Genomic DNA, 72089 nt, shown 5'->3' with positions numbered 1-72089 from the left:
AATACCTTTTATGAAGTGACAGGTGAGGAAAAAAAAGTCAAATAAGTTTTCATATGTTCTTGCCAAGAACAAAATTTCTGAGGGCCAGACTCTTTAGACTACCTAGACCTGTGCAACCCCAGTGCCTACGGGAGACCCTACAAAGGGAGGTAATGAAAATGTAGTAATTCTGCTGTTGTACAAAGCAGTAATAGAAACAAATTTTCATCCTCTTAGATGCATCAATTCCAGGAGGTGTGGGAGAGCAAAAGTTTCCTTTCAGCATTTCAGTGAGCAGCCATATCAGAGAGAAGTCTTGTTGAAGAAGAAGGTGCCATGATTGCTTATCAGAACAAGACTGCTTTAAAGGGTTTAAATAACTGTGCTTTATTCAATATTCAAAACAGATTTGACTTTCCAGATATTTTTCTAAGGGCAGTTTCTGCTGAGCTGGCACTGAAATTCCAAGTTGCAGAACTGAGGAAGTGTTTAAGATCCAGTTATAATGAAAAAAAGAAAGCAAATGATGTCCCATAGAAATCCTGACACTAGTATAAACATGGTGACATTCCAAAGTGCTGCCTTTGTTATTAATGTTCTTATTTTTCCTTGTATTTACATTTTGGTGGTACAAGGTCATGCCATATATTAGCATGACTTTTGGAATTGTTTGCTGACATGAATATTAATATCTTGTAGAGTTCTTTCTCTCCTTCCTTCTCTTTCTCCATTATCCCTGCTTCCTGTTAGCATGTCAAGATGAATCAGAATTAGGCCAAAAGGATGTGAGGTGATAAAACCTGAGATGTGTTATAATTAAAGCAAAAGAACTGTATTGCTGAGCTCCGCTGTGCTTTGAAATATTCTGCCAACTTACTGAGAGTAGATGAAATGTGCTGTGCCAAATTATTGTTTTTCTGAACTTCAGGGCCTTCTAATAGGAGAGATGTTATGAGTTTCTAGTTGTTTTACAAGGCTATAGCTAGAGCTGCAAGCTCCTATTTTTGGATACTTCAGTGATACCGTGAGAGTTTGTGTGATAAGTAAGACTGGGAACGCAAATTCACATCTTCCCAAATTAGCACCCTCTATGCACCCATTTTTCTGCTCTTTGTCCCATTTTGTGCAAGACCAGCTGCCCTTCCAAGGGTATAAAAGGAGGTGCTATCTATATGTATGCAGTGTTATGTATTGTAGAATCTCTAAGCATCTAAATGGATTTCCTCAGCAAATGCTTTAGAGAGCCTAATAGTATTAGGGTTACAGTTAGGACTGGAATATATTTTACTAGAAGTTTACTGATTTTCTGATGTTCCTTTGAAACTATCATAAATACTTTCAAACCAGACAATATAATCAGAAAGATTTTTGGGAGAACTTCATAATTCAAGAGAAAATAAGAAAATACGCAGAAAGTAAAAAAATCCTTATCTCCATGTATTCAAACCTCAAGTTTTGACTTTCAAGTCACAGCAATTCAATTTGATTTTAATAAGATTCAAGGATATTTTAAAAATTAGTAAGGACCTAGAATTGGCTTCTTATTGAGATGCCAAGCATGTGAAGATCTGACCTGATCCAAAACAAGATTTCCTAACTCAGAATAAGCCAAATGAAAGTTAAGCTCAATTATACATGAAAATGACTCAAGGAATGTGCAGTTTAAAAAATTTCAATAAATTATGTATGAAATTGAGTCATTCTGCCACGTTGTCACAAATGCAACATGTCAAGGACACCACATTAAAAAAAAATGAGAGTGAATATGGAAAACACAAAATATAATTAACTCCAACTGCTGTTAGACTCACATTTTTCTGCTTGATTAAAATTTAACCCAAATAAGTTAAAAATAATTGAAAAAATCTCCCAGTAATTTGAACCTCTTCCTCAGCTTTGTACACTTGCTGAAGTTTTCTTCCTGTAGTTGTGTTGACTCCAAACAGATAATAGCTCTGAAGGTTCCAGCAGGTAAATATGGTGTTTTCATAAAGGTAGGGAAATGTGAAGAATATACTCTTATCCAGGTAGAGCACAAAACATTCTGGGGGATCCCCAGGCAGAAATAATGGTCGGATGAAAAGAGTAGTCACAATCCCAGCTCTTTCCACACTGCCAATGCAATTTAAGGCAGACAGAATGTGTTCTTCAGATCAGCTCACATGTACAAGTACCTCTTCCCACCCAACCCTGGCTCTTGCAGTAAGATTTAGCTCTAGTTAATTTAAAAGCAGCAAGGGTGATTCCACTCACACCTCTTCTATAGAAAGGCCCAGTCACCTCTCCCTTCCTTCGTTGTCAAGCAGGAGCAGTTTCAGTGATTTATCAGTGCTAGTCACTGGTACATGTGAGAGAAGAAAAGAGGTTTGTGGCAGAAAGAAAACCACCCACAGCTAGGACAAGCTGTAGCCTAATTAAACTTAACTGTCCCCAAGTGCTTTCTTGAGAATAGTTGCTCAAAATTACCTAAACTAATCCACTTTCTTAAAACCCCCTGAGGCTTTGTTTTCCTCTTGTTTATTAGGATTTTACCTTTCTAATACCCATGATTGTGATGATGTTGCTTTTGATTTATGCTGAGGAATCTGCAAGCAGAGTTTGGCCATTAGGCATTAAGACAGAAGTACTCATCTTGAGAGAGCTCTTCAGCCTGAGAAATGTTTTCATCCCTTGCCCGCTAACATTAATCCCAGCGCTCTCCATCTGCCAGCAAGTAAGTTGCAAGCTAAACTGTTTATTAAAAGTTTTTGAGAAACACCAAAGTTAGGCACTGAAAACAAAAGTTCACACTGGCTTGAATAGCAGATTCAAGGCTTCAGAGAGAAAATGAATGTTAATGAGAAAATATAATCTTCTATTTATATAACTCCTTTTTATTCTAGAGAACCTCATCAGTTTGGGCTTGACCTTATCTTTCTCCCCATTTGTTCACCACTTACATATTTTCTCTGCAGTGTCTCACAATTAAGGGGACTGTAAAAGCAGAATTAGGCCCTTTATAAGTGAGTATCTATCTAACTAGTTAATCTACCACTTAACAAAAGCCTTTGAGAGGGCAAAAAAGCACTGCAGTGTTGTATAACGACTGTCACAGCCAAGTTCAGTAGAGGAAGAAGAGGAGATCCCAAATGGAAAAGGGAGAATGGTGCATAGATAAAATGAAATTAGAAAAATGCGGTTTGGCTGGGCTGGCATTTCAATATGGGCACATAACAAGGACTCATTGGAAATCTTCTGGAGGAATATGTTTCCTTTGGAAAATGCTGATAATGTCAAAATGTAAATGTTTGGCCAGACTGTGTACTGTGGCAGCGCCCTCCCCAGAAATCAGGCAAGCAGGGAAACCTGCCTGGACCTGGGCACACTGCCCAAGTGCAGCTGTTGGATCCCATGTCCTGCATTGCCCAGGCCAGAGCTCACCCTTTGCCCAGCTGTTTTTTCCTCTGAGTTTTAGGCACAGAACAAATAACCATTCTGCATGCCAGCATACAGAATTATCTATTCTTCCCCTTTTCAAGCCACTGGTAAAAAAAACAATTTAGCTTTTTGCAGCAGTGTGGCAGGACTCTAGCCCCCATCTCCACATCATCACCACATACCAATGCATCAAGTGTGCCTCTGTTGTGTAGCCCTAAATGGGTGGGACATATCCTGTGCTACATGCCGTGATGCTGGACACATCCCACATGAATTCCCCACCCTGTCCCATATGCTCAAAGGACTTCTGTGTTCTTGGGAGCAAAATGGGTTGGCCTGATACTGAGCATCTCCTGAAGAACTGTTGGCCTGCAGAGTCTCACAGAGATGGGCCAGACAGCTGCTTCTCAGTTAATAAAAAGTTGAAGGAAATTTCCCCCCATTTTTCTAAAATTAAAAAAAAAAAAAACAGTCTTCAAAGGAAATGTTGAAATTTCTGTTTTCATTCTGAAACTGGAATAATATTTTTTTTCAAAAGAAAAAAAAAATTCTGCAAGAATTACTGCTTTGGTCTAATACCACAAAACTGGACTTCTCTCTATTTTTCTAATAATGAAGTCTTAAGACCTTCAGTTTTTACAAAAATGTCAGGGACCTTGACCATGTGTTTCTTTTCTTTAGGAATAGATTAGAGTTTTTATGAAGCCTGAGGGATGCATATTCTTTGCCCTTGACCACGTGTTTCATTTCACTGGTATTCCATTAATTTTTCCATGTTTTTAATGAACATACTTCTTTACAGCTTTATTTTTACTGCAGAAATGCAATATGAGTTTAATATGATTAAACTAGTGCAGAGAAACTTAGGTTTCTATTAGTTCAATTTGAGCAGTTTGTTTTTTTCATTTTATGTTACATTGTTAGGAACATTTTAATTTAGTTGGCAACAAGCTACTCTTCTTACTAAAATAATAGGATATGTGAAATATTTTGCATTGATGTAATTACACTGGCAGAAAATCTGGTTTAAATTGTATGAATGCTACTTTCTCATATAATCATCCTATGTGCACCAAAAACTTTAAAGAAACCTACAGAATTCCTTACTTCTGTTTGATCTGTCTGTGAACATTTGGCACTGGAAAATAATACAGCCTTAAAAAGGCTATTTAATCTGCTTGGCAGTCAATTTTCTGTTTAGGCAAGTAGTCATATAAAGGCTGTTTTTTCCATTTCAAACTTATCAGCTTTCTGGACCCTTTCCTAAGCAATACAAGACATATCTAAGCATTATATTCTGCTCAAAGTGTGGATTTATGCACAGAGGTAATAGTTCTGTTCACAAAAGCAAAGCCTGGGGCAATCTCTATTAACAGTTACTCTCCAATATTTGCTAAGGACCTTTGATGCAACTCATCATTGTGCTGTTACAGCCATGCTTGGGTGGTTACAGAGTTCAGCAACTGAGAACATAATGGAGAAGGCAAAGTGAAAGCAGTTGTGACCCTAATCGGTTTACAGGCTAGATTCTAGTATTGAACACCTCTGAATCCATTCAGTTTGCACATATATAATGAACACTTTGTAGGAAAAAATGGAGATGAGAGACAGAAAGAGGATAAACACAGACTTATGTATCCAATAAACCAGAGGAGATTATTTTTCTATTTGTCAGCTGAATATAGCTGCATCCCACGAAATTCAATCTCTGCTTAATGTGATTCTCTGCATACTTTGATCAAAACCACAGGAATATGCTAAAGAGAACACAATTCCTTCCCTGCACCCCCTGTTATTTTGATCAACTTTGATCTCTGAGGCAGCTGTTACTTGAAAACTTCAAGAAATAGCTATGTAATTAATAGCAAGGGAGACAAAATCTTTAAGATGTAAGAAAGATTTTTTTTTAACAAAAAGGACTAAAATTTTATCTTTTCAAATCAAACACTAATATTTACTAATTTTATCTAACATACTTAGCACATTAGGTTCCTATACCTAGTTAAGGAGAAGAATTTTCAGTGGCAATACCAGGTGCTCATTTTGAGTGTTTGGGTACTTCAAGAACATGAATTAGATTTTCAGGTTATGAATGGATCTGAATATCAGAAATTTCTCTTTGGAATTCTTTGACACATCAAGCTGTTGCAAAGGCTTTGAAACCTGCTCTTTTCACTGAGATTTCTGACCCACTAGAGGATTTTAGGCAAGTGACTTCACCTCTATGTACCTCAATTTCCCTATCAAGAAATTGAGGATAATTATATTTTTATATATTACTTTGAGACCTAGTGATTGCAAGTGCTGTAAGAGAACAGTACTATTTTTATATGAATTTGCTTTGTGCAGTGCCTCCATCTTAATAATTGGAACAGTTTGGTTTTAATTCAAAGTGATAAGAAGAGACTTAAATGAAACGGAGCACTTTGCAGATATACGAGATACATTTTTTTCATATATAATTCTTTTCTATATGAACATATACATTTCTTTTGGGATTTATTGTACACAAAGTCTTCCTGAAAAGTTCAGAGCTCTCACCTGCCTTAACTGTGAATTATTGCTCTGTGCAACAGGTCAGACTGTGTGCTGCCCTGAGAAGCATCTAATGATATTCTTAGAAGCTGGTTTTTAACCATTTCAGAGCACCGATAATATTTTTATTATTTTTAAAGATGCAAACTATCCAAAAAAACAGAGATTAAAGTACCGAAGGAAAAATTATATTCTGTGTCTCTAGCAGGCAATAATCTCAGTCAAATTCTAGCTCTGAGCCAGGTAAGATTTACTCCATCCCTCTGCACAGTCAGTGGAGAGGGAATATCTGACTATAATTAGATCCGAGGAGCTGGGCTTCTGTTAAGAGTTTGCTCATGAGCAAGAGAGAGCTGAGCTCTTGTTCGCATCTTTGCCTGCTTTTCACAGCTGGGGAGCCAGCATTAACAAGACTGTTCTGGAGATAAATAGTGCCCTGGTGACACAAGAGGGATCAAGAATAGCAGCAGTAGTGTTGCAGTTTACCCTTCTCAGCCTTAGGTTTCGCTGATCAATCAGCAGAGCCTTGGAGAGCTGGCAGCCAGGTGAGTGTCTGGCTCTTTAGCCCTATATGATGAGTTCTCCTCCTCCTCATCTTCGGCATGTTTTAGTTTGGACCTTGCTAGATATGTGATTCAAAGCATGATGCATTAGAGTCCAGGCATAGAAGCATGAGCAATTAATAGTAGATTTATAAATTTCACTGGCTGGTATCTTCATTGTTGTGGCCCACAAAAGGCTGTTCTGAACTCTGGACTCCTTAAGGCACAAAATCAGTGAGTAAAATTGTTTTAAAAATACATGTCTATAGAGCTTTAGGTCCTTGTACTTCTCTCTGGAGTAAAATGCATTAGTTCCCTGGGGAACTGGGAAATTACAACAGCTGTCCTAATTTTTTCAATAAAAGAAAATTTAAAAGCACTCAGGAAGCACTTAGGAAACAGCACTTTGCATTTGATGCTTGATCATGATAAAAATATTTATTCAGTGGAAGAATAACTGTAAGGGAACATTTTAAGGGCTTTTATATAGATTTTTTCCACCCAAACTTATGTCAAACATAGGCCTGTCAATCACCTGAAATGCACATTCCAAAAAGTACAATGAAACTATTCTTTGAGAAACAGGAAAGTTCTCAGTTGGATTTATATTTTTTTAATATTAGCAGTTTCCATTGTGACACTTGAAAGTTCAGATGTGACATTAATGGTTTGTGAAGATGAACTGGCCAGTGACTCATAAATGTCTCCGGAATTCACTGCTCAGGAAACAGCAGGCAAAGGAAAGCTGCACTCTGTCAAGAGTTGAGCTGTTTGATCTGCTGCCTGGTAAAATGTCCAGGCACTACACCCTGCTCTAACCCATTTCTTATTATTTGTAGTTGAGGCTGGGTTTGAATCAGTCAGCAATTATATATTGTTTTTTCTCTTTGCTACAAATCTAATTAAAATCATACTGGTACAGGATCTATAGTTACGTATTTATTTTCCTTGGAAAAATGTTTGCCTTGGCTGAAGTAGGGGTAACATGGAGGCTACAGTGTGATAAATTTCTGCCCTACTCTGCAATCTAATACCATACTTCTCAGAGTATCTTTTCTCAAATGTTTCTTTTGCTCTAAGCCACAGGCCTCAAATTCAGAGAAGATCTGAAATAAATGCTGGCTGAAAAATGTAGAGATGATACAGATATCCACTGGAACTGGATTTTAGAGATAATGTTAAGGTTATACAGAAAGGAACACCAAATTTTATGTCATTAAGCATGGCTACACTTTCCTGTAAATGTTTTGAAAATGTAATTGTGGACTAATGCATTTGGGCTAAATTCATTGCTGCCCTAAGTGTTGTGACTTCACTAGTGTTTGCTATCACGAAATTGTGACCTTCTTATATCAATATTATCAAAAACTTGTGGAGAGTGATGTAGATTTCAGAATTCGTGGAGATTTCAGCACGTTTTGAGGAGGTCCAAGAACACTATAAAATACATTCAGGGGATGGTCACAAGAGATTGCAGACTCCATTCCTTAACAGTACATCCCTTTTCAGCGTATCGCTTAAACATATGCTTGGTCCAGAGGCTTACAGGTTACATTGCCATATATCCTGATCTCTCCTGATTTCTTTTGCATGTATGTGGTGTGATCTGTAGGTTCTCTTGTTACACTTGACCAAAAGAGGTACAATAGCAGAAGAGGTGCCGGCCAGAAGAGAACTTCCCCTGCACAGGTGTGGTGAAGGACACACCTTCACCACACAATGAAATTGAGAGCAGTGTAACTTCTTTAACACAATGTTCCTGAACTAATGAGTCTGCCTATGAAGCTGGTGATATTACCTCAGCTTTGGCACCACACCAAAGCAGCTATGTTGCTGTCCAGACCTGAGCAATGTGTGCGCTGTCTGAATGTCCTAGTGCTGGTCAGCAGTAGTGATGGGCTCTCCCCACAGTGCGCCTATTGCCATAGAAAGCTGCCTGCAGGATTTTTGTGTAAAAGGCATAACAAAGTTGAAAGATATATCTTTGATCTGACTGTATAATGATGTGAGATCCTGAATTATGTCACAGCTCAGAGAGCTCATCAAACTGAAGTTGAATTGCCTGTCAGGCCATAAGGCAGGTGTTCCCAAGGGGATGGGGTGGCATGAACCAACCACAGGTATCACCCAGTGTGGTCATGGACTGGGAGCAGCTGCACAGTCCACCAGCACCGTTGCAGCTGCTTCCAGCTCCATGTAAGCCATCAGGGCTTGCCATGCCATGGGCTGGGATTTCTGTGCTGCATCGCTTAGAGGCACAACACAGGAGATCACCGTTCATTTTTCTTCCCTGTGGTTTGGCACAAACAAATAATAGCTGGAACTAAAATGGTTAGTATAGGTTTATTAACTTTGAGGAAAACAAATCATAAAAGGGTAAATCAAAATTAACTGGGTTGAACACAGAGTAATCAATAGGATTATACAAGGGTCACAAAAAGAGAGGACTTTCTTCTATTCTGTGACCTTTTGCGAGGACAAGCTTGAGGAAACACAGGAGACAGAAAAGAACAGATTCTGAGCTCTAGCTAAATAGCAATAGCCAGATGTTTTCCGCAGGTGCTGTAAGCCCTGAACAGTGGGATTTTGCTACATGATGTCTTATTTGTCTAAATCCAAAAAAGGACTTAGACTAAGGCCAGAAAGATGCAGGTGGCTATGGGCTCTGCTTCCAAAAGCTCAATAGCATCTCATTTGCTCTGGCTGGAATGCAGAAGGAAAATTTCTTCTCAACAGACAACTGATCTAGGAATAACTCCCTCAAACAGACTTTCAGGCTTCTTTTGTACTTAGATATTAAACAGAAGTAACTCTATGACTACTGAGACAAATTTTGTTATTAGGAATTTGCAGAAAGTTCTTGAAGATTTCAGTTCACCATCCAGGGCAGTTTATACTATGGTTGCATAGTGTATTATAATAACGTTTAAGGCTGCAAGCTTGCATGAGCTATTGCTACAGACAGCAGTGGCTGAGGTATCTACTACATTACTAGAAACTGACAGAAATAATTTTGAGTATGAAATATAAAATTCTAATCTCTGCAGTGAATCATACTCATTTTCATAAAAATAATCTGTGCATATATACACCAAAATTGCAGTTATCTCCATTCCTGGAATATGATTCAATTGATATTATACCTTTTAATGTAAGCCAAACAGTTGTTTATTTCCTAAAGCTAATGCTGACTTAAGACTAACATCAAGATCCATGATAAATGGGCAAATGCTGGGTTAGAATAAGGTGACTAATTGTACAGTAGAGATCACTGGTAGCTCCTGGGAAAATACAGTCACTAATAACCTGGACAAAGAAGTAACTCACATGTTAATGAAATCTCCTGACTGTGCTTTGAATGCGCTCTGGATGAGTTATGAAAAAAAAATGATAGAAAGTAACTGGGAATTAATCTGTTTCTTGGAAGTCTTAAAAACTTGATGAAATGCAACAAAAATTGGATTCAACCTGGAAAAATGCCAGCCAATCTATCTCAAGAAAAATAATTCAAGTTGTACATGCTTACTGTGGACAAATCTGGAAAGCAGTCATGTGAAGGACTGAGAAATTGTTGGGAGTGCCTGTGCTCGTGCAATATGAATAAGGACGTAATTGTTCATCTCCATACCACTCTGATAGAATACATGCATTTCTAGGTAGCTCATTACAACAAACAAATTGAAGGTCATTCAGTGTACAGCAGAAATAACTACTGAGGGATTTTTGAATAGACAAAAGAGGGTAGATTGGAATGGATCAATATTTATAAGTTGCTGAAAGGAAGGTTAAGTGATTGAGAATCAAAGAACTTGCCAACAATCTACAAATGGGATAAGCGGCAAGAAGGAAGGGGAATTATTTAGGGTGTTCTGAGGCAGAAGGAAGGAAGAAATTGAAATGTAGGCTGCATACTAGGATAAAAACTCTGATACAGAAATGAACTATACAGTGTGAAATTCTCCCAGGAACTATTTAAACGTCATTGTTTGAAGACTTGGACAAAGTCTTGACTGAATATATTTCAGCGACTAATTTATTTCTCTCAGCATCAGGAGATGACCTTCTCACAAACTCCCATTAACATCAGTGCGTTCTGTATGTGCCCTATGAAGCAGCAGCAGGGACTGGGTCTGGCTGCTAGCGCTTGGCTGGGGTACAGCGAACTCCAAAGGCAGTTCAGACCCATGACAGGACCTGGGACCAGGCCAGCCTCCAAGATGAGTCTGTATAGATCTACATTGAGTGAGTACTCCCAAAAGACTTTTAAACTCAAAGGTCAGGTTGTATTAGAATATAAACTACAGCAACTAACTTATTTTTCTATAGCTAACTCTAAAGTGAACACAAATTTTTAAAATAATGTCTGTCTTTGCTGTTTGTGGAATTTGCAGATTGTGTCCTTCCAGATTTACTTTTTGACAACTCAATGACTTTCTGTTCTGGTCCTTAGGAATTTTCTTCACGGGAGCACTAAGTGCCTCTCTGTCTTTGTTTGGCCTATGGGCAAAACTCCTTACTGTGATTTTCTCATTCTCCTTTAGCCATATTGTGCCAGTGGGACCATCTTCACTAAACAGGCTCAGTTGCTTCCATGGGAAGGAGCAGTCTCCTGATGGGCTAGATGGGTTCATTGAACTCAGACACACTTTTAAGGAATATCTGCAGACTGACAATGCGCAAATCAAACACTTATTGCAACCTCCCACAGTACTCATATCCCACCTGTAGTTCAGACAGGTTCAGACAAAATTAAAAGCCTCTGGACTGTTTGGTAGCATCTATGAAAGTAGCTGCAACCTCAAATCACAGATGATGCAGATAAAAAATACTAAAAGCTACTGCTGCACCTGGCACTAACAACTCTCTTGGAAGTCACAATTAGGTGTGTCACCTAAAGATGAATCAAAGAGAGATTTCCCACAGGAACCTTTGCAACCCAGTAAGATACTGGTGTGGGGGAAGTCTGCTGATGCTACCATAGCGTATTGATATGATGCCAAGACTAAGTTATACTTTTACATTCACATTATTATTAAATTTAGTGAATAAAAGGCTACGCAATTATATCCCAAGTCATTTGGGGTGACTAGCACGAAGTAGCACAAAAGTACACCACCTTTCTGTGTCTTTTGTGTTCCAGAACAGATAAAGAGACCATTTTTCCTGACAAGATCCTTTTAGTTTTCAAGTGTGTTTTGCCCTGTAGAAACGTCCTCTGGTGTGTTTGTTGGTTCTTTTTTTTAATGTCAATATGGGAGTACAGTGCGTGCCTGGGAGTGAATAATGACTCTAAGATGATTAACATATTATTATTAAACTACAGGATAATCACTATCCTGTCAAAGTGTTAGTGCATGCATTTCATCAGCCCCCATGTGACTGCAGCTCCTGCACTGAACTCCCAGTAGCTTTGATCCTAAGGACAATATTTTTCATGGTCAGCTGCTGAATGTGACCCCTCTGGAACTGCAAACAGCATAAAGAAGGTGGATATAAGTCACCCAAGAAGATAATACTTTTTTGTACCATTTGAAGTAAACCTAAGCTGACTTTTCAGATGGCAACATACTGGTGGGACTGGTAATAGTGAACAAACTGAGGCATAAGAAAGTGTGAACTTCTCAAGAAATACAGCTAATTCTGCTTTTCAGACTGGCTGAGTTGTCACATACGAGGCACCTGCATGATGAAGTGGACCTGTACCACATGCTACAACTGCTTTTGCACTGGTCAAAGTGCAAAGCCTGAGTTTGTGCCAGGGCCAGGGGCGTGCCCTTCTGGAGTTTAGGTGGCTAAGTTAAGGGGTTTAGTGGGCTGAGCCCAAGATCAGCTCCTTTTCTGACACGACCTACTGCGAAGAAAACTAGATGTGAGGGCCTGCCCCTCCTTTCCCTTGGGAGTTACTTTTAAGATGAGGGTTTACAATGGCTTTCCCCATGTTACTTTGCAGCCATGTTGCAGCTGTGTCCGGGCCAGGCTCTGACCTCTAAACTTGGACCTGAAGCTGCCTCGTCACTGAGGACTCACTGGGCAATCACTGAGCTGTGTCTGACCCTGACATGCCGCTCAACAGCCCAGCTCCTTGGTGGGGTCACTGCTCCCACCAGCCTCCTTGTTGTGCTACCACCCAGCTCAGCTGTGCTTCCACACACAGGTGTACCTGAGTAACTGTTTCCAAGGTCCAGCATGTCGCATAGTCAACAACTGAAGCCAGATTTTCAAGAAATGGTGTATTTTGCCCAAACAGATGAGTGAGACTGAAGGTAGATGGAAATACCCTGTGAAGTGGTATGTTCAAACTACAGTTTACCTGCTGATTGACTTTAATTTCTACCTTCTTGCTGCTGCGTCTTTTCAGCTGAGAGCCACTGTACAAGATAAGAGAACAGTGGCTTTCTCCACTGAAAAATTAATTTGTTTTGGGTTTTGCCACGGAGCCGGCATTTAATCACTAAGATGTGTCATGCTGCTAAGCTGCATGACAGCTTGATGCACCAAAGGATGGTCCCTACTGAAAATGTAAACTATTTATGCTGTATGTTTTTCTACCTAAGGAATACAGAGATTTTCAGTAGTAATGGCTTTCCTTTTCTCCAGCTAAATTACAAAAAAGTGCCTGCATTTCCATTCTGGTATCAGTGAAGCTAAACAGCTCTTGTACTCTTTACTTTACAATGTATTTTTCTTCTCTATGATCATTATTTTAAAGCATGAAGGCAATAGCATGTTTTCCCTGTGAAAAAAAGATTTGTATATCACACTAGCCAAGCTGCCGCTTTTTTCTGCTCTTTCAGGATTCTAACATAGCTCTTAGAGAGACCAAATGACTGTTTCATTTCCCAGCTGTGCGAGATGCAATTTCTGAAGTAGAATACAGAGGATTATGTCCCATTTTAGGTACCAACAGGAACCTACTATTGCTCAGAGTCTGCAATTACAGTATTTTAGACTTCTCGTTATAGCTCGTTATATTTTGATACCTCCATTTGCCTTCACTGAGGATACTATGTATCTTAATCTACTTTTTCCCTATAATTTTCCTGTCCTATAGCCTCCCTTTACTTCTTGTTGGGTTGGGGTTTTTTGCCACAAATGATTTGCAAAGACTCTAGATAGTTTCTGACCACCTGATACTGTAAATTGTGTCTCTGCTGCCCACCCCTGACAAGAAGGCACTGTTAGGGCACTCTGGTTAGGGAAGAATTTTCCTTTTATCTTGGCACTCAATGTCAAAATAACCCTTGCAGTCTATGGAGAAACACTTCTCACATTTTGAAATTTCCAAACCTCTTCTGGATTGCAGGACCCAAATTGCTGTTTGGATGCCATACATTATTTGAATTCACAGATTTTGAAGAAAAACTATTCCTTCTATTTTTCAGATGTACTTTGTGATCACTCCTAACACAAGGCAGACCTTTTCAGTTTTAGAGAAGCAAAGCACTAAATTTGCATTATGAGATTAAGAAGGAAGTTAGCGAAGTGAAAGATAAAAAATAACAGAACACTGCATTTAAGGACCTGACAATAATCTAATTCCCTAGCTGTCACTTAAATTTCTCAGAGGCACTTCCTGGCAATGGGGGCCGACAAGACAGTTCAACCACATTGCCTGAAGTGTTACTTTTCAGGACCAGCCTTCTTCTGGATTATTAACCTTCTGTTTAAACTTTTGATTGTGTGTATGCTATCTAGCACTAACCAAGCCTTATAGCATTTTTGAAAGTGCTACATCATTTCCTTCCAACTTCTCGACTTAAGGAAACATTGTATTAGCTTTGACTAACTCTCACTGCCAGTGAAGATACAGATTAGAATTTGACCAGACTGAACTGTGCTTATAAGGATTTTGTTGATGGCTTTTTATAGACAGTATGTTGACATTTTGTACAGATGGAAAAATCTGGATTTCTTTCTCCCACTTACTGTTCTCCTACACATGTACACACAGTCCCTCATGTATATATTTGCCAGTTTTAGGAGGATCAGATCATCACAATTACAAGAGGGGAGTTTTAAACACCAGTGTTTTAAATTTGTATGTTTATTCCGCACAATCAACACAGCACAGAGTTACATCTGTAATTAGTTGCAACAGCAAACAATTCAATTTGCATATGTAAGAACTTAATTTGTGGTACTAATTATCATCCTTTCTTAGGGCAGAATTTGCAAAGGTATTTACATGTCTAACCTACTTCTCTATTTTTTGAAAGCTTCTTAAGCACCATTCTGTGACTTCAGCTGCCAGTACCTTTAAAAACAGAATTAGGTATCAGTGTCATAGAACATGCTACAAAAGAGAGATGAATGGAATGCATAATTTTCATTTCAGCTTGTCTCTGCATTTGATTTGGGACACAATATTAGAGGTTGTTGGGTTTTTTTTTTTTAAGAGAGAAATTCTGGCTCTTGCTGAACTTTTGACATGGATCCCTTGCTTCTATTCTAAGTCCGTGATTGTTATCTGCACACATACACATCTTTCTTTCCCAGAAGTATTCCTTTTTCACATTTCAAGCTACCTCCTCTTTTCTTGATTCTGCTTTAGATTTTCATTTGTTTCAGAGCTTCTGTTTCCTGTGATTATGTATTTGAGTTCAACTGCCTTCATAAGACAAGAATCTAGAGAAAATGAACAGATGTATATTACTTACATTTCAACAGCCCCAGCTAAACAGTGTCTGGACTTTGACGCTTGATTGCACTGATGTATTGTGATTAATGCTTTCCTAATTGTAGACAGCAGTGCAAGCACAGAAAGCTTAATGACTGATTTCTGACTTTCATGCTTGACCTGAAACCTGTTGAAGTCAATGTGAGCCCTCAAAGTCTCCATCCAAAATCCATCAGAGGGACTAAACTTCCCATTATAAACAGTGGCAGTTGTTTCTGTCTCAGCCTTTGTAACTTGTTCACTGAGCCAAAAGGCAGATTGGAACACCAGGCAACATATTTTACTTACAGATTTAAAAAGTTTTATGATATAAATTGGAAACCTCTAATAATACATTATAAACCTAAGGGTAATTATGAAGTTCAGAGCAGATATAATTTTTTTTCATGACTTGTTAATTTACTTGCAAATCAGTCCAGCTTTCTGAATTTAACACTGTGAGGAATTCACCAAATGATTAAACAAACAAGTATCATATACATGCATCAGTTTGGCATTTCGCTATTCCATTTGGCCTCTGCTTTGGGTTGTTGAAAACAAACCTTATCTGTCAGGAGACTAATGAATGTCTACACATGAGGGTCACTACTTATGGCTGTTAGTTACTGGAATTACACCATCCACATAACGCTGGAATGAACTTCTCTTTCTATTTGCAAAAGTATTTGTTAATCACTGTATTTCCAGACAATTCTTACTGAGATAAAAATTAGTTGGAAATCATATCACACCAACTCATCTTAGCAACTTTAATGTGAGCTTCACCTGCTTAGGACAAAACTCATTTTTGATACATTTTATTTGTTTTAAATAAAGGTATGCTCATGCATTAAATGGAAGCAAACATAGAGATAATTCATCTGTATTGTGAAGCTGCCAACTGTTTAACTCTTCATGAGTTAATTAAAACAGTTTCAACATTTTTATTTTAGTGTAGTTTAAATAGTGACAAATTTTAAAGAAATTAAGAGGCTGCTAATTAGTTTGTGACAATGCTTACATGCCTGGTTCATTGCGAGCAATTAAGAAAACAACTTCTGATATTTGTTAATTGCTCTCTAGACAGTATTTTTTACACATTCTGCACAAATACAATGTTAGAGCAACTGACCTTGAGATACAAAAATGAGTAGGTTGTTTTACCAGGACTAGAACTCCAACCAGTTTAGATCTTCAAAATACTTTAGAGACTTCTTTGAACATCTTTTGAAAGTTCATATATGTGATGTGACAATTTAGAAAGATGACAATTGCTGGAGAAAGAATTTTACAATGAAAACATGAATAATGCTCTACTATGGATAAGAGACAATAATTGGGAGTAGTTGGATGCTTAAAGTTAAATATCTCCTTGTAGTGCTTGCAGACTTGAGATAAAGCTTTCTTACTGTATTTTTCTACATGCTAGAAATATAATTTGGGGTTGAAAGAAAATGATCTGCTTTGCTGACTGGAAAGTTGTGATGCTGACTGTAAGTTGCAATGACTTATTCTAAAACTCAGAAACCAGGATGAATCTCCCTTGCTATAAAGCAGTAGATGCTATCAATCTATGGAGTGTTAGAAGCTGGAAAATTCATTAAAAACCCACAAAAACCTGTCTGCTCAGCATAACTTCTGCTGAGTCCCTCATGTATCATAAGAATTTGCTCTGTAGGCAGTATTTCTAGATGTGTTGCAAACTGTACAGGTGGGTGTATACATATTGTCTGTGTCATGATTACCACTAAGTTGCCTGACTGGTGTTCCTGTCAAATAAGCAAACCTTCATTCATGACAGCCTGGTTTTTCATATTTAGGTTAAAAAAAAAAATGTCAATACCAGTGTTTCCTTCAGTAACATTTTCAGTCTCACCTGAAACCTTCAAACACTTGTCACTAATCTGCAGGCACAAAATGCTGCACTATGTGCACAAGCAGTAATCCTTACAGCCATACAAAGGCTCAGCAGTGCCACTGCCTGCGGTTTGACAGAAATCGCCACAAGTCAGAGGGGGCTCTCAGTTGATGTTTCTTAACTATTCTTTCTGTTGTATTCCAACAGGGTCTAATTGTTTTTTCCACAGTCCGTCTCTGCATATTACATGCAACCGACTATTCTTTGTCTACACGTTTCCAGAAATCTGAGAAGTGCAAAGGTCCATGACACCATAAGCAGGTGCTCAGCATATCTCCAGGTGAGTCTGCGTGTCACTGAAACTGTACTCTGTCTCACAGACCATGCCAAAGTTGGACTTAACAATGACCTCGTTAAAATGGGAAATGCTTGAATGGGCATGGCTTGGGTTGTTCCATCACTCTAAGTCTCGTGTTGTTTTCACACCCCCTCCATCATATTGGGTGATTATGCCTGCAGACATAATGTTTTCCTCAAAGCAGAGCTACTGTCTAGCAATTATTTTGTGCTGAACTTCCCTTCATCACTCTTGAGCTAAAACAGTATCTCGGTGTCAAATCATCTTTGAACAATCCCTTCGCTGCTTTGTAAATTAACAGAAAGTCTGGGCAGCAGGACTGCTTTTGGCAGAATTTGCCAAAAATCTGACAACACAGCTGGAAGTATAGCTCTACATGTTAATTCTCATTATACTATTAGTTTTGTCTTTCTTTGCCCAAAGAACAAATTTAGTTGAACATCTCTCTCCCATTTGCAATTGGCTAAAATTTATCTCAAATCCACCTAAACTTTGCAGAAAATAATACTTTGACAGGCATGATCTTGTGGCTCTTGACACAAGAAAATCACATGAAGGAAAGGATTTTGTAAGCTTTACCGCTGATACTGGATACTTGGGAACACTTGAAAAGCAGCTTGACCTTGTTGCATTCAAACTGTGCTTACTGGAGTTTGATGAAAATCTGCTTAGTATTTCACATATCCACTTTGAAATTCCATCAGTTTTTGGGTTGTTCAGGGGCCCTATCGCTGTGAGTTTGACCCTGGGTTCAAAGCTAGCTTGGTGTAAATTCATAAGCTTTGTATTGTGGGAGTTACAGGCTGCATGATGGATTTGGGGAGCTGCCTTTTATCGTGCATTGACCTAAACTGTCAGAAAATTTACATCAAACTCACTCAGATATGTCTGGTCCCAGAGTATCTGGAGTGTCCCTCTTTGAGTAGGGTGATGTGTTGGCTTGTATCACTTTTTCCGGCAGAATCAGGACACTTCCTGCCTACCCTGTTTGTTTATTTAGCATATGGGATGAAGCACTATTCGTCCAGGCAGCTCCTAAGTCAATGGAACAGAGGATTAATGACATCGTAGCGTATGGAGCATGCCCCCTCCTCAGGCCTGAGCTCTCTTAAGCTGTGTGTATATACCCATGGGTTTATTCCATACTGTTCCATTTAGCATTATCCCTGCCTGAACTGTGGTGATTGCTATTTCCTTTTGGGTAATTGAAGTAAAACAAGCAAAAATGGAAAAGAAAAAAAAAATTACAGCACTGAAAACATGCAGAGATATTTCTGAAAGCGCAAGAGATACCCAGGCAGTGTCCCATGAGAGAAAGGGATAGCAAAGTCTTGCGTGTGCCCTGAGGTGGAACAATGCACAATATGCCATAGTATTGCTTTGCTTCTGAGTTCATTAACCTGAAAAGTAGGAAAGAAAATTACAAGTTCATGCTCACATACCCTGCTCTGGCAAAGATATTTCTGAAGATTAAATTATTTGGAGTATTTTAGTTTATTTGATTAAGACAACTTCAGAATCTGTTGGGCCCAGTTAAAGAAAGGATCACTTTAAATAGGAAGTTAACCCTCATGATCAGAGGCATCTACATTCTCTGTTAATATAAATGACTGAATTTCCTAAAATGCAATTGATTTCTACTCATAGAAAATGTAAGAAGAGTCCATAATTATAGGTGGTTCAGCTTTTGCCATGATTTTTTGCTGGCTAAGTTCAGAAGCCAAAAAACATTTAAAGTATTTATTTATAATGCCTTACTTCTTGTACATATGTGTGTGTATCTGCAGACTGCAGAAATGCTTACACAAGCAGAGTTTGTGCTTCAAACAACTTTTTTTATTGCTAGCTCTTTGTATTTGCTAAGCAACACAAATTTACTCTTCCTCAAAATACCATTCCCCAAATAAAACTGCCATTATTTGCAATTGTGCAGTTCAGGACATTGCACTTGCAGTGTGATTCATCCAGGAAAGAGTCCCTTCCTGCACCAGATCTTTGCAGGTGCAATAACCTTTCCATGTCAATCTGTCTCTAATCAGTCTTAATGTCTAGAAATTTCCATCTAGCGTTCATGGTTTTGTTCCACCATGGTAACTAGAAATCTAAGTACACACCTGGTCTTATATAGATCGGGAAGACTTTAAATCAAAATCCTGACAGCGGTTCAGTACATAGTAAGTGTTATGCCTCCTTTATCTTTTGTTATATTAAAACAGGGGGACATGAAGTGAAAATAAATATAAATTTGCCCTTCTAGCGTGTTCCCCAAGTCTGCTATACCAGTGATATCCCTGCTGGCTTTGAACTGAGCTTCTGAGACCAGTGTCTTTGATAGGATCCTTGCCCTCTCAGTCATGCTGCTTCCTAGAGGAGTTTGTGTCACTGATCTGCTGACAGCCAGATTGCTATTTTTTCTTCAACATTGTACTGAGGGTAGAAGTGACATTATGCTCTTTGCAGTGGGTTTTCTTTTCCTTTCCCTGTCTCCCCGCCTCTTAAAATTAATTATTAAATGCAATGCCAGGGACAAAGTATTCTTGGGGACTGAAAAACTGTGTTGTTTGTAATAGACTTGGATTAACTCCAGCTGGTTTTAAGCACCTTTCTCCATTAGCTACAAGAGGTGATTAGCATGAAGAGCCTCCTGAGTTAAGTGTCTTTTTAGCATTTAAAGATAGTGCTGGTGAACTGAACCACCAAATCCTGCATTAGGCCTATTTTAACAGCTCAGCTACAATCTCAGTGCATTATCTTTTCCTGAGACAATTGCCCATTTTCCCCTTTGTTTCAGAACAGCTATTCTGACAAACAAAGCCAGAACGTGTCTCTCCCCCACACTTCTTGTTTCAGTTGTATGAATTTCTGAAGGGAAGCCTGTCAGAAGGGCAGCTCACAGGAACAGGTTATGAACATCGTGGTCATTCACTTCAGATGTGAGCCCCTCATCATCCACAGGGCAAGCTCCAGCCCCACAGCGGTGGCGTCCGTGGTGCTTTTTCCTTTATTCTCTTTGTGGTTATTTACTGCAAACATTTAAGAACTGAGAACTAATCAAGAACTTCTTGAGTGTTGCGTTTCCTCAGACCTGAAGGATCTCTGCCTTCTGAAACAAGTACGCTCCAGTTAAAGTCCAGAAAAATGCAGTTCGCAGGAAGTACCAAGGCTGCGCCTCCGCGGACCCACACACACCAGTGAGGCAGCGCTCCCTTTTTTCTCTAAAATCTGGATTTGAACCCCACGATCTCCGCGCAAGGCTGCGGCAGGGCGGGGGCGCAGCGCCCTCTCCCGACATGGCCGCCGCGGGAACAGCCGTTCGCTGCCGTGCCGGTGATAATTTACGTAGCCGCCGGCTGTCTGTGTAATTTTTACCTTTTCGGTTTTGTTTTTTATTACTCTCGCAGTACGATGTCAATCCAGGCAGCCACAGCCTGGAGATGGGCCCCGCAGCAGCCCCGGCCCCTCAGAGCGGTCCTCCCGCTCCCCAGGGGGCGCTGCGGCCGCCCGGTGCCCCGCCCCGCCCTCGGCCCCGCCCCCTCGGCGCGGCGCATGCGCGTTGCCCCGTATGGCTGTGTCGGGCCGGAGGCGGCGGGGTCCCGGCGCTGGTTCCTGTTCCGGGGGAGGCGGCGGCGGGATGGACCGGGAGCTGCTGCGTCAGGCGCTGAGCTACCACGGCCCCGCGCTGCTGTCGCTGCTCCGCGCCGAGCAGCATGACAACCCCGACTTCCGCGGGCTGCTGCCGCCGCCGGGGGCTACTCTGGAGCCGCCCCGCGGGGCCCCGCACCCGCCGGCCGCCTGGTGAGGGGCGCCGAGGCGGTGCGGTCGAGGGGAGCGAGCCGTGAGGGGGCCGCGGGGGGTTTCTCACCGGGTTCTCCTTCCCCTAGGAAAGAGAGGGCGAGCATTGACACCGAGATAAAGCGCTTCATTGCCAAAAAAGCTGATCTGCTTTTTGCTCACTCGTGGAAACCCAATGGGCCTCTCTCCGACACGATTGAAGAAAATGAAGGTAAGTCTGCGCACGGGTGTGGCGCGGCTGCTCTGGAAAGGCGTCCGTGTAACGCCTGCTGGGTGCTGTAAGGATACTGCACTTAATTAGCAGTCTTCTTAACAACAGGGTGAACATTTTTGCTATTGCTTTCTATAGGCCCAAACTTCCTGTTAGTACAAATAAATCAGAATTTAACATGCTTTGCTGTCGTGAAGTATTTTAAGTTGTAGCTTGGTTATTTTGTAACTGCGAATGTCTGGTGTTGCAGAGTATTACGCTGTTATGCCTCCCCTGGAACGGTTCATGGAGGTTCCCAGGGAAGAGAGGAGAGAATTATTTTTTCGAGACATCGAACGTGGTGATATCGTGATTGGGAGGATTACTTCTATTCGTGAATTTGGCTTTTTCATGGTGTTGATTTGTCTGGGAAGTGGTGTCATACGGGAGATTTCAGACTTAGAAATCACTGTAAGTTGTAGCTTTGATCAATATTTTATTCTGGATAAGTAGTAACTGTTTAATGTATTAGTTGCGTCTTACATCTCTTAATGAGGTGATATGTGTAAAGGTGAAACTGTACTTTGGGATGGTGGGTGGGGGTCTGAGTTTGTGGACAGCTTATGATGTTGTGCTGGGTCAGCAAACACGTCTTTTTATGACCTATACTCAATATTTATTACTTCTGAGTTTAGTTCATAATTTCTGGATGCATAAATTTTTATTTGAACCAAGCCATGCTTTTAACTATCACGGCTCTCATGTGCATTGAGATTAGACTAATCTTCTGGCTTAATCTTGGGGAGGAAAAAAAAACCCTTTTGGTTTTGTTTATGATATTGCTACTTTTTTCTGTTGTAGGCTCTTTGTCCTTTGAGAGATGTGCCTTCTCAAAGCAACCATGGAGATCCTTTATCTTATTATCAAACTGGAGACCTTATTCGAGGCAAGTAGCTGCAAAAGTTGTCAGGAATATGTTTGTCTTGGTTTTGAGACATTTCTGTAATTTTATCTTAACTTTTTTTGCTTCTATAGCTGCCATCAAGGACATTGATCGTTACCATGAGAAGCTCACAGCGTCGCTTTATAGCTCAGCTCTTCCACCCAACCTTTCCAGTACAAAGCTAGGTGTAATTACTTCTGAGGACTTCCCATTGCACTACAGGTGAGAATACTCTATTGGATTGTACTTGTGAGGTGTATTTAGTGTGTCTGGACAGCATCTCTGACAGACTGCTCTGTGAACTTGTGGTGGTTCTGGTTTAATTGGATGATTACATTCTTTCTGTTGTTCATCTCTTAATGTACTTATTTTGGGGTATGTCAGGTATAGACGGTCTTTTAGCATCTTTCCCAAAATGTAACGAAAGCAAAAAGCAGAGTGAGGTATCTGTCACTGTTGGACTGTGTGCAAAAAAACCTCAACCCAACAAAAAAAAAACCCAAGAGACAAAAACCTTGGCAGACTGGAATATGACATTCTTAAAATTTTAAAATTACCCTTAGAAGGCAGAAGAACCTAGCTATCTGTAATTTTTGTAATGTTTTTGTATGTCCTGGAGATAGCTAGACAGGTGTCAAAATGGGTTTCAAAAGCTCAGTTAGACTAAAGGGTATGAGGGTTGTTAAATAGTAGGAAAACATATGCCTGTAAAAGAACAGCTTGTGATCAGTAATAAATATCAATATAGGGACTTTTATTCTAAGTATCAAATTATGTATGGTGTCTGTGAGGTGGTGTTTGTATACATTGGTGCTTTTTTTAAGGCGAAGCATGGAAGTTGCTAATACGGCAGAGACATTTGAAGAGGTTTTGCATCGTTCCCCAGGATTCGCTAATCCATCATTAGTTGAATATTTAGCAGAAAAACTAGGACTAAGTGAATCAAATCCACCGTCTTTGATGAGAAGTCTTCAAATGTAAGTGATTTTTACATTGTGCCTATCCTATAGCTTTGTGGAGATTATTCTAATCCATTGAAATAGACTTGTGAGTGGAAGTCCTAGACCACTTATACTTAAACCTTTTTCATTTTGATTTGCATGACTGCAGCTTACGTGTCCTTAAATATTTAAAAGTGAAGTCCTCTAGAATAAGAAATTTACATTTGAAATTCCATAGCTCTGGATGAGCAAGATGCCCTATCACACAAAATGTTTGATACCAAATACTTTAGAAATGTATTGCTTGGATCTTGTCAATATCTTTGGATTGCAGTGCAGGGTGTTTTAAGTTTTAGTGTTTTCAGTCAGATATTTATTTTAGTAATAGATCTGACCTCTTTAGCAAAACAGGCTCAAACATACGCAGTGCTTGATGTTGTGGGCCCTATATTAGGCCCCAAAGCAGATGTGAATATGGTATATTTTTGTTAAATGTACTGCAGCTGTACTATTTCAGTTCAGCACTTTTAGAATGGGATTGGAAAAACTAGTTTCAGAAGTATGAAAGAACTTTCCTGATTGAGGGAGAGCAGTAAGGCATTGCATAAATAATGTTTCAGCTTATTTCAACTACATTGTAGATGTAGACTCAGAAGGCCAACTTCATGTTTTTGTTTGTTTTTTTGCCTTAAAGTAAAAATTTCAGTGAAGAAGATTTTGCCCCTGCATTGAGGAAAAAGCAGTCTGCATCTTGGGCCTTGAAATGGTATGCAATACTTCTCCTTGTCAGAGTTTGTTGTTAGGTTAGATTAGGTTACAAATTATGTTTCTTAAAAGAAAATACCCATTGAAACAGTTTTTCCACCACGTGTGTAGTGGCGTAACCAGGAAGATCATCTTGAAAGTAACCCTAACTGCCAAGTGGGTACGTGATAGATAAAGTCTCGAGATTCAGTTCCAAAATACGTGTCAGGTTTAAGGAAGAACCTCTTAGAATATTTATAATATGCTGGCCCATTGATGAGAGCAAGATTTGTGATAATACCAAGTGCACAATTTTCCATTTTATAATGGAAATGAATGACCTAACACTGCTTGTCATGCCATTTAAGCCGCAAACTGTAGATTTAATAAGTGCGCTTGCTGTCTTTGAGAAGTTAAATGTATTTCCCTGGCTGCATTTGGAATAGCGGCTCTGGATAGGTGCTATTGCTTTATGCTATGTGTATTTGGGTATGCTTACAGGGTGGAGGAGGCAGAAGTTAAGAGAGAATTTTCTTCTAAAAATGTAATTTTTTGTGGAAAAACTTCTTTTGAATCTACCAGCGCAAAAAAACCCCCATCTGAATGAAGCTTCAGTATTTCTGCTTTTTATGCTAACAAAGCAGTGTTTTTCTTAAAACAACAGTATTTTGTGACTTAGCAACTTTTTCTGCAATTAATCTAGTAATGTTAAATATAAATTTTAATTTTTAAAAAAAGTCTGTAAAAGTTTTGGAATTCAACTCATAAGTTCTCTACCAATACATTAATGTCTTGGCAAATGTAGAAGAAAGACGCAGTTATTCTTAGGTTTTGTATTTCATATTATTTAAGTTTGAGGTGAACTGGTTTCAGTGTGTACCATCTACCTATCTCACTTCATGTCATTGGTCTAATGGTGATTTTTAGCTTTGAATATAATTAAGCCTGTTCCAGTTTAATGGTGGTAGGTCACACAGAGTTTTGGGCAGAAACGTGCATAAATATTCATTCCAGAAATGAAGAACTGTGTAATGTAGTAGCACCATCTGCAGAAATGCTCGCTAATGCCATAAGATTTTTCTATTAAAGACAACGTATTGTTGTAGTATCACGTCAATATTGCATTAATTTGAAATGCCAGTGTTAAGTACATAACAAGGTCAAGTTTTATTACCTGTCACTTGTTTGGAACCATAACTTCTGAGTAATTAACAGTATAAAATCTGTATAGGCTAACTGTACATAATATTTTCTAAATATTTTTCTCTAGTGTGAAGGCTGGGGTTGATTATTTTAAAGTTGGGCGCCATGTGGAAGCCATGAATGAGTACAACAAGGCTTTGGAAATTGATCCACAGAACGTTGAAGCTTTGGTAGCACGTGGAGCTCTGTAAGTCTGCTTATTTCATTGCTTTTTCTACTTTGTGAAAGAGAACATTACTAAAATCTGTGCAACTTTTCTGTTGTTCTAGGTATGCAACAAAAGGAAGTTTGAACAAAGCCATAGGTGACTTTGAAATTGCTTTAGAAAACTGTCCTACCCATAGAAATGCAAGAAAATACCTCTGTCAGACACTTGTGGAAAGAGGCGGGCAGTAAGTTTTGGGGTTGTGTTTTTGTTTGGTTGCTAACAGTTTTTCCTCATAATATGTTTATAATCCCATTCTAGTTAATACACAGAATGGCATCTTTCCTTCCTGGTTATGTGTTTTAAAAAAAAAAAAAAAAAATCTTTGTTGGAAATATACCTGCGTGTGCAGTTGGCTTACACTTTCTTCTCCATCCCAGCTAAAATCCTGGCAAAACATTTGAGGCTTAATCCTTGATATCCTTTCACTGGTAGGACACCAGGCTTGCATAAAGTCTTGTGAAATATTTGAATGTATTCCAGTAAGTTGGGTTTTTTTTTTTAAAAGAAAATACTTGTAACAAAATTATGTTCTGTTACTCTACTGATATATTGGTTAACCACTGTAATACAGAATTTTACTTTTGAATATTCATGGAATAGATTTCTTCTAAGTCCTGTGTTAAGAAGAGAGAGAATATTTTTGAAACTGGAATTGAAATTTCAAAGAATAGTAGTACTGATGATGATTAGGAGATAGTATGTTGGAAATACCATTGATTTCTTTGCTGAGGTGGGCTAAGGTGGTAGATGGGGTCTTGGAGGGATGCAGTGGTAGTGTCATAATGCAAATAAGAAAGGTAGTCCTAAAACTAAGGAAAAAACCTGTCAAAATTTTTGGCTTAATTATATATGAACTATCACTTGAATTTTAGATTGGAAGAGGAAGACAAACTACTAAATGCTGAGAATTACTATAAAAAAGCCTTAAGTTTGGATGAGACTTTTCAGGAAGCAGAAGAGGCCTTAACGAAACTCCGTAAGCATATGCAGGTGATTCTTTACTTTCTCTTCGTGTAGTGCTCTCAACGACAATAACTGAACATCAAAAATCATATTAAATCTTTTGAACAGGGAGAGTTTAAGTTGATGGTTTGTCTTATTCTCTGCTTCCCTTCTCCACAGTAAATCTTTTACAGTGAGCATTATGGCTGTACCTACCAGAAGAAAGGTACCTTTTGATGACTCCACTTTGAACAGTAAAGAAATGCCAAACAGTGGAGATGGGGAAAGAGCAAAGCCTGATAACTCTGTCAGCTAAAGCAAGGATAAGAATATTCCATCACACAAGCATGATTAACAATGTTGAATTAAAATATTCTCTGAATATGGACATGCAAATTGTAAACACGTAGGCAAGCCAAATAAACACTGCACACCATCATACTGGCCAGATCCTTGTCATTTGGAGTAATTGCAAAAAGAGTAACACCAGTCAAAGCTAATGCACAGGAGGATCACATGAGAGGGGAAGAAGTAATTTAAAGGAAAACAGCAGGAGGTAGAGGGTGGGTGGGCAGGCAGTTTTGAATATTTTTCTTCTCTGCTGTCTGCTGGTTTTTATCTGTTCTCTTGCATGCAGCATGTTTCCCAGATGAGCCCTGGTGGGTCTCTATGCTAGTCTGAGTTGCCGTCTTCTTTCATTTACCTCCTTTACTTGTGTTGTCTTTCAGAGAAGATCAAAGAGTAAAATAGAGCACTGAGGAGCAGGCTTGTTTTGTTCTATGCCTCTGCCTGTAAGGAGGTACATACACTGGGGTAGATGGCCTTAATCAACACTTCTTCAGTTGGTGGAGCCATAATGCTGACAGGTTGTGTTGCAAGAAGGGGGAAGAGGAGATATGACAATCTCTGTAATGAAACTGAACTACATCATAGATAAACCGTTGTCTGGTATTTCAGCACTACGTACATTTGGCTGCTTTAGAAAGAGATGTCAGTCTCAGTTAAAAGTGATGAAGAATATTCTCAGCAAGTAGGAGACAAGTGTTACTCTCCTTTAGCATCTTCCTGGTATGGGTCATTGAGTTAGCAGATAAAACACACAATGCTAGCTGTTGTTTGTTGGTTTGCATAGCAATTATGCAACTGCAATTAAGGGTTTCCTTTATTGTATCTGTTAAGATAGTTGCTAAGTTTTGAAAACAATAAGCAGACTTTCTGTTCACTCTGAATATGAAGAGATCTGCTCTTTAGGGCTGTAGATGGCAGAAGTCTGGTCTCTAATAGACTTAAGTAGTTCTTAGTAGGATTATTCATCTGGTGAGATGCTCTTCTGCATTTACCTGTATTTTAATACATAAGTCTGATGCTATCACTGTTGTGCTAGAATGGCTGAAGCAACACTTAAGTATGTTTTCCTGTAATACTGATTATGTGTTTTTCTCCAATGCATTTTCTTCTGAATTGGACCGTTGTTGCTGTATGTGACATCTGGTGCTGCTCATCACCAACAAACCCTTGGAACATGATTTCTTACGTAAACTATGCATCAAACTGGTCTGTGAAATTGTTACAAAACGGTTTGTATTCAAACATGGCCAACTTGAATACATTTTAAAATGGGTTCTGCCATGTTTTACTTGTAAACTACAATAATGATACTTTCCCTCAAACCTTTCTCTCTTTTTTTCTTTTTTTTTTTCCCCCTTCTTTTCTTCATGTTGGTAATACTGTGGGTTTTTTGCATATTCTATCTATACCTTTTGGGGTCCACGCTTCATGGTGTGCTGGATCACGGGTACCACTGCAATGGCTGGTCAAATATATTTTTAATGGAATAAAAACTGCAATATGGACCTTAATTTAAACCTGATTATCACAATGGCGAATGCCAAACTCCTGAACAATATTAATTCTTGATCTGGGAATCCTGGTAAAACATCCCTGGTGTAATTATACATTTGAATGGGGTTGGGGACATGGGGAAAAATACCCGTGTTAACACTTCTGATGTAATTTAATTTTTTTATGATGCTTGGGTTCAAAAAAGAAATCTTTGGAAATGAGGGAGAAACAAGCTGCCAAAGAAGAGAGACAGAAGGAAAAGAAAATAGAAACAAGTGCAGAAAAATTGCGTAAGCTCTTAAAAGAAGAAAAAAGGTAACTTATGTTATATTCGGTATACTGATTATGTGGCAATAAGAGCAGATAAGACTATGAACAATCCACTTCCAAACGGATTGTCCAGCAGTAAGCTAGGTAGAACTTACACCTAGGTAAGCTGCTTTTCCTCCAGAATCTTTTTGTGGGCAGTGTCCTTTAGTGCATATAACCTTTAATGGAGATACACGTGGAAGAGGAGTTTAAAAAAGTACTTTGCAATGTGAAGTATTTGCAGAGTGTAATGCCATATTAAACTGGGAGAGATGCCTTTTACAACAGACTGTTCAATGGGTTTAATCTTAATTTTTTGACAAAGAAATGACATTTGAAATTGTCTTGCCAGGTCAGGCTCAGTTTCTGTTCATGCCTTACAGTTCAGTCTCAGCCAAACTGGGGAGTACAGATTTGCTTTCTACATATAATTTTTGCCTGATACTGAAGATTATCTCACAGGTTAATTACATTTTTTAGGTTGAAGAAGAAAAGGAAGGTATCAACTTCCTCCTCCTCCTCCTCCTCCTCCTCCTCATCATCATCAAGTGATTCTTCATCAGATGTATCAATTTCTTCTTCCTCCTCTTCCTCTGATCACAAGAAACATAAGAAAAAGCATCGGAATAGATCAGAGTCTGCCCACAGCTCCAAAAAATGCTCATCTAGAGCTTCTTCCCATTATAAAGATCAGATTAGGAAAGAGGAGTGGTATTCACCTCCAGCTGATACCTCTGCTTCCTTTCTTAACCAAAATTTTGAAGTGGAAAAACTGCTGGAAAGGCAGGACAGCTTAGTGTATCCAAAAACAGAGGTAAAAGAGAAAGACAGACACTGTTCTTTTTCGAGGACTTCAGGTGATGATGAAGACACTTTTGGAGGTAGGTCTGAAGATTCAAGAGATTCTTACAGTAGCTCCAGAACTCTGCCAAGTAGTAGCAAAAGTGAAAAATATGGTAAAACAGATAGATTTTTCTCCAGTTGGAGGGGTTCTTCAGGTTCATATCATAAGTCAGATGATAAACCCAGGATGCATTATTTTAGGAAATTAGAAAGGGATGTAGAGGGGAGAAAAGAGCAGTTTAAAAAACATGGCTCAGGTCAAGACAGGTATGACAGGTATTACATGTCTCCAGCAGGGTCTGACTATTCTGGCAAGTCAGTGGGAAAGTACAGATCATGTTCTAGCACCTGCTTACGTGAAGGTGATAAAAGTTACGATAGTGATAGGCATGTGTTAAGTCATCATAAAAATGAAAGCGAGTATAAGAGTAGGAAAAGAAGTTATGAGGAGACTAATAAAACCGAGGAACCAGATGAGGAAATGTCTGTAAATGGTACAGCAGAAACTGAAAGTGGCACTAAAAGAAACCTGCCTCAGAACTTGGTTAACATATTTAATCAGATAGCTGAGTTTGAGAGGGAAAAAGGAAATAAGCAGAAGAAACAGTAAAGTACCTAAGAAACACTATTCTGATGAGTGTAGTTAAATGAACTTTTATCTGAGTATCTCTTGAGGAAATGCATATGAAGAGTGATAGAAAGGCAGAATTTGTTCTGTCTTGTAGAATGTCAGAGTTTTTAGATTGTATGTTGGAAAGAGATGCAAGGATATCTTACATGAAATATCAGTAGTTATTTAAAATCTAAGTTTCCTGTGCTCTTTAATTTGGGATGTTCCTGTACAATATTCTGCGTCTGATGGGTTGAAACCCTTTGATATCCCTGTAGTTAGCTGTAACTCACATCAAATATGCACTTTAACAACAGCTGGTTTTGGTTTGTTTTTTCTCATCCCCTGAGGTACTATTGACTGTTGATATTTTTGTATCACATTTCCAGCTATAGAAAGAGGATAACAGTGAAAGTCATGTGCCATCAATGTATATAGCTCATTTGATCATTAAATTTTCTTAAATTTTTTCTTAATTTTGTGTCTTGATTTTTGTCAATGTTGCTGGGATGTTTCATACTGGTGCCATGGTTATGTATGCTCCTTAAGGGAATGGAATCTTCCAGTGTCTATGAAGGCAGGTGTATTCCATTTTTAAATGCGTCAAACACATTGTCTAAGAAATGTAAAAAAAAAACCCAGCTGAAGTAGAAGAGAGTTTTAAGTGTTTATTGTCTGGGTAAGTTCAAGTGTGGGCCTGTTTCTTGTTTGGGGTTGTTTTTTGTTAGGCATTTGCTTTACAAGTAGCTTGAAGGCAGTGGTTTCATTGCTGTGGAAAAAGTTATTTACAATGAGATCTCCAAAGATGGTTGGCAGAACACACCAAGGAGCTAATACCTGGCAGACTGCACCATAACAGTTGTATTTCAGCTGCAAGTTTTCCAAGTAATTCAACAGACACAGGTCAGTTACAAAAAAAAAAAAAAGGTACTGTGTAATTTTGAATAGAAAAAGTACAGTTTTACTGACTTTAATCATATACTGTCATCTTTCAATTAAGATATGATCTGAGATGACTATTTGATTAATAGTCAAGGTTGAGCTTGAAATGAAGCACGCGTTTTCTTTCCTGGGTTGTTGCAATGTAATCTAAAACTATTTTGACAGCAGTGAAGATACCAGTTTACGAAAATTAATGGCTTTAACATAATTCTCCTTTTCAGTATAAGAGAAGTGAATTAATGGCTTCTGAAGGGTTTTGTGGATCTTTAGTTCTCCAACAGCAAAATGAGGAAGTAATCTAAAGGTTAATTTATTTTATTATATAAAACATGCTTAATATTTCTCCTAGACAATTTATTACATACTGCAGAAGAAAGTTAAAACATACATTTCTGATGGAGATTAATGCTAAGATTGCCAATATACCTTAATAAATACGTTAGAGATTAATCAATTGAGAAGTCTTAACTAGTGTAAAGCTTTAGCTTTCAAAAGATTACTTAAGACCTTTCTTTGCATTTGGAAATAGCGGAGGTGCTAGCTCTGCTGGGTGGCTGTGGACCCACAGCAGCTGCTTCTGCAGGAGTGTTGATAGGGAAGCTCAGATCTATGACTTTGAGTGATAAAGTCTGACTGGAGCCTGAACTTGTGCTTCTGGAGGATCTGAAATACAAAAGTCACTCATCAGTGTGCAGAAATCCCTGAATCCAAAATAGAGCTTCTAATGGTGGCTTACAATAAAGCCACCCAGCAACAGTGTTTATTCTAGGTAAGATCCCCGACAATGATCCTCACAGACATTACCACTAATCGCTTAAGTAACCTGTGGGAATGTTGGATCATAACAGATTCAGCATGTTACATGCACAGTTACTTGAATAATATGTTGACCAGGGGAAAAAAGTATCAGTAAAAGCATGTGTGTCTGTCTTCCCTATTTAATTAGGAAAGGGAGCTCACACAACCCAGTGCAAAATGTGGCTGGAGCTCAAACTTGTGCTTTTATAATGTAAAACCACTTTTTCATTACAGCACAGTTAGCAAAAGTAAATGTAATTGCTCTGTAATTACTATTTTAAATTGATGGATGCTGAAGTAAACTGTGTATGAGAAAAATCTAGTAAACTTAGAGATGGGACATTATAGAGTGTTCAGGAAGTGGAGACAAGATAGAGGAGACCTTGAGGAGTGAGCAATTCTGTCATTTAGGGACTAATTTTGCTGTTTTAAACTTTAACTTAAAAAAAAAACCAAAACCACATTGCTACCACTTACCTGGTAGAAGCTAGTGAGTGTTGTGTTGATGATGATCGAGAACTTTGACTATCACCAGCAGAATTAATTGCAGGAAGCTCTAAATTGGACTAGAAAATTCAAAAAGGAAAAAAAAAGTTGACATAATGGTTGCATAATAGGACTGGGTATATCAGGAGGGTTTATAATCCTTTGTATCTGAAGAGATGTTGAAAGTATATGAACTTCCTGTTTTACTGTAAGTGTAGTTTATTGTTGAATTCAGGAGTTGCCCTTGAAATACACTCATCAGTAGACTAGAGCTATCAATCAAGATTTTGGTGGCAATTAACTGGAAAGCTCACCTGGTGAAAGTACATTTGAAAGGGTGTAGTTAAATCAGGATTTGCTTCTAGAACATCAGCTAGCAATTTGTCGATGGTTCTGTTGAAGTTTTTCAAGTCACGAAGATCAATGTCTCTTTCTTCCTGTGTTTCTGTTTTAGTTTTCTTCAGAGACTGAATTTCTCTGGATAGTCTGGAACACTTTTAACAAATATTTTTAAAGCACTACTGTTAAGAAAATGCAATGCTTTTTCAGAAACCTGCCAAGTCTAAATTCTGTGGTTTTAACCATACTACTGTCTATCACTATAAAGTTAGAAGTTGTCATTAATGAATATACAAACCTGTTTGATAACCCTTTCTAGTTTGGGCTTCTGGTCTTCTATGTCTTTGTTCAGCTGCAAAATAAGAGCTTGTTTTTCCTTCTTTTGCTCTTGGAAGAGGGCCTCCTGCTTCAGTACTATATCAAAATCTTTTTCCATGCTCTGCAAATTCATTTGAACAGCAGTTTTAGTTTATAAAGCAGTTCTCATATCCTTTCACTTTTTGTATTACTGTGTGGAAGTATCTTATTGCTACTGCTTGTTTCTAAATGTAGCTCAAACAATTAATACTAATGATAACTCGAAAGTTTCTGCCTGTCAGACTGTTTAGTGGCTAAATACCTGGATAAAGAGACTGCCAGATAATTTACATACCTTAAAAAAATATTACTTCAAAGGTACAATTAATGAAGTTATAAGTATGTATTTTCAGATGTGCCTCTGAGCAGTGTCTACAAACAATTTGACACAGTATCAACTTACTGGTGCCAGCTATCCCAAGAAAAATAACATTGTTTCCCCTGGGAAGAGACCTGTACCTTTGACTGGAACAAACGCTATCAGCTCCCTTAAGCGTGGCTCTGGTTTTGTTTTTAAAAAAAAGTTAGGAAAGGGTATGCTTTAACACTTCATTATATCCTAGGACTTACTCCCTGATGAAGATATGTCCCTTTTGGATTTCAGAGATGTTATTTCTTAAGGTGCATGTCCTGTGGTGGTAGAATAAGCAGTAGGAATATTTGACATGTAGGCAGTGACTCAGGGCTTAGAATAATCATGTGGGATATAATAAGATCCCTTTGGTTTCTTCTGCTTAAGAAAATTTTAACTAAAATGTCACAATTCAGAGTTAAGTGTTGTTCTTTCTTAAGGGCCAAGTGGGCTTTTTGATAATGAGGGGAACCACAAGTCAGTCCTTGATGTGGAAGCTGAACACAAGCTATGCTTCACCTGCATTTACGGCTCAGCCTGCTAAATTACATCAGCTAGCTTTCTTTAGTTAAATTAATACTGCTTAAACTGAAGTTTAATGCTAGTAAAAGAGAATATGTTATCCTATAAAAATCCTGGGACCTAGATGCCAGAGGACACAAGCTGTGTGGATTTCAATTTCTGCAGTGCTGGACAGGATGATACAATATAGTGGTGTATGCTACACAAAAATACAACTGCTTTCTTGGATGCCAGACCAGGGTCTCTCAGTGTGCATCTGGGATTGTGAAACTTCTAGCTGTATGTGACTAAAAAGCCTAGTTTCATTGTGATTCAAGAAAATTCAAATAAGCACTTAATTTTTGAAAGGAGAGGTAGAGCATTCTCAAAAATTGTATCCATTCATACAAAGCATAGGGTATAAAAGAGAACCGGCAAAAATTTGTCCTAGAATTTCCTGTTTTCAATAGGATGGTTTGTGTGGATTTAGCTACATGCTGCAGCCTTGTCTGTTTGATTAGAGCTTTTGCTTGTATTTTACCTGGAGATTTTCCTGAAGTTCCCTGATCTGTCGTCTTTTGTATCTGTATTTCTCATCAGCAGCCCTTTTCTCCTCCTCTAGTTTCAATTTTTCCTCATATTCCTCACCTGTGGTCTCAAACAAGGAGGCAGCATTAATGCTGGACAAGCAATGTATACGACTCAATTTTCACCTTAAAATAAGTTGAGCTTTAAAGTAACTGCATCACAGAGTACTACTATCTTAGTGCTGGGAGTATTATAGAGACCTCAAGGTTTAAGGGTTATTTTAAATACTCCACTACTAATTCCAGATCACTGTAAAAAAGCAACTGGCTTCATTAGAATGATTTAAGAGCTACTGCTCTCAGAGCCAGCAGAGGGCACAAATGTTAAATAATCAAATATTTTCTAGAATTAAGTTTATGTTATTTCTCATGGTGTTGCTTTTTATAAGCTCAACAAAGAAAGTTCTACTGAAGGAGACCAAGCTTAGGAAGTCTAAGTGGCAAAAGAAACCACAAATGCAGATATTTTCCAGAATTCTGAGGAATTTCCAATATCCAAAAGCTTGTAGTTAGGTAGTCCATATTTTTAAATCTTCTGACATTACACTGAAATGGTGCAGTTCTACTCTTCCTCATCATTTTCCCAAATGACAGGTTACTACTTTTTTCTTCCCCTTCCATGTGAAAATCAGAGATGATGGTGTAGCTAAGGGATTGGTCTTCATCACTAGAGTACATATACCTAAGCTGCCGGTGTAGTTGCTCTGGGTACAGTTTTGTGCTCAAGCTGGCTCAGTTTACCACAAGAAAGTAACAGTGGCACAGGTTGTCCTGCTTCTGTAATTTGAATTAGTAGCTGTGTGTGATGCAGCACTACTAAGAAAGTATTGCTTTTTGTGCAGAGTTTTATCCACTAGACCTGTTGTCCTGGTTTCAGCTGGGACAGTTATTTTACTCCTAGTAGCTGGTACGGTGCTGTTTTGGATTCAGTGTGAGAATAATGTTGATAACACACTGATGTTTTAGCTGTTGATAAGTAGCGCTTATCCAAAGTTTTTAGGATTTTTCGTTTCCCATGCTCTGCCAAGGAGCAGGTGCACAAAGAGTTGGGAGGGAACAGGGCCAGGACAGCTGACCCGAACTACCCAAAGGGATATTCTATTAATTATTAAACTGTTCTTATCTCAACCCACAAGCCCACTGGGAGGGGGGGAGAAGTGAGCAAGCAGCTGGGTGGTGTTTAGCTGCTGGTTGGGGTTAAACCATAACACCTATGTACTTTAGTGGGCACCCCTCCCTCCCGGTAACGACTTTCTTTTCCCCCCAGTAATTGTTTTTATGCTTTGCCTCTTCTGAGTATTTCTATTTATGATTACTCACAAAATTTTTATAGGCTTAGAGATTTTTACATAAATCAGATGGAGGAATGTAAATATTATTTAAGTGCACCTTACTGCACTTTCTTCTGTGCTTATTTTGCTGAACTATTCACAGTAGCATGTGAATTACACTCTGTTTTGCTACTATCAGTTTAGTCTCTGATTCATTTTTTTGTGCCATGGAATTTCCCCACTATATACCTGAGTTATACTCTCCATCCATAACTCACGCAGCAAATAGCAATTTCTATTTTACGTACTTGTCTCAGTGACTTCCTTGAAAGAGTTTCGGTAATTGCTGTTGCAGTTATTAAGTACACACAAAGTGTTTTCCAGAGCTACAATTTCTTTTTCAGCCTTGCAGATCTTTGTGTCTAAAGCATCCCCTTCACGTTGAAGTGCTTCCTTTTCCTGTGCAGCCTGAAAATAAAGCTGATATTTTAGGTGATTGTACCTATACTGCAAATATGAGGACAATTATACAGGAAAAAAAAATCTGCAGTATTTAGGGGTTAAAATCCTAGGTAGCTATGGGGCTTGTCTGTGTTGTCAGGCTTGAGCTGAGATTTGAATAACTAGAAGAAACAGTAGTTTACGGTACTGGAAGTTCTTTGAGGGAGTTCATGTGCATTTCACTGTAGGTATCTCTCCTTACAATTAGCAGCATCCACACTGTGTACAAAGCAGTTCCCAGGCTTTGCACTGCTGATGTGAACTACAGCATATGCTTCACACCTGTTTCCTTTACCCACAAAATCCAGGTAAGACTTGAGATTGTACATTATATAAACCCACTGAGTATTAAAAGTCATCTAGTTCGTCTGGGAATTACTCACATCTGATCAGTGAGATTTAAGAAACACAGCCACCTGGCGAAGGGAAGTGTTTTCTGTAGCCCCTCAGAAAACCTGATAGGGTGAAAAATCTCCATAGTTGTAGAGGGTATACACCCACAGTGACCACAGGGGTTTTACTAAGGGTCTTCTGCTGTGCTGGATCTCACAGTAGCACAAATACCATCATTAAGAAGTCTTACACTTAGGAATGAGAAAAAGATGGACTTGAGAGCCAAGATCACAGCTAGAAGCATTTTGCTTTAGGAAGAAATCAAAGAATTTGTGGAGATCAAAAATAATAGATTCTTGTTCCAGAATCAGGGTACTGCATCATGGACAAAGACTGTTTTGTTTTTTTTTTTTTTTTACTTTTTTTTCCCCAATGAATGATTGATAAGTAAAAGGGGAAAGTTGACATTCTTCAAGGTATAAACGCATTATCATAAAATAAATACCTAAAACCAACTCTGAAGGGTAGAAGAATTTAAGATCATGTGAGACTCTGATAAACTTGTTTTCAGTTTATAGTGGATTACCACATGACCAGGTACTACTTGTGTCTTTATAAAGCAATGAGCCCTGAAGTGAAAATTTTCCAGCTGCTCAAAATTAAGGCTCCACTGCTGTTAGGACTGACACAGATATTCATGTGAAATTGCTGTATCATTTAAATAACCAACAGTGTCAGATAATGTAAAACAATTAGACTGAAAGTAAGCAGTAGGCAGGGATGTTGTCTTAGTTATTCAAATAGAGCCCAGGGAAATCTATAGCTTAAATACTTGAATTATAATGAATTATGTTAATAAAATACCTTAATTACATAGTAGGTATGAGTTTTGTCCTCTTCTCCTTCGGGTGGCATCATGACAACAGTAAGAATTTCGTATCTGCATCTCAGTTTATCAATTTTACTTAGGCGATCTTGAAATTCAGCACTGATTTATTTTGGGAAAAAATAAATGGGTTGAGAAAGTGTTTGTCTGGTAGTGTTCTGTGGGCAGTTCTTGCTATAGCAGTTTAGATGACTGGTGTTATTCCGGCAGCCTGCCCACGTACCAGGAGGCAGGCAGGGCAGCTGTTCTGCTGCTGCTGGTTTTTGTGGCTTTCTGTGTTCTCCCAGCCAGAGTCATCCATTTTTCTGGTTACCTACACTTCTTCTGCAGTTCTAAACTGATTCAAATTTATTTCACATTCCAGATCACTGCATTGTGAGAGGCTGTGCCACAGTCCTCCCCCAAAATTCTTAAAAGTTTGGCATTTAAATCCTACAGCTGCACAAGCTGCCCCCTGCTGATATTACCTTAATATTGCCGCTACTCGATGAGCGTAAGCAACAGTAGGCAACAACCCCAAATCAAATTACATGGAAGTATCAATTAGCTGTGTAATTATCAAAGGAAAAAAGCCACACAGTCTGCACTCTCGGTGAGCAGTTAAGCTTCAGTCACACTAAATCACTCTAATTTCCTATTGTGTGGGGTGTGGTTAGCAGAGGAGGGAATAAAAAGCCTGCCAGATTTCAGCAGTTCAGCTGCTGAAGAGCTGATTTTTGGCTGGATATAGATACTGGGATTTCAGAGCTAAAACTGTCCCAGATACTTTCTACTGATTATTAAAGAAGGGAAAAGTTATTTCACATGTGGTTGCTTTATAAAGGGGTACATATGTAATTCAGAAGATTAAATTTTGTTATATAGGACACATAATGGAGAGCTCATTTGTTAAAAAAACAAACAAGCATGAGTCAAAGAAATTACAGTTTTATCAAGCAGTTGGGAGTAAACCCTCTTTAAAAGCAACTTTTCTGTTTTAAATATTTTGTCATACCTCCAGATAACAATTTCACATTTCCTGATTATTTTGAGAAATGCAGGCTCACACACATGACATTTACTCTACAAAGATGTCTGCAGCTGAGGTTTCCTCTCAGTACTGTAGAGGATCTTCACTAACAGTATGAACAGTAATCTCTCTATCACCAAGGGGTTAAAGCTGTAGGCTGGATTTCAGAGAAGGGATCTCTTGCTAGCTTCAACTGTCTCAGTACAGAACTCTGAGGAAAATTCATTTCATCTTCAATTTCTCTAATTGTTGAAATTGGGTAAAATGCTTCTATTTTGCAGTAAGCCCCCATATAAAATGTACTCAGTAAAAGTTACAAGTTTAATTTCTATAAGAATATTTACCTTATGCGTTGCCGTTCCTGATCCACAAGTCTTATCTGGGAATCCAGCATTGCCTTATGAATCTTAATTTCCTCAGTTCTTTCTGCTATGGCTTTCTTTAACTCCAATTTTTGTTTTTCCAGTGTTAGAACTTTCTCTGTCTTACTGCACAGAGTATCGTGAAGACGGTTCAGTTCTAGTTTTAAGAGATTATCTTCGACCATCATCTCCTAATAAATGCCAAAAAGGTCTCAAAATAAGAAAGCTTTTTTAATTAAGATTATTTATAACAGTTAATAAGGTAATTTTTTTATAACGCATCCATCACCTTATCTTTATTTTATATACAACCGTAAGACTCATTTTGCTCTGCATTTAAAATGTTCCAAGTTTCTCATTTGCTAACAGTTGGTGAGTGCAATAGGGGTAGTTTCCTGAATGGTTTTACACAAATTCATCAGACTTTCTAATTCAGACGGAGTTATGTGTTGTTAGACTTTTCCATCTACAACTTACTTTCAGTTCAGGTGGTTTCAAAGAAATTAAATAGACCTTACGAGGAACTTTCTGAAGCAGTTAATATCTCACTTGAACCATTATAGCTGTCTCGGAATATGTTCTAGATTCTTAAATCTACAAGTCCTGTCATTATATGAGCAAATTTATAGATACCAAAATTTATGAAAAGCAGCAAGTGGTGAACTTCATTAGCATGCAAACATTTTGAATCATTTTTTAAAAATCTCTTATGGATCCCAAGCTCTATACCATTTTTTCTCTGAGTTGTTTTATGTCATCGGCTTCTTTCTTCTGTTCCCTTGAGTTTCATCCCAAAAGAAAAGTTCCAGGTTGAGAGAGTTTTCATTGAGGAGCAAGTGCACCAGTTAAGTCGATAGCAAAACTCTTTCCCCTATATTGTTCTACTATTTTAGTGCGTCCTTTGGGAAAGCTAGAGCTTACTGTGGGAAAAAATATGCAATAATTAGAGGATTGGGAACAGTTTTTTCCTTTTATCAAAATATGGGGAGAAGGACCTCCATTTTATTTCTAATTCCTTAAACTGGAATATAGATAGATCCAAACCATCTGCTGGAAAAAATCTTGCAATTTAATAACAAAACTGAGCCAAACTCATTAGTTGGCATCACAGAGTGTGAATAAAAATTCAGTGCTAGGTTAAGATGTCCTTGAACAGTAAATACATTTTCTATTTTAAAGGCACTTGTTTCTCAGAAAAAACCCAACACTGGCCAGGTGGCTATTGCAGTATAAGTATTGTGATTAAATTGATAACCCAAACAAACTTTGCTGTATACAGAGGAGAAGCAACACTTTCACTAGTAAGGTAATAGTGATGAAAATTATTTCAAAGTTTGGGAAGAAAGGTGTAAATCAAGAAACTACAAAGATGATTCTGATGGATATAACGATGTAGCACTGTGGGAGGCAGACAACAGCCTTCAGATCAAGTCATAAGTTTATGTGTTTTAAAAAAAACAAACAAACAAAGATGTCCTGTATTAGTAGAGTTGCAGAATAATACTGTACCTGCTTAATGGCTTTAGTTTTTTTTAACTCCTGATCTGATCTCTCGTTGAAAAGATTTAGTTCATTTATCTTGATCATCATACCACTTGTTTCTTCTCCTGTCTTATCCATTGCTCTCTTGATGAAATGAACATCACTCTGTTTCCAAATAAGTTTAATTTATTTCAGTGAATGTATGTCGCAACAAAAGCTACCAGTTAATTTTAAATGAGATATTTTTAAGTCTTGGAACCAGGAACCATCATCGTCTTGTGTCCATATGCTTCTCTGCAAACGGTGCCTACAGCATTGCAGTCCTCATGCAGAGTGCTGTTGCAATATTAATGTTATTGCTTGTTTTATTTGGAGTGTAGTAATTGTTATTTATACAATATAGATCTTTCAGCCAATAGGGCAATTCTAATATAATTGTATCTTTTGGTCTAGACAAAAAAATGTCCTGGTGTGTCTGACCATGACTTTGATATTCATAGTTCGTCTTCATAAAACCATCTGTCTTTGATAATACTTCAGAGTATGAAAAAATTCCTGGAGGTGTGTTTCAATGTTTGATTATACTTATTGCTCAAATTTTGCCTCTCTTCAAAATGGAAGTGTGGGCAACAGTTGCCCAACATTAAATCTTGTTATTGCATGGGTCTCCAGTTAAAGGGAGCAGTTTCTTCCCCTCACTAAATTGATCAATTTTTTTCTTAACTATCACTTTGAGAAACCAGTTGTGATGCTTTATTAAAAAATCTTTTGACTTTGTATGGTTTCTCTTTGAAAAGGGGTTTCTAGAAGTGCTAAAATATAGCTGAATATTAAACAAATACCTTTCTTAAAAAAAGAAATTATAAATTGGCTACGGAATAACTGACTGGTTCATATCTACAAGAAAGGTAAGTGCATTTTTAGAGAATTAATGATGGTCACTGGATAGTGGAGAACCAGAGAACAATCATGTATATGCAGAATTCTCACATGGGAATAAAGACAGAAAAATAGGATTTCTGAATTACGTATCAGGATAGGGTCAACTAACTCCAATACTTTCCCTTCAATTCAGTAATGTTACTCTGTACAATTTCAAATGCAAATGTACTTATTTTATGAAAAATATCAAAATAGTAGCATCACAGAATAACATTCTCCTATTTCAGCATGGTCCTAACGATAAACTCTGACATTAGCAAGCAGTCAGTCACATCTTTAAATGAAGTGTGAGCTTGCTTTTCCAACGTTTCAGTGCTTGTCTTCATGCTAAGGTGTCTCAGTTGTGCAGTAAAGACCTATTTTTCTGGAAGGTATAGGGAACATAAGAACTTTTCCACAGGGGTTACATAAAGTTCAGATATCTTTTAATCTTCTAATCTAAGACCAAGTTATTAATTAGTAAAACCTAATCTACTTAATTCACTGAGGTTTCTAGGTGTTACACAGTAAACCTGATGTTTTAAGGAAGTTACCTGAAGTTTCTTGTGCTGCGCATGTAAAACATCATATGTATTTTTCTTTTCTTCTAAAGTTTTCTTAAGTTCAGCAACTTTTGCTTCCAAAACTTGTTTTTCATCTGCATTAACCTCCCCTTCTAACCGTGACAGCCGTCTCTGTACTTGCTGAATATAAAAATCCTGTTAAAATAATTTTTAGAAGAATTAATAGTCTGAGATAAGCAATTACAGCTTTCCTGGAAAACTAAAACACCGGATATAAACTTGGATATAAATGTTGGCTTTAGGACAGTCACCCAATTAAGCTATTGTTTTTATAATAATTTATGGCTTATAGACCTCATTAGCAAAATATTCTCAGATGACTGATGTGCAGTGATGGTTCAGGGGTAATCTTCTAAAAGAGTAACAAAGCATACTCAGCACAGCCTGCTGTAGGGAGGCTTACAGTGGAGTTGCCATCTTGCTGTTACCAGTGGATGCTGATATAAAAGAACAAATTTTCAAAGTGGTGCATAGGAAATGTGCACAAAATCCAATTAGTAAATAACAGGATTTTGGCATGTACCTCTTGTATTGCTTTAAAAATTTACCCTGAGGTGTCTGTGGTTCAGAGGGATCAAAGTAAAGAACTGATTTGAGAAGTTAGTGGGAAAAGCAGCAGATCCAAAAAATAATGAAATACACAAGTGCATAATGTAGCTGATACTATAGCAAGTTTCAGTTATTTCAATTTTATCCATATATCTAGAGACAGAAATAAATGCAGACTTCAAATTGTACTGCATGGCATTTCCAAAATGGTAAGATGTTGACAAAGGTCACAGAACTCAAGCAATTTACTCTCATTAGACCCAAGAAACATAGTGTCAATCATAGTATGAAAGTATGTTAACGTTTTACCTGGTTATATAGTAATTCTTGTTGTTTTAATACATCTGCATCAAGTCTGTGAAGTTGACTCTTAAGATTTTTAAGTGATGTTCTACTTCCCTCAATTTCCGCTAGAACACACTTCTCCTTATCCTTCTGCACCTTTAACTCTTGAGTCTTCTTGAAAAGCAGTTCTTTTAACTCATTCGTTTCTGTTTCTTTTTCCTGGTGACAAATCATTAAGAAGTAATTAATCACATCAGAAGGAATTTCTGAGGAATTACTTGCTTTTATTAACCATATACAGGAAGATTAAAAAATTTCAATGCTATATCCATTCATACAAACATGGAATTTCACAGGTCTTCAAAATGGTTGGCAAGAAAAGTCTTTGACTTAAAGAGAAAGTAATCTTTTTCTTTTTTTTTTACTTGGATCCTGCTCTACTATTACATGACCTTTTTATTCCATTATGGGAATGCTACTCTTTTCAGCCTTTCAGAATTCCTGTCATCCTTTCAAAAAAACCCTCTGTATTGCTTCCAGTATATGTGAATATTTGGAGAAATATAATAGAAGGTGGTTTATTAAAACTTGTAACTCTGTGTGTATGCAATGTACATATGTGTGTTTATATTAAGTTGAAATAATTTTGTTTGAAAAATTAATTATACATTTTAAAATCACGTTCTTATTCTCAGAGATAAATTGCAATTAGCACCTAAATCAGTGCAGGAAATGAGGTTTTAGTAGGGTCTGTTATAGTAAGACAATGCTGAACATTTCAGGTTATCTGAAATGTACTGAAAATGACAAAATGGAGATTGTTTTCTTTTTATAACCCTACCAAGGAAAACAACTTTATTCTTTCACTCCCTTCTTCCACCCCCGCACCCGAATAACCAAAAGACCTTCCAGAGCTCAGGCTTTGCTAGTTTCCTGTAAGGTACATCTCTAAAACGAGTGATGTGGCATCACAATCCTGTTCTGAAACACTCATTTACATTTAGCTCAAGCCTGGGACAGAGTTTGAAGATGCACATTTAAATTAGTATTGCAAAACACCTTAGAATTCACTTTTCTACATTGATTAAAAATGTGCTTATTCTTGGTTTTTTATGTATACATTGTGAAATTTGCTTGTGAACCATCTTGCTGGCTTTAATAACAGTGAAAGATCACGCCTTCTCTAAGAGTTCATAATCACATTCTACCAAACAGAATTTTTTTGTAGTTGAACTTGCTGTAAATGCAATTCCAAATCTAAAACTCAGGAAGTGAAAAACAGATGTAAGTTTAATATGAGATCGTCATGGCCTGTAGCATTTTACACTGCTGTCAGTGGGCTTTGGATCATGCCTGAACAAAGGAATTTAATTTCAGAAGTAAACTCTTTTTATGCATGTGCCCAAGTCTGAGCTGTATTTCTGAAGCTAATGACAATGAATTCATCCACTAAAAGTGGGTCACGATTTGACCTTCATTTTGTAGTCTTTCTTGCATATCTAAATTAATTTATTTCATAAAATTGTTTTTCTCCCTTTAAGTGAGGTTGTTAATAGAGATAAGATATTCAGTAAGCTTCACTGTGCAACAGTGTTTTGCCACAGATTGAAGAGGGAGAAGTATCACAGAACTGAAGCACAAAATGGTGACATTTCATCCACATTGTTCCTGTAAATATCTCTTCACAGTAAATTAATAGATGCAGCAAATAGCCCTGTGTGTCTAATGGTGATGGAAAGCACGCTTCTGACTAATACATTACAGACATTGTTCAAGAACAGTTCATCCTAGTTAAAATATTAGCCTGAAGCTGTCGAGCTGCCAAGCTCAATGTCATCTTAGGTTATCCGCCACAGATGCAAGTAGAGAAACCCTGCTAATGGTTTAGCCACCCTGGTAACAGTCTTAAGGAGAAGCAAATAAGGTTTTCATTTTAATGAAATGTTGTATCATTACAGCTTGTTTTCAAATTATCTGAAAAAGTAAAACAGTAAGTAAGGCCTGTAATTTAAGAAACTCTCTGTAAAGGAAAGACATCCACCTCTCTAGTTTCTGTATGTATATTTAAAATGTACAGTTAATGCCTGTGGAGTTAAGAAGTTTGAAAAATAACACTCAATCTACTGCAAGGGATTATTTCACATCCATGCTATGGGAAACACAAATAGGAAAAAAAGAGTATACAGTGGTATGCACAGATACAGCTTTGTTGTCACTTGTATGGGAACACCTGCTGTCACATTCTTTACTGTAGCATGACCAGGTTAAATTAAAGCTTCAGCATATCCAATACTCAATTGTCCAGCATAATGTAAAAAAAAAATATTTGTATCAAGTTCAGTCAGAAGCTAAGTAGTAAAATGCTTTAAAAGAGTTAGTAGCAAAATGACAAAACAGTAGAAATGTTTTCTGAAATGTGGGAAAGTTCAGGTGATTGCATGACAACATTGCATTTATTCCAAAGCCCTTTGCAGTTCATCTGATGATAATGAATTGGGATATTTTTATTCCTATACTGAATTTGTAGCATAAGAAGTGGGTTTTGAATTCTAAAAAAAGTATTATTAGACATGTTAAAAAAAGTCACCATATTACAGCTTGTACGTGCCACTTCCCAGATCAAAATCTTTATCATCGTGAAAATGAAATCTAAAGTGAGACAGTAATTATTTATTAGTCCACAGAAAGGTAGATGTATCAGAGTATCATGTAGTAGAATTAAAATAATGAAGAGGAGACTAGGCCAGCTAAATCTGATTAAAAGACTTCAAAATCTGTTTTAATCCCAGTTTGCCAAAATCATAGCTCTTTAGAGGTTTATAAATTTTGGTGGTGTTTTACTAAAGCCGAGTGTTCAGTGGTAATCTTACTGAAAAGTCATTTTGACAAGATTCTCACTCTTTAGCAACTTCATTGATAGGAAACCGGTAGAAGTTCAAGGACCCTCACTCCTCAGCAGCCCATGAAACAGAATGTTTAGAGACAGCTCCCAAAAGGCTAAGCAAAATACAAGATTTTCAAATTTTTCAGTGTTGTAACAAAGCAGAAGCAAAACATTGCTACATTTTTATAAAAAAGCCTTGCCACATTCCAGTAAATAACTTATACTTCAAGCAAGCCAGGAAGTTGTAAGTAGCTTTTAGCTGATGTCAGAGGTAAATGCCCCGTTCAGCACACTGAGGCAGACAGGATACTGGTTTTCTATCTGATCTGTACAATGGCAGTCCCAGTATCCTATGTTAATATATGGGGACACCATCTTCTGAATTACTAGGACCGCTTGTTTTGCTTGAGTTTTCCCAACATAGATACTGATGTATCTATATGCATCTTACTTCATTGTGTGATGAAATAGCTACATGTCATATTAATACTTACATTCCATTTTAATCCATAAATGTTTGTTCTAGATAGAGTTTGCAAATTCAAATGAATCCTTGTTTGCAGAAACCATGAAAAACATTTTACCTTGACAATTTTTTCTTCTTCCTTTAGTATTTCTTCCATCCTCAAAGCTTTGTCCTCTGAACTAAGTGTCTCCTCAGTCACAAGCTTCAGCTTATTGGAAAGACTTGCATTTTTTTCATTAAGAAAGCTTAATCTAAACAAAATTACACGATTTAACAAGTTAAACGTATGTTGCATATACAACACTGCCAAACCCAAGCAGCATACCTTACTGAGCAGTTGCCTAATAAAGCAGGCTGAATTTGAACGTATGATAACCCAGACCCTAACTCATTTTTTCACACCCTTTAAAAACAAGGATTACCAGGAGTATTTCCTAAATTGCCCCATGCCAGAAACTATTCAGGACATGAAGTAACAAGAAGGTTGGAGGCTTTAATCGTCAACATTGTTGAAGGTTCTTTGCTAGCTCAAGGATTTGATTATATTACTAATCCTTACAAATGATAGTTTTAAAGCTCTGTTTCTTACCTGGCTTGTTTTTTCTGAATTTCTCTCTTCAGATTGGTTACTTGTGTTCTCAAAGACTCCAGATCAGAAGCAGTTCTGTCCACAGTGGATTTCAAAGCATCCAGCTAATAAATTACAAAATGGAGCAATCAAGCTCTTATTTACTTTGGTATATGTCAGGATATTTAAAATTGTAAGGGACCTATTTTTTGGAAAGTATTCCGTTTCTTTTTAACAATGTTTTCCAAATGAGAAGTGCTGCAAATTCTGAGGTGCTGTAAATCAGCAAGCTAGTAAACTCAATAGACTAATGTACATAATCTGAACACTGGGACAAAATACTTAAGAATACAGAATGAATTATGAAGGTGCGGTGGGCTGCAATTCTTGTCTAACAGCATCTGTATAAATGGAACCATGGTTTTATAGAGCACAGCTGACTGATGCGGTTCTTTGTGAACATGGATACCTTTACATATCTAATAAATATTTCTAATTCAAACTTTGTTGGGTACATAAAATGATCTGGATTAAGATAATGGAACACCGTGAAAAAAATACACATTTAATTTGGTAAAAAATACATGACAGCATGCACTCATTAAACAGGATAGGAATACTTTATAATCCGTAGCTCATTAGTGTTCACAGTATCACTTAACAGTGTAATTGTCTTCTCTTTCACAGATGAAGAAACCTGATCAAGGGTATATAGAGCAGGTCTGTACCAGAATGAGAAACTGTGAGGTCACAACAGTTGAACTGTAAGTCTGTTTCTTTCCTTGTTTCTCACTTGCATGCCACAGATGTTCTAACTCCTAACAATGGGAGATTGTTCTCATTATCACATTATGTAGTATTAATTATTTAAAGCTTCAAGCAAGAGTCTCACAGTTTAGAGATGAAAACCTACCAATTCTGTGAACCCTCAAGTTTGCATGAATTATAGGGTAATCTAATAGCCTACACCTTGTTTGAGCTACCTACAGTTTAATAAGGATATCAGTTTATGAACCACCTGCTACAGAAAAACTATCCAAAGTTAAGGCAACAGCAGATGCAGGTTGTTGGTTTTTTTCCTTACATTGCCAAGCTTGCTGAGTAGCCCAGTGTCACCATTTTCTTGTTAAAATTTACACAATACAAGTGTATTCCTTCTCAGTAGAGCCATGAGACTTGAATTATCTCTTAGAAATACTTCTACAGGCATTTAAGTAATTCAGCAGTGCAGCTCATTCCTAGCTTTAAGTGCAGATTAAATATAAGTAACAGAGTAAGTATGGACAGCATTAAGCGTGGCTTGTTCACAGGGCAGCCCTATCCTACTGCCTCTTGATTAGAAAGCCATGTGAAAGTGTTGGGTTTTTTTTCGCCAAGAACTGTAATCAGGTTAAAAGGGTCATCAGCACTCACTTCTGAGAGCACGTGATAGAAATTGTTTGAAATCTGGAAGAGATTTCTCTCATCTTTATACAATACTGCTGTCTATGTATGCTAAAGGCAAGACACGCCTCCTTCTGAAGCATCTAATAGTATTCCACCATTTAAGAGAAAACTCATCCATTTTATACCAACACAACAGAGAATACAAACTAATCTCTTCACCACTATCAATGACAGGATTAAATTGAGGGTTCAGATCCCAGTAATCATGAGTAGACTGAGAAGAGCAGACATTTTGTTGAATTATTAAGAGTCTAGTATAAAACCAGAGAAAAGCAAATGCTATTCCTGTCCTTCCTCCATGTAGTCATAAGTTATAGTTTGTCCTTTTCTGAGCTGTTTGGTCATCCTTACCTCATCCTGCAGCTGAACTCTGTAAGTATCCTGAGCCTGATACTCATTTCGGAGGCTGGTAGCTTCCCGTTCAGCAGAAGAAATTTTCCTTTCATATTCCGTATTATTAAGAGTTTCATTTACCAAAAAGGAAGTCTTCTCTTTCAGCACAATTTCTTTCTTTCTAATCTCCTGTTTTATCTCTGTTATTAGCTATCAGGATAAAAACATTTTAGACTTGCTTGCATTAGTTAAGATGTTGTTAGATTAATAAAGGGTACAACCAGAAGACAGACTTGCTATTAAGACTACTCTTTACATGAGACAGCCTAGTTACCACATCATTCTTAAATTACTTTATTCCACTAATACATCACAACACCAAATACCACAATTGTTTTGGACTGGAAACTTCCAAAATATTCCAATAATGTCAAAAAAACATGACACTATAAAGTTGTATGAATTAAAATAAATTTTTGATTGACTGAACAGGGGAAAAAAAAAAGCTATGAGAACAAAACTTCAGATTGACTTGAAATGAAGGAAATGCAAGAGGAAAATTGCCAACAGTAGTGGTGCTTACTTTAGCTGACAGATTTATAGCTACTGAGTGAAAATTGTGTATTTTGAAAGGTTAAGTAAAATATTAGCTACTGGGAAAATTATACTGTAGTTCTAATGTAAAAAAAAAAATCTGTTTACAAAAGCATCAGTAGGACTATTCCATGGACTACTAATATATGGAAAGTTGGCCAGAGCTGGGGTTTTTTTGGTCACTGTTGGGGTTTCTTTAATATCTGTTTGTTGTTTGTTATTTGCAGGAATGTTCTGACCTGAAATACTTTGAAATCCAAAATATTTCAGCTAAATTAGACCATTATATTTTCTGTTTGGTAATATTTCTTCTGGTTTGTCATTTTCTATTATTACCTGTTTAAACCATGTTTCTGCTCAGGGTCAACCTAATATCCACATGTGCAACATAACAAAGCTGATATTTTTTCAGCAGGAAATACCAGCAGAGCTAAGGATTTAGGTAGACCCTTCTTGTACATGCAATTATTCTTCCCCCCCTTCAAAAAAGCCATTGTTACTTTGGAATCCACATATATACATTTTTTCTCTACACCGATCCTTCAAGCTTTTTCTGGTGCATCTGTCCTATTGCCCTGCAGAAGTTTTCTGAGGAGTTCACCTTTCTCCTGACAAAGCCAGGATAAAATATATTTTATTTGTACCTCTTGCCATTGTACCATCTGTGCATAAGACACTGACAAAACCGATGAACACTATACATTTTAGAAATTAATACTAACTCATAATGCCCAACAGGGTAAGAGTGCTGTTGCTTCTCCCCATTTGCAGAATGTACTTAAGGAACAAGTTTTAACCTTATTGTGATTATTTATCATAATTCTGACATAAATGTTAGTCATGCATTTGTTCACAGAGGTAGTAATATTAATTCTTTCAATAACAAATATTCTATTTTCTTTTTTATATTGCATCTCAGAGACAGAATCCCTTCCTTGCAGTTGACTGTCCTTACACTCTAAGAAACAATACCCCATTTTGTTGCTTCTTAAATTCTTAGAACACAGAAAAGAAGATACTGAAACTGGCATGCTCTGCATTTTCCAACAACCTTAAGATTGAAAATTAAACCCTGCATAGTATCAAGCAGAGCACCATTACTTACACTGAGAGATACTGCTTTCAAAATAAATTCTGACTCATTTCAGTAATATCTGAACTTTGAAACACCTTAATAAAATAGAAGTAAACACAAAGAGGACAGTGAACATCTGAAAGACCCAATCACTCTATATGCGACTGGCAAAGTTCCTATCAATATCATAGATACAAAAGTAGGCTGATACACTGATATGAATCAGTTACAACAGTTTTACCAAAGCACAATGATCAATCTGTTGATCTCTCTTCTGCATCTGTTGTATTGCATTCTCCCACTGCCTGATGACTTCTTGCCTCTCCTCATGAACTCTACGAAAATCTTCAGCTGTCTTGTCAAGCTCTATCTGTTTAAAAGAAAGCACCCCCATGATTTCTGATTTTTAAAAATCCATATATAACAAGGTATCTTCAAGAACCTTAAGCACAAACCTGAGCTGTTATAGTTTCTGTAAACTCATGATCAAGAGCTCTGCGCTTCTGATTTGCTTGCATAGTCAACTTTTCTACTTGAAGGGTTAATGCCTAAAATGAAAGGATATGAAAATATAATGTATTTGAAAGCACATATATGATGTCTTATAAATTCTTAAAGCTCTGCTACAATTAGGGGTGGAATTACTGAGGCATCAATTTTATTGTGGATTAGAAAACAACTGAGAATCTTGCCTCCCAGATTTTGGGTCATACAAGAGGCCATAATCTTTCATCAGCCCTTGGGACCAGACCGAAGCTAGGCCAAAGTAACCCTCCACCACGTATAATTGTGTACATGGTGTCCTCAGCATCAGCTATTTCACTTCACTCTTCTCACTACGCTGTGTGACTTGCTAATGTAAATGATATCACTGAGATGTGTAAACTGAAGTTTTTGCATTAAGTATTTAATGAGTAAAAATCAATTTCTTCTCCCTGTATTTAAAGGTTCAAAAGCATATTAACCAGAGATGTTTATCTCTAAATGAATATTATACTTGAGAACTAAAAGTCTTCTGAGCTTGTGATGGAGTGTTTATACCATCTTTCATTATTCTAGGCAGCTTCACTGAATAGCCATACTTTGTTTCCGGTAATATTAACAAATTCAGTTCTAATGGGAAAATCTACACTATTTGTCCATATCTGGCATGCATTTTCATTAAATTCCTCTGTTTTCTAGGCTTTATTATCTATTTGTGCACTTTCTCAGAAAAATTCAGACTTAAATTTTACCCAGATGAACAAATTAATGTCTTCAATTATGCCTTTCACCTTTTGTAAAACTTGTTCTCTCTGACCTTCAGAATGAGCCTCATATGGAATTGCACTATTATGCTAAGTGGAAAACAGTTTAAAAGCGCCATTGTACAAAATCTTGTCTCAGTCTTACCTGACCTGATAACAAAACAAAATCTTCAAATGCTAAAATGATTCTCTCTTTTGTTTCTGAAAATTGGTGTCATCACTACTTACTCCTAGTTTCCCTTCATCTTGTTGTGCATACTTCTGGATTGCAATAGCATCATTATCTTTACGATTTGATTCCTTTATCCAGCTTTCCAGAACTTCCCCATCACAGTTCATCTGTCGTTTTAAGTTTTCCAACTTCTTAGTTGTTTTATTTATAATACTCTAATAAAATTAGAGATAAATTAAAGGGTGAATATTTAATGTCTAACATTTTCTTTGAATAGTAATTGAAACAACTAGTTCAAGCTACTTTAACAAGTTTACACACATCTTGTCAACAGAATTGCTAGTTTTCCTTTTTGTTATTTGTGTATCATACTTGAGGAATGCTAACACACATCCTGGTCTTAAAGAAGAAACAAGACAGTGAGTTGCCACAAAACTATAATGCAAATAATTTTAAAAAGAAAAGTCAGCCTCTGGCGAGATACACCTGAATGTGGGATATTTATTCTACACAATAAACTGATCTGAGGTATCATAGGGTAAAGTTTCTCCCTCATACACTAAGGTCCAGTTCTTAGACCCTTATCCTGCATAGCGATTTACAAATGGCCCTATGTGACTGTGAAGTGACCCTGACACAAATATGAGAGAATCTGGATCCAGCTGAATAGCAAGGATAGCTTCATCCTGCTACCCAGTCTGAGAGACTGGAGATTACACACAGGCATAATGAAAAGAAAGAGAGCAAATTAAAAAATAAACAAACATAATTTAAGTTATTCACAGACAGACAGTTCCATTAAACAGACAAACACCTGTAATTAGATAGCATTAAATTACTATTTTTTTTTTTAAATGTAAAGCAAGTTTTTGATGTCAAAATCATGCCCCAAGTTTATTTCATGGGGGAAGATTTGCCACCGACAATTTAATTTTTAAACCATAAAGAAAATACCTGTGAGAATTAACAAGATAGTGATATGGACATGTGGCTGTGTATCTGACATTAAGAACTGAAGTATTTTAGTATCTAGTTAACATTTTCTAAGTCTTGACCAGTCTATGCAAGGAGATCCTCAGTCATTTTACCTGCCTACACAGGGAAAAGCATATCCAGATCATTTATTATAGTTTACAAGTTTTAATTATAATTAGCTATTCTTGACATACCATTTTTTCTGCAAGTGAAAGTGAGCACAAGTCATAAAAATCTAACTGCAGTATGTGTGTTCTCTTACAAAAATTTTAAGCCTTACTTCTTGACTGTTTTTCTTTTCTTTTAAGGAAACTATCTCATCTTCCAGTCGTTTAATCTCACTTTTGAGATGTCCAAGTTCTCTCTCTGCGAGGGCTTTAAAGTGTTGTTCAGTTTCAATTTCATTCTCTCTGGCTTTGTAAAGAGACTAGAGAATAATACAGTTCAGCATTTTACAATAAACAAAAGGCATATGTCAACAAAACCCCCTTTTTTTTTACATACAACCAAATCCAAAGTCAGAGATGGTATGATTTTGTCACATAAATACTGGAATTTTCAGAGAAACTTTATTGTTTGGATTTTAGTATCTCAAATATATGTATTCTAATATATATACACACATCCACTGTATTGTATCAGATATTCACTTTTATAGCCCTAAAAACTCAATTCAAAGATTTTCACCCAAGATTCAGAATCTTAATCTTTCAACATCAAAATCTTAGTCTCTTGGTCACCAGCAGCTTTATGTCAAAGTTCAGGAGGCAGAGCAAAAGAAATAATTCTATTGTTTCATGCTGAGACAGACCACCACCAGGCTGGCCCATAGCAGTATCTCTATATTCTAATCTTTCTGACAAAAGTTGTTTAACAGTTTGGGGTTTTTTATCTTGTATAATAAAAAATCTACTACTTACTAGGATCTTCTCCTAAATAGAGAATAGTACATGATGTCTCCTTCATGTGCAAATTAAAACTTGAATCTAGCCCCCCAAAATTAAAAAGTTGTTCAGCAGGGAAGTTTCTTAAGACTTTTTCACCGAGGATATTTTACCTGGAAGGCGTGCAGCTTTGACTCAGAACTCTTTTAGAAGTCTTAAACCACCCATTTTGGCCAATTAACTCTGAGTATAAGCAAAGACTTACCCCTTAACCACCTCACTTCATTTTTCAAGTCCATGAATTAACTCCTTACAACTAACTCTTGACCATTATAAAGATTATAAATTTGTTTTTCCCTTACACTGATGTTTTACTTTCCTTGACCGATTTTTTTCTTATCATCTATAAAAGTCCCCATTCATAAAGAATTCTAAAATACATCCTTCTTGTCTTTCTTGTAGGTACAGTCTGTTGTTGATCTTGGATTGTCTTTTTCATCTTGGATGGTCTTTTTAATGACCATCAAATCATACCACCAAGCTACACGGTTTAACTTTTGTTTCCTGTGGAAGTCCTGGAATAAAGTCCTGACAAATCTCTTAACAAAGCTGGCAAAGTATCTGGGGATACCAGCCACAGAAGGATACCCAGGTTACGCATCTGCCCGATAACATGGATCTACTGGTGGCAGCGATTTACCTGAGTGAAGCCCAACTCCTGTCTTACGTTTTTCAAATGAGATGTCATTGCTTCTGTACGCTCTTCAAAGTTGGTCAACTCATTTTGTAGGTTTACTTTTTCTTTTTGCATCTTCTGCAGCTATTTAAGAATTAGAATTGTCAAGTAACTATTTTTAGTTGAGCACTTATTTCCTGCAACTACTTAAAAAATATAGGCATTGCAATTACTAATTAGAAAACGTCAGAAGCACGCACTACGTTCCTCCCGAGCAGCGAAATGAGCGATTGCAGAAGAAAATCCCGAGCTCTGCGGAGGGAAGGGGCAGCCTCCCGCTTGGCGAACGGCCCCGCCGCGGAGCGAGGGGCGGCGGGAGGCCCGGGGCGGCCCCCGCCGGCAGAGGGGACGGGCAGGGAGGGCCCCGCTCCCCGCTTCCCCCCGCGGAACTCAAGGGTTTTTCCTCCCTCTCTCCCCGGGCGCCCCGCGCCCTGAGGCGGGCGGGGAGGGGCAGGGCGGCGGCCCCCTCGGAGCTGAGGGGCCGGCCCGATGGCTCCGCGCCCCGGGCGGCAGCGGGGGAGCCCTCCAGGGGGTGAGGCGGATCCCTCTCCCTCCCCAGCCGCAGCCCCGCGCTCACTTCGTCCTCCAGTGCCTTGTTCTCCGCGTTGGCCACGGGCACGGCGTAGCCATCGTCCCAGCGGAGCTCGGCCAGCACTGAGGCGGTGGAGCGGCTCCCCACGCTGTCCATGGCGGCAGGCAAAGCGGAACGGCGGCAGGGCCGGGCGTCGCCGGTGGCCTTAGCAACGGCGAGCCCGCGGCGACCGACCGACCGGGGCGTGGCTGAGGTGGGACCTGCCTCCCGGCCGGCCCGGCGCGGCCCGGTCCTTCCCGCCCGTTGGCGGCCTCACCCCGGGAGGAGCCGCGGCCTGGCGTGACCTGGGGACATTGAATTTGGACATATCTGGTCTCGGTGCCTACGTGAACTCATACGTAGGGCGGCTGTTAGCCCTGGGGTTACTCGACCTTGCCCGCAGTGGCCTGTAACGGTGCTGAAGAGAAGGCATCAGGCCCAGTGCCAGGCTGGTATTGCCTCGAGGCTACGGCTCGGTGACCTCCCCGCCAGCCCTGCCCGAGTCACAGCTGCGTCCCCTCTGGGGTCCGAGCCGCAGGGTAGCTCACCTGCTGCCGATAACACCTAACGGCAGATTTCTGACAGGGCACGTGGTTCGCATCCTGTTTCTGAACAGGCCTCTGGCCTTACCCCCCAACGACTGACAGCTGGGTTTCCAGAGCCAAAGATTGCATTCAGGTGACCACAAACACTAATGCTCTATCCTTTATAAACTTGGCTGTTACCTTTTTGAACCCACCTGTACTTCTAGGTTGCAAATCATCCTCTGCCATTTTGTTCCATCAGTCATAGATGGAGAAAGGCACCCTAGTCTTGGCAGGAAGTGTAGTCTTACTGCAGAAACCCTCTGTGGTGATTATTTGCCCTGGTTGTCTGGTTGAAACATCTGAAAAGATATTAAAGGAATCAAAGCATGATTAAAAAGTGCCTGAACAAAACAGCAATAAGCACTGACAAATGGTTGGGAGGTGGTTTGGAGGAGCAAGGAATTTGCACAGGTTTGTTATAAAACATGGGCCTCTGTCATAGTAGCAACACTGACCATAGCAGGAGACATTGATCTTGCTAGATCCCTGCGTGTGTTATGGAATAACATTTTCAGAGAATAAAAGACTCCTGAAGAACGGTGAAAGTCAGGCCTGATGAGGATACACCAAAAGGGGTACTTGCAGTATTGCACAGACTATTGCTGGTCTTCAATTGTTGGTCACTTCACTGATCGTCCCCCTGAGAAAAGTCTCAAGTTATTCTTAAAAGTATTGAAAGAAAAAAGAACAGTATGAGAAGGCAACCTAGTCTCTTAAAAATAGAGGAATGGTACAGGGCTGAATAATATTTTTGAAGAAGCAAGCTTGGCAGTCCTGCTAACCATCAGGAAAATGTAGCTCAAGACAGTAATTGGCAGCAAGCAGCCTCCTGTCACCTTCCTGTTTGCCCTCTGTGCTGTATGAAGTTGTGATGGCCAAAGTCCTCTCTTTTGATGTCCTTGCATACACTTTTACAGCATGCAGCTCAGTGATTATGTCCATCTGATTGTGAGAATGATGTGCAGAGCACAGTTTGTGTCTTCCAGAGGAAGGTGGAATGATTTGACCTACATTACCAGAGTGGACAAGGCAAAGATGGTCATCTGCAGGAGGGTAAAAGATAGCTGAGATATGTGGCCATTAAGAAGAATAATTTCTATAGGCAGAAAAATCAGGCTTTGTAAGGTATATGTATTCTTGATTCTAGTATATGTGGAGGAGACTTCTAGAAAATTGACATGTAGACAGCTGGCTTTTCAAAATGAATTCTTAGGACCAGCAGCTCTCGGCATTGATCAGTGCAGAGGAGATGCATTGGTGTGATAACAAAGCAGAAGCTTCAGCTGTTTGGAAGGTGTCAGGTGAAAGGGCTGCCTGCTAAGTACTGTGCTTTTTGACCCACTGGAGGGTAGCGTGCCAAGAGCTAGGTATTGCAGAGTGCAGTTAGGTGACCTGCCTGAATGAAAAGGTTGGATTCCAAAGACACTACAAGCTACTAGAAAGACTGCAGAGACTACAGTGGCACATCACTGTGTACATATTAGGGGCCCCTTCCTTTCCTACCCAAAATGAGAACCTCCTTTTACTCACTGTTTGTGAAAAATAAATGCAACTCGCCTTGCAGGGATTTTAAATTAACATCTGTAATGCAATGTGGCATTGCAGTGATGAGCACCTGATAATCTCATGTTATCCCAGCAGAGCTTGTGTGTTAAATAACATTTGAGACCAGATCGTGCCTGAGAAGAAGAAAGCAAATTATTAGATAGCTGTTTGTTATTAGGTGAACGCTCAGTCCTATTCACTAAGACAGGCATACACTGGAAAAATGGTAATTTATAATCATGTACCATAATGCATACATGCAAGAAACCAAATTAAATCAATCTTGATGCAGTTATTTAAAACATGTACTGAACTTTTGAATTTTTGTAATCATAAGTGTTCTGTTCGTATGTTTTTGTGAGTACAGTATTTATACATAGTGCTTGAAAAGTATAAAGTGTTGTATGACTAAAGAGTATTATTTCACAATTTTCATGGAAATTCTACACCGCTTGGTTTCTCTTGCCTGATCCTGACTAAACAAATCTCCATGATATGCTTTTGTTTGTATGGCTTTTCCCTGTGTATGGCTTTTGCCTGTGCTAATATATTCTGTAAATGCATAAACGCTTGACAGACATGCTAATCCAGCAGATGGTGCTGCATGTCTGTGTATTTCAGGGGCTTTTTTGGGTTTTTTTTAAGAACAGCAGTTATCGACTCCTCAGTTAAAAGGGAAAATATAATTCCTATTCTTAAAAATATATATATACACACAGAAGGGCTTTTTTCTAAATTATGTGTGTTATTTTTAAAGCTGTTAGAGAAACAAAAGTAATTGTAACATGATAAACTATTTTCCTCTGTTAACATCCTTTTGGATTGAATTTTCAATTACGTAGACCACTGTGCCCATTTGTTCAAATTACATAAATGTAAAATCACTGTTTCTGGCCTTTAAAGGACTTATGGCTCCTCTTGTGCCTGTTTAAAAAAAAAAAAATCATTTTTTGTTTGTTTGTTTATGCCCAAGCTCTTTAAATTATTATCTGTGTGAAAATAAAGATTTCAATTATGATTTGCTTTCTAACAAATGATACTTTTGTTATCTAAAATACAGGAAAACATTTTTTTCCTGACTGTATGTCTAAGCCATTTACTGAAAAAAAGACTCATTTAAAGGGTTATTTCATTATTTATAACTAACCCAGTGTAGCCAGTTAGTGTCATTTAATCACTGTTTATAATAAATTTCCCATGTGAACCTTTTCCTCTGTAAGTCGCAGGGTGTTTGATAATGGGATGTAATGGGACACATTGTATCTTTTCTTTCAGATGGGTGCACTAAGACTGCCAACACAATGGAAGAAGCAAAAATGGGAAGAGAGATTGAGGGGACTGCACGAGTGAGTATGAAATCAGAACATGCAGGAAGTCTGAAGGATGAGAATCTGGCATGATAATGACTTATGTATTGACTAAAAATCTGATGTCTTTATTGAAACCTGGATCTCCTGACTTAGATAGGAGAAACACAGTTGCATAAAAAGGAAAATTGCTCATAATCCAGGTCTGATGTGTTATCAGTTACATATAGTCTATTGCTAACCAGTGAATGTAAATTGACACCAATTTTAATACATTGGTTTTAGGAAAAAAAGACAAATATAAGACAAAATCTAATCCTTCTTAAGTTTAAGGAAGTTTAGATTTGTCACCAATAGGTTCTTTTTGGCCCATTCTGTACTTTTTGCATAGTTGTGCTGGTAAAGGCTGTGACTTTTGCTGGTACAGTGCTGTGGGCATGGGCTTTTGTGTGGTGGATATGGGTGCAGAGGAGAAAAAAACAGCCTTTTGCTGCAATATTGAGTTGAAAAATTACTGTAAACCATACCAACATAGGGTAATTTATTTTACTTGCACAACCTGAGTTTCCACTAAGAGACTGTGAGGGTAGCTGTAACAACAAATCCCTTTAAGCAGAGACAAAAGCTTATTTTATGTCAGTGGCGAAGGGTCTGTACAGCCCCTTTGAGCATCACCCAAGAGAGGGCACTGCAGCCAGCAGTCTGAATGGTGCCCAGTGGGCTAGGATGTACGTTTTCAAAACACTGTTCAGAAAATGTTCATGTAAAACCATTACTAGGTTTTATTTAATAACCTCCTAACCCCCTCTCTCTCTCCTCCTCCTCCCCTGTGTTCCTCTAATGCCTTTTACAGCTCTTGCTGCACAGCATGAAGCCTTAGAGCTGTATTCATCAATGACTCACACCCTTGCTTAGGGGCCAATTTTCATGGAAGCTATACAGGAAAATCTTGAAATGCACCTATCTCATGCAGGGCACAAGATGATTTCTCTATTCATTACTATTCCAAAAGGACTTGTTGTCCTTTGGAAATGTTCAGATATTACTTACATTTGTGTGTGCATACATATGTGTGCAGAGCTAACTTGCCTTTAGATTTGAGTGTTCTAAAAATAAAAATGTATTGTTATTATCATTGACACTAGTCAGCTGAAAGGTAACTAAGGACCTGCTTACACTGAGTGGAAGCAGGCAAATGCAAAAGAAAAAGCAGCACTGTGCTTTAGATGAGCAAATCCTACAGACTCAAGCACAAAACTTCTTAGAAATCACCCTTTTGTTTGATGCTATGATTAGCAGCCTTCTGAGGAATTTGGGAGTAAAGCCAAGGACTTACTCTGAGAAACCAAACTGCACTTTTGCCTCCAGAAGTTATTCGTGTAGGTCAAGGTTATAGTACATTTCTAAGACACTAGAAGAAAACGTGCTCCTTTCCCTTAAGACATCATGTGTTAACCCAAACTTTTAACTTTGTGGGGGAGAGGGAGATCAAATCATAGAAATTATTAGCCAAAATGACCTTTCTGTTTAAAACCCATCTGACAGGAAGGGTGTCTTTACTGCAAAATTGCCAGTCACAGAGTAATTATGTTCTGAGGGGTTGCTAATTATAACCAAAATTACTTTAAACAGTTTTGGGGAAGAGACTGAGACTTACTGCTTAGCATAAAGCAGTTTTATTTACGCATGCACAAAGTAGCTTGCATCCCTACAGGATTGAACTGATTGCAATATTTTACTGTAAGTTGTTGTAAAAATTGTGTCATGCAATGATGAATCAGAACTGGTAGGAAAAAAGAGGGTAAAATATACTTTTGCTTTTAATAACTTAGACACTTCAAACTGTAATTCTAAAAAAAGCATTTTCCTTCTCTTTGTTTCTCAAACAGAATGGAAAAATCTCTTTCTGCAGATCAGGCCTACCCAGTGACATTAATTTCTACCTTTAGTCTGCTCAGGTGAGTTCCTCAAGAATGTGTTAAAGATCAGATTTGTTTTTTCCCTATTCATGGATATTGTTTTGCCTAAGTGAGTTTTGTTAACATCACTTTTTGCTTGGTAGATTTGTTTTTTCCATGTTAAGAAGGGCTAACGAGAGAGCATTGTCTTACAAGAGTGTGTAGAATTACCAAGCTCCACACATATGTTACACATAACAGGAAGATTCATGCCCCTATCAGATCCAAAAGATAGGCAGTGAGTCCTAGAAAGGCAATAGCATGGTCCTTGTTTTGAAGATGGCAAAACAGAGGCACAAAGAGGTTAAGCGACTTGCCTCATGTTGCCCAGAATACAAAGTAGGAGATGAGAATTTTTTACTTGCATTTTATTTTCAGACCCAACTTTAACACCTATATGAAAGCAATTGCTATTTTGTTTACACAGGGTAGCCTGTATCCATTTCTTCCCTCCTAAAGTCCATTTGTGCTGTAGAGAATATATAGGGATTGTGAATGTACTCCTAAGTAGCATTCCACAGTTGAACTAATTGCCAGGCCAAGCGAGAGACCACAGTAAATGGGTGAATAATTTGATCCAAGATGGATTTGTACTCTACCAACACAGCCTGAAATCTTCTAATGCTTTTGGATTTGACTGTGAGCTGTTCATTGTTGTTTGAGCCTGTTCTTTTCTATTACCATATTTTCTCTGGATATCGTTTCTGTATACCTTATCTTTGTATAAAAGGCCACATCTTTACCATATTTCCAGGAAGTAGTCAGTAGAAGCATACAAAATTTACTGCTGTAGACCAAAATATGACAGATAAAGGTAGTGCATTACAAAGTTCTTGCCCTCAATCATGCAGAAGGCTCTCTATGCTTCTGTGAGCAGTGGTACGTATGTGGCTACACTGTAATGGGAGAAGGGTTAACAGTAAACCAGGACATTTTCTGCAGCAAAAGGAGATGGAATCTTCTCTAAGCAATTACCTTTTATGTAATAAACAATGTCAGTGGTCAATAGAGGGAGTTTTCTTACCCTAACCCCCTTCCATTTAACTGAAAATAGAAATGCTATTAGTTTGACTAGCAGGTTGGTGTATCGTGAAGCCTGGCCATACATGGTTGCATGTGGAATTTAACTGGCAGCAGAAGTGTTACTACAGTAGCCTTTGTCTATCCTTTCCTTTAATAAAATACAATAAACAAATAAAATGCATGCTAGAGCTTCAGTGGTGTTAGGTGCTTTTGGCAGACGTGTCTATCGATATACTGCAGTCTCTTTAGAATACAGGGTACATTGCTTTTTATTACAGATTCTATTTGCATCATGAAATTGTGAGTAGCTTCTCCTTTACTTTTAGCTTCTATTGACTCTTGAAATCCAGCTCTAACTACTAATGGATACTTTGCAAAATTCATTTTGGTAAAGGACACACATAACTTGTTATCATTAGATATCTACTGGCCATACAATTAGCTTGTGCTTTGAATAACCCTTGAAGGAGGGGAAGGTTTGATAAGAGAGAAATGCCAAAAGCCGTGATAGATGCTTAAGGTAATGAAGAATTTAAAGTTTGCAACAGCATATCTGTCTTTCTACGTACAAGCTTTGACTTTCAATGAGTGTGATTTTCCTCATGGATATGGTGAGATTTTTGGTACAGTGACCACACAGCTGATTATTCCATAGCTGAATAGCCCCCAGCTCAGTTACAGGATACAGAGAAGGCCAGAGCTTCAAGGCAACACACTTATAGTTTTCTCTGTGTTACATATAAACATCATCTCTGTCTACCGTTCTTTCTAGTGGAGTGCCACTACTGTGATCTCTTTCCTGACCATCAATTTTCTTGTGTCTTCTTTTTCACTTCAGAAATACATTTACTTGAAGAAGATTTGCACTCAAAAAAGAAAAATTGGGCGCAAAATTCAAGATAAAGAGTTAGTCCTACTTAATATTTTGAAAGGTTATATGCCAAAGCAATGGAAATTGCAAATGGATTCTTTTTATTTTTTTAATATTGTTTTTATATTTATTTTTTATGGCTTTCTTTATGAACAGTGTACTGGTAAAACAAGGGCAGTGCCATGGAAGGCCAGTGGCCTTACAGTTACAGGAAGCTAATCAAAGAGAAGAACGTTAGCCTGACCTTAGCCATAGCCATTCCCAGTCTTTTGCTGAAGTCTCAAGTAACTGCGATTTCTTGTGTTCCACACTTGTGTCTATGGATCCTCAGTGCTTGAATCCTTCTGCTTCTGGCTTATAAAATCCTGTGTCTGTAATAAGATTCTTCATTTTCTTCCTCATTTTGGCAGTACTGAGGGAATCAGAACAGTTGTTAATTGTTTATTTCTTAGCAGTTCTGGTTTTTGTGAAAGGAAATTGGCCTTCATCCTACCGGCATACGTGGAGCCAGAGAATGCCCCAGAGTTGTCAAGGCAACAGCTTTTGCTTGGGGAGCTGCAGAAGAGAAAGTGACAGGAACGTCCTCCAGAGAACCAAGGTCTTTTGTTGTATGTCATATAAACATGTGCGTCCTCCCTTTGCTGCAAACAGTATCTATTTACGGGTTAGCGAAAGTAGAAGTTACACAGAGTGCAACATAATGCGATGGAGCTTCTGCTTCTGACAAAAACATTCTAATGTTTACATGGGTATATAATTGCAGGCCCAAACTGCACTTCTCTTCAATGTACTTGTTCTGTTGTGCAAGGTCCTTACATGGCCATGTTAGAATATTGGCATAAATCAAATGTTTTTAGACTTTTGGAAAGGAAAGGGAGTTTGGTTTTCTTTACTACCTAGAACTTTTAGCAAGCAAAACTTTCCACTTAATATTTTTATCACTATTCAGTGCTCCAGAAGAGGGTATCGTTGGTCTAAACTACTAACTGGATGCTTATGGTGATATGGCTTGCCTTCACTGGGAGATTTATTTTTCATGCTGGACAAACCGTGAACCAGATCCTTAGCTAGTATAAAGCACGTAGCTCATCTGAACCAACAGAGCTATGCTAAATTTTACCTGGTGCAGACTGTGGACTGCATGAATTCAACATGGAAAAATGCCATTGGAAGAGTGCTAGAAATGCATATAACCTAGCAAAAGCACTGTCCTTCTCTCACAAGGGCAGGATCCAAGGATTCTTTCCGCATTGTAGTATTTCTGGGATTTCTACTGCCTCAACAGCCAACAGTTAGCAAATCTTACATCTGTATATTATAATTGGAATACTCAATGCATATTTCTGTGGAGGCATGAAAAATTATACATTTCCCATTAGATATATGATGAGGCTATCAAGAGTTTTACAACATATTTTGTATGGGGAGATCAGGTGGTCCTAGGACTTGTTGCTGTGCTTAGGACTCGGCACAGTGTTACCATCTTCATGCAATAGGTACTTGATATATCTAAAGTGCATATTTGCTGTCATGTTACTGCTATATGTATAGTAAAATACTATATAGGACATAGTATAATCTTGTTTGATATTATGATCCTGTAATTTTCTTTGAAAAGATTAGTCTTGTAAATACTGTAAAGTTATATTAGTAGTTTCAGTAAGCTGTTTAAGATTTACGTGCAGCAGCATTATTTATATTTATAGTCAGTGACCTTGATACCTTGCACTTACAGTTAAGTTGAGATATTTTTCTTTTTCTTTTCTTGGCCTTGGTTAAAAAAATCAAAACTCTTTGATTTTTGATTTATAAAAGAATTTCCTAACTTTGATACACATAGATTTCGGAGCTATTTTAACACTCCCATTTCATGTAGTCATTTATGTCACTGGGGAGTGAGTAAGGAACACCTACAGATACAAAACATTAACTATGAATTAGGCTCTTTGAAGTGCATTTCACTGCAGTATCAGTCATTGCAGAATAAGGTTCTGAGCCTAGGAGTACAGATGGAAATATATACAATCCCTTTAAAGAGTAGAATATTTGAATTCAGGTTGCAACATAGACAGTTGCATGAAATGATCTCTTCTGACATGTCAGCTGAAATATCAGAAATCCTATTTCTAATCCCTTCCATGTAATGTGGCATGGGGACATAGATACATATCAGCCATAAAGAGAAACAGCACAGCCTTTCAGACAGACTCTGCAGGCTGCCTATAATTCAGTCCCCCTTCTCCAGCCTCTCCACCCACTGGTTGAGTCTCTCATTGCCCTTCCAACACCTAATGTACTCCTGACACAATGGAGGGAGGGCAGGAGCAGCGTGGTGAAAAATTAGACGCTGCAGACAAAAACTCGACAGACTGTCTTTCTCCTAGTGTCACAATATGAACTGGCCAAGTGAAAAATAATGGCCATTATCCCGTCTCACTGAGTGACTTAAATGACTTACAACCACATGCAGAGAAAGTTCTTTGGATTATTTCCATGGGTTTTTTTAATTTAATTTTCATTATAAGATGTACAAGGTAGGTTTTTACAGTTTAAGCAGCTTCATTTTTCTCTGACCCCTGTGTAAGGCAAGGATAATTTCACTGAACTCATTGGAGTAACTTCATTATCAAATGGATGTTGTGAGAGCACTGTCACAGTCCTTAGGCAACTTTTCAGTTGTTGCTTCTCTATGCTCATGATGACCTCCTATTTACATCATCCCTAAGACTGAGATTTCTAGGCGTGCTGGGCATTCAACCAGCACCGTACTTCTGACTTTCTCAAGAAAGATGGCTCCTTATGAATGGTGTCAGTGTTGTAAAGGTCATAACTTGAGTCTACATCCAGGAGTCTCATGCACCCAAGCAGCAATGGGTAACAATCTGGAAAATGTAGGTATTCTAATAAGTACAGTGTTATATTTACAACTTTACAGATGCTGTCTTGGGTTCACTGGAATGCTTGTCTTTGACATTCCAGGCTAGTACCTATATCCCAGGATGCTGGCCAGGCCTCTCGTAGCTTTGTTAGAAATCCTGTTTCTGCCTTGAGATACTTTTCCCTCTGAAAGTTTCACTAAGATTGGTAAACTCCCATGAAAAGTTTCAATTCTGAGAAGAACAGTTTTCTTGAAGTATTCCTAGCAAGATCTTTACAAGATCTGTAGTAAAAGCAACTGTTCTCTGCCTCCATGTCCAGTTACTCCTGCTAATTCAAAAGCATAGCCATGGACTTGAGAAGAGTGGCTGTATGAGCAGAATCAGCCAGAGTCTAAATGTAAGAGGAGAGAAAAGGGACTGAGAGCTGCGTAGTACTGTAACTGTTATATCACATGGGAATTTGAGCCACAAAACCTAGCTATACCCTGTTGTGTGCTACAGCTTCTGTAACCTGACCAGTAAGTCCTTTAATTAATTACAATTGGGGCTATACTTCTGTACATTTACAGAAGCCAGGAGAAGACTCCTTGTACCTATTCAACCAGTTGCTGTTAATGTATACAGCTCTTAAAAAGCACACTTGGAGCAGCCATGAGCACGATGTGCTTTCTGATCTTTTCATCTCCCATCCATGCTAACTGCCCTCTAGAGTGCCTGTAGACAATGCGTTGTGTTTGGAAGGCCTTCCAGCATCCTAAGGCACTGCATGTACTACTTGATATAAGGCTTTCTCTGGGTGTGCCTGAAGCTATGCTTATATGAACAGCATGCCTGGTCTTGAGAGCACATCGAAGTATCACTTGAGAGGCAACAGAAGGTGCTGTTTGTCTTTTATTTATTACTAATGTAGATAAGATACTGTAAATAATGGCAAGTCAAAAGAAAAAATCAGATTGTTACAACTGCTTTCTTCCCTTTGCAGTGGAAACATATTTAGCAATCTCTCCCCATTTATTATTTCTGATGGAAGCAAAATCTTACCACAGAATTAGCCAATATTTCATATATCTGAATCCATGTTCATTCTTCCAGCAACATCCTTCATCTTTTCTCCTTTCCTTCTCTTTTTTGGAATTTGTGGTTAAACAGAGCAAGGTGTTTCCTCAAACTGCATTAAAAACAGTCTTATCTCTTCCTGGTTGTTCTTCCAAAAAATGCATACTGTATTTTGTCTGCTGGTATGGAAGTGAAATAAAACCAAAAACCTGCTGCAATGAATATTAAACTATGAAAATTAAGAACTTGAAATCCAGTGAAGGAGTTCTGATTTCATATTTAATATGCATTAGAGACATGAATTTAGTTTATAGTAAAATCATATTTTTAATGATTACTTGCAGAAAATGAAATAATAATCTGTGTGCTCTTTTGCCCTTTTTCACCTTTGTTCCAATGTGATAAAATAATATTTTCTGCAGTATGGCACTCCTGTTGATGAAGCCTGATGTACATGGCAATATGACTGAAATTCATTATCAAGAAAATAGTGTAGTGAACTTTGCAGCAAATCATCACAAAGTAATCTTGCTTTTCTCTCTGGCCTTACTCTAAATGTGATTTGCACTCGCGGAAAGAGTACCTTGTGCTGGTTTGATGTTACATACAAATGGGTTTGCTTTATAAATTTCCATTATGCCTGTTTACATTTGGTAGCAGTATTATTGATTCAAGCTGTACTGATTGGAAAGTAGAAGTCTTTAACACTAAGCCCCTTCAAAGTTTCTCATAAATTTGTGGCATTTTGCCAGCTTTGCTCACAAAACAGCACAGAGCTGTTGGAAAGAAATGCTCCAGCTGCAGGAATAAGTGGAGCCAAAAAGTAATGTCCAAATAGAAATTATCCAGTTCGTGCTCTTGGTTTGATCACCAGATGTTTGTTATGTGACATCAGCATTAGAGAAAAAAAGAGAGGAGAAAGTGGATGGTGTGATGCTCATCTTAAATCTAACACAAGAGCTCACAGCTCAGCAATAGATATACGCAAACAGTTACTGGCTTAATCTATTTTGGTTGAGAGATTCCTTGTTTTATCATGATGTGATTACAGCAAACTATGTACCCCTGCGAAGTTTTGGTTTGATTTCTAAATTCTTTAAACTCTGAAAGACTGTGGAAGAAGGGCAAGGTACACTCCAGATTAATAGTATTCATTACTCTGTTTTGATAGGTAATTTGACTCTATCAAGAACCTAACTCTTCTTTGTGTACTGGTTTATAGTGACATCAGTAAATCATAAAGAGTACTATTCTCGGCTCCTAAGGGTTGCAGAATTAGATTCGTATCTTTTCCCTGGTTTTAGCATTGGCATTCATTTGATTTAACTTCCTACAATACAGTGTACTTGAAGGAGCATTTTTCAGCTTCTCTTAGTTATGAATTATTTGAGCCATTTCAAAATGTATAGAATTGAAAGGACACTTTTGAGTTTTCCAATTGTAACCCTTTATCATCTCTGTTAACCATCTCGTATAATGCAAAGCTCCATCTAAAATCTCCTTGTGATTTTTGCTTTCATTAACCTCACAGGATGGCTGGTGCAAACTTCTGCTGCTCTAGGGATTAAAAACTCTCTTGAAGTGTCCATCCCAAACTTATTCAGGATCTGTTTATAGCTACTTACTCCCCTAATAGAAAAATTATATGATGCATGTCGTAGAATTTCTAAGTGAATTCGGATAAATGTCTTAATCTCTATGTTTGATTTATCCCAAAGCAGGAGTCCTCCTCCTCCATCCTCTCCCAACTGGTCACACGTTTGTGTCCCTTGCTACCTCAGGTCCATTCCTTTACTCATCTATGTCAGTACCTTAGTCTGGCAAAAGTATGCTCAGTTTTGAAGGGATAGTTTTATGCTGGAATAGTGAGCTAGAACAGCTCAGCAAGTGGCCTAGGAAGCACACAGAGAGGGGAGGACAGAGGCAGGGCCTGGCAGTTACATTTCTGGTTTAGGTTGCTCTGGAACTATAGCCTCGATTCTAGATTGATAAAGCTATGATAATTTTTTCTTTTCCAACATTTTGTCTGTATTATCTGTTTAGTTTTTAAGCTCTCCAGATCAAGGACTGTGTCTTTTAGTGACTTGCACAGTGCAACCACAGTGGATCCCCACACTCAGATATCAAGGCAGTACTGATACAAGATCACAATAGAAGCAGCATGCTTGTTTTGATTGCCTACCTTCGATCACACTTTTTGTATTGTGCTGCAAATGTATCCAGCTTTACTGAAAACAGATGTTATCTTCTGCTGTTTGCTTTCAGATTTTTTATGATTATTTATGATATAATGTGAATTTTTAATTAGGTGGACTTTGTTTTTTCAGTAATGAGACAGCATAGGTTGCATTAACCATATAAATACCCACTTTTCTTTATAACATGAAGTTTTTTTACTTGTGGACTTTCTTGACCTACTTAGCAGCCCTAACAGCTAATGGTATTGAACCCTTTTTCTCTATTAACCTCTGAACAGGTTTACAATATAGGTTTTTAATGTAAGAGAAGATAACGCCACCTATTAGTTTGGAATCTGGGAAAAAAAAATGTGTGTTTTATAATAGGTGCTTTTATGTGAAACAAAATACTCTTAACATTTTTAACAATTTCTGAATGTACTGTCTCCACCCTTCACCATAGTATTTTGCATATGTCTGGTATTTCTGGGTCTGTTTCTCACAGCAGTGTTGAGAAAATTTCATGCTTTCACATTTTTCAGCTGTAATACTATTTACTTTGAAGAGAACTGAATATCCTCTAGTATTCTGCCAGGTCCCTCTCTAGACTTCCACACTGAGGTAGTTTTATTTGATCCTTTTATGCAAAAGATTAAATTTCCTTGTGTTGTATGGTGAGATACCAGTGCTTATTTTAAGGAAATAATCTTATGGAACATCCTCTGTTTCAAATTATTGTACCCAAATCCAAAATGCCAGGAGCTTTTGTTTCAGTAACAGAACATCCAATTTGCTCTTATGCTTCCAGGGAAAGCCCATTTCCCAATACTTACATATGTTCTCCATCGTCCATTATGGGGCCAACTCCTTAGTTCTTACTTAGAAAAAAAATAAAAGTAATTAAGAATACTACTATTTCAAAGATAAATTGATAAACTTACATTGAGTCGATTGATGGGAAGGAATTGACTGAGGAGTTGTGAATGTTCATTGATTTTAGGATGTTTAAGTTTGAACTGTGCTTAACACATTTCTTTTGAAACTTTATGCAATTTAGTAATTCTTGACTTTATGAAGGGTTCATTTAACTTACCATATAAATGCTGTAGGTGTTTCAGAGCCTGATCGCACTTCCCATGTTCAGACAAATATCCGCTGTCTCCAGTGAGAAATTTTACATTGAAGGAGGTTTCCCCTGTGATAGGAGTTTTGCCTGAAGAGAGGAAGCTGGACCAGTCCCACATGTTGTAGAGACTTAAAATCAGGAATTAATATGCAGTAGAGCTATGACAGTGGCTTTAATTCTACTCACATTAATTTTCACTGTTATTATTAATTAAACCCTGAAAATCAGGGATTTAATGGAAACTCTGACAGACCTTTAATTATAGCATTTCAACAGTCTTATAGTATAGGATGTCCTCTACTAGTGCACAGGACATTCTGTACTTGAGAGGGTATAGAAAGAAGTCATAGTTTTTGGTGTTCTTTATGTTCAGAACATTTTTTAATTCATAACAGGCTTTTGCTCAGTGTTTGCTGCATCCGGGTAAGTTATATAAAGTGAATACTTCAATTGTTGTGTTCAAGAACAATTTGGAAACAGAGTTTTTAAATTTTTTTTAATCAATTGCTTATTATTGTTCAAAATTATCTGTCATTGTTTTAGGAGTATGTATTTCAGTCTATGGATTTCTCACAAGCTCTTTATGTAGCATATTGTGTTAAGTTCACAGATATGTCTACAATTTATATTATTTAGATTGCAAACTTTTGGCAGGAAGGATGACCTTTTTTTTCCTCTGTTTGTCTAACATCTATCATAGTGGGGTCCTGACAGGAATTCCTATGTGGACCCTTAATATAAGCCATAAATTACAGTAATTCATCACAGGTGATTTGTATCACTGTGTCTAAAGCCTTTGCATTATGTGTCTTCCATTAAGGCCTCAAGATGAGCGGCTTAGCCCTTGACTGTGTAGGGTAACAGTTATGTCAAAATGTATAGTGTGATTTACAGATACCGAATTGTCAGAAGGGATAGGAAACTGCAGGGAATAATCAGATATTGTGGATAGCAGTGATCTGTAATATTTAGTACACTGCATTTCAATTTATTCAGGCATACAACCGTATAATATTTTTGTGTGTGAAACTCAGTATTACACCCTACCTGCTAATTTTTACTGTTATATCACAAATTTTGCAACATACACTTTCCATTAAGGAACTTCTGGATTCACATGAATTTATGATAACTGAAGTTGTCATCGAAGGGTGGAGGGGGATGGATGCAGTTTTAACTCTGGAGACTATGAAGGAAGTACAGTCTAAAAGTCTCAAAACCAGAGACAAATTTAAGAGTATTTGTAGCTGTTAACAATATTTATAGCTAGAACAGTGAATGATTTTGGAGAAGCTGAGTAATGAGTTTTTTAAATGTTTTTGATGTTGATAAAAACTGGTGTTTAATCAGTTAGCCACCTGTCCTCTTGATCAGATAACAGAACTGTAAGAAATGAGACAAAATGTGTATGTTCTAAAATTAATAGGGAAAGGAATTTGAGGATGTTCCACATTAGATGACTCATTCTGAGATTTCTAAATTTGTATAGTATACAATAATGTTTGGATGTGTACATATGAACCAATTCTAGAAACATTTTAGGCAGTTAAAAAAATACTTTTTGCTAGGAATCTAGTGAGAACTATGTGCAGTGGTTTGCACTTGCACGCATATTCTATCCAAGTAAAAAACATTTTAAGATTCATAACATACTTGCACAAGGTATGTTTGACCCCATTTTTATAGAGCTACGTGTGTAGGAATGTGAATTATTGAATAGAACCAGTCTCTGCATTAGCAACCACTACTGAGCATCAGGAAGCACTCTTAAGAATTAAAAACTTCTGAATTACTTCAGGGATGATAAACACATGAGTCCCTGTGATCAGAAGTTGTTCTCCGAGATCCCAGTCCCAAGCACTCTGGATGGCTTTTCTCACATGATTACCCTGAGCGAGGCAAAAGTTACTGATATGAGTAAAGCTTAAATGGTCACATTTCTTTTTCATCTGCTCACAAAGGTAGACCTACTCTCATTCTCCTCAGATAGTATTTCTGGTGGCTGTGCATAAAAGTGGCTTAAAACTCAATTTAAGATCTTGAGTGCTGGCCCAGGAGACTACATCACCAGAGGGCAAGCTTGCCAAGTCCAGAAAACCACCAAAGCCGTGGCACGACGCTCTGTACCACCTGCTATAGAGAGAACCTAGTGCTCAGCACCTCCTACTCACTCTGTGTTCACATGAAATTAAGACCCAGAAACAAAATTTACATAAACAAACTATTCAGCTGATTCTCTTTTTCTTTACTCAACTTTATAAAGAACACAGACTTCTAACTTTGGTTCCAGCAGATTGTCAGAGCTCCACAGTTTCTTTGCGTTCTATGTCTAGTTTTACACCTATTGATAATTTTTCATTCTCCTATCTATCCAGAGCCTTCTTTCATGGATGGACATTTGAAATACCTCATTGAGAAACCATTTGTTCTTCACTGGAACTTAAATTTGCTGAGGAGAGCATATGTGAAGCTAGTTTCACATCATACCTCAGTCTAATAGCTACCTGCTGCCTGACTGCTGCCTGCTCCCCTTTCCCTTTGCCAGCTGTATGCTCTCTCTGCTTCTATTACCCCACTCTGGCATTTATTCAGTCCCCTGCTAAACCAGTTAAGGAAGCTCAGCTATCAGAAAACTAACAAAAAAGTGGATGGTTTTCTCCTGGTTTACTTCTGTAAACTGCCTGACTGTGGGAGCTGGCCAGTGGAGGTAGAGGAAGAGCAGGACGGGCCCTCCTTGGTGGCAGGTAGCTGTTAGATTTGTGGAGCTCTAATGTGAAACAACAGCTTGAGAGCTGGCCAGCACTGTATGTGTCTAGTCCCCTCTGAGAATGCAATATGCAATAAAATAATACATATGGCAGATAACAAAAAAATGTGCATTTTATGTAAATTTAGTGAAAAACTCAAAATAATTGCTTCAAGTCATTAGTAAAGCTGCTTTAGCATAAGAACTGCAGAGACTTCTTCTTAGCAGTGCCAGCATTGATTGGCTGGGTTTAGCAAAGTGCTGTGGATGTCAGCTATGGACAAAATTGTTGTTAGCATTAGAAAATTGCCTGCTGTGTGGATGGGCTTAATGCACTATTATATGGTATGGATGCAAATTTAATGGGTTTGAAAATAGAGGGATTGAGCCTGAAACCTGTAGGGCA

General features: G+C 38.0%; 2 protein-coding genes and 1 long non-coding RNA gene across 4 annotated transcripts; 2 read left to right on the top strand and 1 right to left on the bottom strand.

Moving 5' to 3' along the window:
* Positions 1-20922: 20922 nt before the first annotated feature.
* Positions 20923-30388, top strand: TTC14 (tetratricopeptide repeat domain 14). Of its 2 annotated transcripts, XM_074834207.1 has the most exons (12): positions 20923-21140; positions 21227-21348; positions 21599-21798; positions 22189-22273; positions 22363-22492; positions 23095-23247; positions 23906-23977; positions 25226-25345; positions 25428-25550; positions 26239-26356; positions 28356-28465; positions 28940-30388. In XM_074834207.1, the coding sequence occupies exons 1-12, from the start codon at positions 20977-20979 to the stop codon at positions 29910-29912; spliced, it is 2370 nt and encodes a 789-aa protein (XP_074690308.1). In that variant the 5' UTR covers positions 20923-20976; the 3' UTR covers positions 29913-30388. The 2 variants fall into 2 exon arrangements, with proteins under 2 accessions (XP_074690308.1, XP_074690309.1); XM_074834208.1 differs by lacking the exons at positions 28356-28465; positions 28940-30388 and adding an exon at positions 26489-27978.
* Positions 30389-31292: 904 nt separating this feature from the next.
* CCDC39 (coiled-coil domain 39 molecular ruler complex subunit) lies at positions 31293-54525 on the bottom strand. Its single transcript, XM_074834205.1, has 20 exons — positions 54415-54525; positions 53802-53921; positions 52498-52644; positions 51299-51457; positions 50279-50371; positions 50065-50193; positions 48173-48364; positions 46397-46500; positions 45926-46058; positions 42482-42676; positions 41594-41758; positions 40146-40283; positions 38619-38827; positions 37244-37367; positions 35854-36013; positions 34229-34335; positions 32776-32916; positions 32453-32632; positions 32130-32218; positions 31293-31517 (listed from the first exon to the last, which is right to left on the bottom strand). The coding sequence occupies exons 1-20, from the start codon at positions 54523-54525 to the stop codon at positions 31355-31357; spliced, it is 2859 nt and encodes a 952-aa protein (XP_074690306.1). The 3' UTR covers positions 31293-31354.
* On the top strand, positions 47054-57871 carry LOC141927201 (uncharacterized). Its single transcript, XR_012624325.1, has 3 exons — positions 47054-47139; positions 53564-53887; positions 57816-57871. It is a non-coding gene; the product is annotated as an uncharacterized LOC141927201 (long non-coding RNA).
* Positions 57872-72089: the final 14218 nt, after the last annotated feature.

Source organism: Strix aluco, chromosome 9 (genome assembly GCF_031877795.1).
Source record: "Strix aluco isolate bStrAlu1 chromosome 9, bStrAlu1.hap1, whole genome shotgun sequence".
In the NCBI taxonomy this organism is placed as follows: Eukaryota; Metazoa; Chordata; class Aves; order Strigiformes; family Strigidae; genus Strix; species Strix aluco.
This window is presented reverse-complemented; position numbering and strand designations above follow the sequence as displayed.

What these genes read in the sequence shown, in the direction of transcription:
- CCDC39 (XM_074834205.1), bottom strand. Translation starts at nt 54,525, where the DNA reads ATGGACAGCGTGGGGAGCCGCTCCACCGCCTCAGTGCTGGCCGAGCTC. An exon ending in AGATTGATCATTGTGCTTTG is followed by an intron (nt 48,365 to 50,064) that starts GTAAAACTGTTG and finishes TTATCCTGATAG; the next exon opens with CTAATAACAGAGATAAAACA. An exon ending in TTCAAATGTACTTTCACCAG is followed by an intron (nt 32,219 to 32,452) that starts GTGAGCTTTCCA and finishes TGAATTTTCTAG; the next exon opens with TCCAATTTAGAGCTTCCTGC.
- TTC14 (XM_074834207.1), top strand. Translation starts at nt 20,977, where the DNA reads ATGGACCGGGAGCTGCTGCGTCAGGCGCTGAGCTACCACGGCCCCGCG. An exon ending in CACGATTGAAGAAAATGAAG is followed by an intron (nt 21,349 to 21,598) that starts GTAAGTCTGCGC and finishes CTGGTGTTGCAG; the next exon opens with AGTATTACGCTGTTATGCCT. An exon ending in CTTGTGGAAAGAGGCGGGCA is followed by an intron (nt 25,551 to 26,238) that starts GTAAGTTTTGGG and finishes CTTGAATTTTAG; the next exon opens with ATTGGAAGAGGAAGACAAAC.